At 32.9% G+C, this 53988-nt stretch overlaps 3 protein-coding genes across 4 annotated transcripts; 2 read left to right on the top strand and 1 right to left on the bottom strand.

The window, feature by feature from the left end:
• The first annotated feature begins 16576 nt into the window (after nucleotides 1-16576).
• LOC120073873 (thioredoxin domain-containing protein PLP3B) lies at nucleotides 16577-19015 on the top strand. The gene is made up of 9 exons (XM_039026779.1): nucleotides 16577-16705; nucleotides 16822-16923; nucleotides 17381-17452; nucleotides 17532-17579; nucleotides 17829-17971; nucleotides 18058-18130; nucleotides 18240-18301; nucleotides 18570-18667; nucleotides 18750-19015. Exons 1-9 carry the CDS (start codon nucleotides 16625-16627, stop codon nucleotides 18848-18850), a joined length of 780 nt encoding a protein of 259 aa, XP_038882707.1. The 5' UTR covers nucleotides 16577-16624; the 3' UTR covers nucleotides 18851-19015.
• Nucleotides 19016-21821: 2806 nt separating this feature from the next.
• LOC120072881 (phosphatidylinositol/phosphatidylcholine transfer protein SFH12-like) lies at nucleotides 21822-27955 on the top strand. Of its 2 annotated transcripts, none has more exons than XM_039025408.1 (15): nucleotides 21822-22251; nucleotides 22443-22580; nucleotides 22896-23157; nucleotides 23812-23911; nucleotides 24047-24313; nucleotides 24534-24611; nucleotides 24711-24812; nucleotides 24888-24937; nucleotides 25114-25213; nucleotides 25313-25363; nucleotides 25503-25598; nucleotides 26327-26447; nucleotides 26993-27378; nucleotides 27471-27545; nucleotides 27664-27955. In XM_039025408.1, exons 2-15 carry the CDS (start codon nucleotides 22553-22555, stop codon nucleotides 27679-27681), a joined length of 1734 nt encoding a protein of 577 aa, XP_038881336.1. In that variant the 5' UTR covers nucleotides 21822-22251; nucleotides 22443-22552; the 3' UTR covers nucleotides 27682-27955. The 2 variants fall into 2 exon arrangements, with proteins under 2 accessions (XP_038881336.1, XP_038881335.1); XM_039025407.1 differs by having other exon boundaries at nucleotides 21823-22181.
• A 164-nt stretch (nucleotides 27956-28119) lies between these two features.
• LOC120072882 (transcription factor bHLH133-like) lies at nucleotides 28120-31148 on the bottom strand. The gene is made up of 7 exons (XM_039025409.1): nucleotides 30710-31148; nucleotides 29993-30497; nucleotides 29691-29816; nucleotides 29495-29560; nucleotides 29245-29310; nucleotides 28744-28803; nucleotides 28120-28273 (listed from the first exon to the last, which is right to left on the bottom strand). The coding sequence occupies exons 1-7, from the start codon at nucleotides 30826-30828 to the stop codon at nucleotides 28169-28171; spliced, it is 1047 nt and encodes a 348-aa protein (XP_038881337.1). The 5' UTR covers nucleotides 30829-31148; the 3' UTR covers nucleotides 28120-28168.
• Between the last annotated feature and the right edge of the window lie 22840 nt (nucleotides 31149-53988).

The following is a 53988-nucleotide window of genomic DNA, read 5'->3' as shown; positions in this document are numbered from 1 at the left end:
TTTTATTTTCATGTTTCATGTTTCATGTTTTGACGGTGTGCCTACGGGTCGCTAGACATGCGTGAACCGACAGGTTAACGTTAATGTTATTATTATGTTTGACGGTATGCCTAGGGGCCGCTAGACATGCTTAGGTCGACGGGTTCACGTTCATGTTATTATCATGTTTGACGGTGTGCCTACAGGCCGCTAGACATGCGTTTCAAGGCAAGATAGTACGTCTTTTGGTTTTCCTTTCGTCATCAAAAACCGATATAACTGCATGAGCCACGAACTATTTTTTTCTTTGCTCATGGATGCATAGTCTGATCCTGGTAATGGGATCACTTACTGAAAATTTTATACTCAACCTTTATCCTTATTTTGTTTTCAGGTAAGGGCAAAGACACTCGGGTGACTGACAAGAGGAATCCGTGACAGTGTCAAAAGAACCAGAATTCGCTTCTGTATTTGACTTTTTATATTTTTGCATGTTTTGTTTTTATCCATTCATGGATTTATCATAATTTAATTAATTAATTTATCTATTTATTTATTCATTTTTTTTATAAATTGTTTCTTGTTAAAAAGGATACCCGGGTTGAACAATTTAAGATTTTGAGATATGTTAGAACATTTTTTTATATACTTAATGCAGTTTAAGATTATGATTATTTTCTTTATTTTCTTCAATGAGAATATTTACGCATGCATGCAGTAGCGATTCCTTTTTTAGTAGTCCTAGAAAATGGGGTTGTTACAACTATGACCAAACCCCTCTTGGGCCAAGAGAGGGTGTGATGCCACATTGTTCAAACCCTGGAATCAACCCTCAAGGGAGTAATTTATATACTTATCCAGACATTAGGGAAGAAGTGAATTCCGTCTTGTGTAGTTGTGTTTTCGGTTCCCTAATCGAACGAATCCCTAAAATGGTAAGCTTATTGAGTCGGCGATCTGGCCACTCTCAGCCATACAAATCAAAAGACCGCTTTCATAAGCAGGAGTTCACAACTCACTCAAGATTCAGGTCATGTCACCTATGGTCATCCTAATGAAATGTAAGTATCTATTATGAATGGTGTTATACAATGAGACTAATCATTTCGTGGTCTAGTCTTATACAAACTTCTTTGTATAGAATACCTCTACTCACATGTCTTCACATGAATGATCAGGATCAGATCATTTGTAGCACTTTACAATAATTGTAACATATACAAAATGGATCGTATTCGTAGTGTCACCAAGATAAGGTATCCAACCTTATCCATCTACGGCATATCATTTAGGTTATCACTTAAACACGATCCGCCTATATGTCTCTACAAACATGTTTAAGCTATAGAAGATAACCTTGGATGTTAGTTTATTGGTTTGTGGGTTAATGCTACTAAATTTTGAATAAAACATCTCATATTTTAATTAAATAAATAAAATATTTGTATATTACAATTACAAACTACAGAATCCACGAGATTGAGGACATCAACCTCAACAGATTATGGATTTCAAATTCTGGTCCAAATCAGGGACTGAGAGCACAACAGATAGTATGTTTCTTATAAGATGGACGACAAGTAGATCGACTTTATTGAGATAGATAGTCTCGAGATAGATTTATGAGTTAGTAAGTTTTCTATCTTAGAAACTATCTTCAGGAAAATTGTTATGGATTATGGTGTTTTGTTTTAGACTAACTAATTCTATAGTATCCATGGACTTCGGGAACCTCACTATGAAAGAGATTTCCAGACTCGTTCGTAGCAGGATCTAAATAATGATATGTAATTATTTTAAGATTAAATAGTAATATGATGACTGGCTAAAGTAAGTTTTAAATCCATTGGCAATAGAGAGCAGTATGTCATGTTTCTAATAATATGCGACTGAATTGGACAAAGTTGTTTTTAAGGCATGTAGCTATTAAAAGGGGCATCACAATTGTCACCTAAATTAGAAGCAATTTCCAGTTGACCAAATTTTCTTTGCTATGTATATCGTTATGATGTATATGGGAGTTGCTCTACCGTATGTATGAGAACTTCTCTATGTCAGCATAACCAATCCGAATAGATGTTTTTAGTAAATAAGATCTCTTAGATTCATGACATTTCTTAGAATGACTGTGTTAAAACATGGTTGATTTTCAACTTCTTAAGTATTATAATCGCATATGGAAGGCGTTGTCACACATAATGAAAAGTGTTGCGTACTCAACTAGGGTTCAACATAATTTTTCATTTACAGACTAATGGTCAAACCGAGCACTTGAACCAAATACTAGACGACACGTTACACGCTTGCACATTATATTTTGCAAAAAGTTAGAACTCTAATTTGCGTCTCATGAAGTTCACTATAATAACTGTTACCAGGATACTATAGGCATGGCGCCTTTTAAGGCTTGATATGGAAAAAAGTTACAAGTCTCTTGTTTATTGGGTGAAGTTGGGGAGCAAAAATTATTGGGACTTGAGTTAGTACAGACTAAAAATAAGGTCATTCATAAGATTAGAGCACAAGTGCATATAGCACAGAGTAGATAGAAAAGTTACACTGTTTTGAGGCATAAAGACTTGAAATTTGAGGTGAGTGATAAAGTGTTTTAAAAAATAGCACCTATGAAAGGTGTCTTGAATTTTGGAAGGAAAGAAAAGCTAAGTGCACATTTTATTAAGCCTCTTGAGATCTTAGGAATGATTGGCCCAGTGACTTATCATTTAACTTTTTCATCGTCGCTCTTTTCAATTTTTAATGTCTTCCATGTTTCTATGTGAGGAAGTACATGGCAGATTCATCTCATGTAATAGACTTTGAACCATTAAACTAAATGAGAACCTTAGTTATAAGGAGAAACCTAGGCAAATTCTTGCAAGGGAAGTGAAAACTTTGCGTAATCGGGAGATAGCACTAGTGAAAGTCTATGACAGAGTCATTAATTTGAGGAGACAATATGGGAATGAGAGGACAAGATGAGGACAAAGTACCCAAAGCCAGGATTTGAACTTTCGAGGACAAAAGTTTCTTAAGGAGGAAAGAATGTAACCTCTTGAAATTTCAAATGAATTTAAATTAATTATCTTAAATTAATTGGATTATATTTTCCTTTTCAATTTTGGTTTTTGAAGCTAAACTTAAAGTAATTTGAGAAGATAATTAATTAATTTGATAAAAGATTTAGATTTTGAATTTAAATGTGGAAGATTGAGAAATTAAGGAGGAAAATGAATATTTATAAGTATTGATATGTTGATTATAATTAGTCAAGTTAGGGTTTTGAGTTATGGAGAGGTTATTTATATTAATTTAGCAATTAGGTTAAAAAAAATGTAAAAGGAGGAGAAAAGGATAGTTGCTGCCCCTCTCCACGTATCTACCTGCTTCAGCGTAAGCATGCGACTGCCGCCTCGCTGGCATTCATCTCCGTCTGGCATGACCTGCACAGGGTTGTGTCACATTCTGCTCAGTGCACCACTCATGATTAGCCACCGTTCGTCGACAGTTTGGGTTCTGTCCAAGCGTCATCGTCGATCGTTCACATAGTCCATATGCTCACGCCTCATCGACGCCGTTTCAGATCTATCGTTCGTTGCTGGTTTGTGTTTCATCTAGGTCGTCATTCGCGCATCCATCTGCGCTTCACTGCCTAGCCCACGTGCGTCCAGCCGTAACGCTTCACCGTCAGTCTGGGTGATCCAGTCCCCAGCGTTGTTTGTAGATCACCGCCACCTAATTCGGCCATTAGTCCGCCAATCGTGGTAGCTGTAGATCTGCCCGTAGTGATAAGTTTTAAATCTGGTTCTGGATGTTCTTTTAAAGGGCTTTTGAATATATTCATGGATTGTTTGGCTTCAAATTGCTGTTACCCACTAAGTGTTGAGTGCAAAATTAATTTTCCCATAATGTTTGTCGGTAGATTCAAGTTCCTATAGGGGGTCGTTGGCGTGTTGTTCAGCAAAGTTCAAAGTGTTTCCAGCGACCTTTTGGTAATGTTTAAGGTTTCTAATTCATTTAGATTGATTCAAGGGTGGTTTTTGCATAGTTTGAAAGTATGGTTAGGATTGAAATTTTGAAGCGGATTTGGAACAAGTCACACTTTGGGTAAGTGTTTGGAGTTATTTGGAATAAATTTAGATTGGGAACTAGGACTTAATATTTGGACTCAATTTTGGTTCTTGTTTAGGGTTTGGGTTCAGATTTGTCTAGTCCAAAATGGACTAATTTGCTTGATTACCGAAAGTTTCCAAGTAAGTGGTTTACTACTGGTTCGTCCTCGAACTAGACTCCCTAACTAAGTTGATGCTAAGATCGTGTATACACGTGAAAACATGATCTTATCATGGTGGAATGATTTGCTATGATTTACTAATGGATGGACTGTTGAGGGTGTTTGTTAGTTCTCAAAAAGATCTATTATTCCTAACTTAATTATGACTCGTTATCAGATTTTACATGTTTATTTCTCTATTTTGTAGGTGTTGAGCAATCTTGAGGTGAAATTGGCGATTTGGAGCCAAACAAGGTTAAATTGAAGCAATTAGGAGTTGATTTAAGCATCCGGACTTCAAAGGAGTTGAGATAGCCAAATTACCATATCGGAGTACCATCAAGTCAAATTCCACCAAGAAAACAAGCATTGAGCATCAAGGAAGTGAGCAGCAAGTATCGAGTAAAAGTAGCAAGTATCAAGTATCTAACAGAACACTCAGTGTCACAACGCTCTTCACAAGCCTTGGTCCAACGTTCACTCGACGCTGGAAGGTAGTAGCATTAAGTGCAGGGCATCATTGTAAAGCTGCCCCAAGCGTCGTGACGCTCCAGAATTGAATCATCGCCAGCGTTGCAACACACCTCGATGCTCGATCCTCAAAGCTGTAAGGCATTGCACTTAGCATTGCTACGCCCCCTTCAAGCATTGCGACGCTGCATGCAACCTATAAATGAGGTGTTGGTGTTCAACATTAGAGGCACGTAGAAAAAAAAAAAAGAGTTATACGGCCCTTTTGAACACATTCTTCTTCCAAATAGAGCGAATTCCGAGAGTTTAGTTCAGTTTTAAGAGCCATTGAAGTGAAATCTCTGATCGATCATTGTCAAAGTCAGCCTCGACTTATTCATTTGATCATTGTAATTCCAATATGCCTTTTAGAGGCTAGGTAATTTTCTTGAGATAGTTTGTATATCTTAATTCTTGAAGTTATTATTTAATTTATTCAATTGTTGTGAACCCTTCGGGTGGATTTGATTTATTAATAATAGAAATTTCATGAATTTTTCTGACAAACTAATTTATTGAATTTCTTGCATGCAAAATCATTCTAGCCTATGCATAGTTGAGTGTTTAAGTCCTAAGTATTAGGATAACATGTTTAAGGTCTGGAATTTTTCTGGGCAGATTCATGTATGCCCTAGTATAATCGTTCCCAAATAAATCATGCTATAAGATGTAGCTATCCGCTTGTAGTGTGTCTCGAAAATTGAACCTTTAGTTTTAATTCGTACGTTGCTGAGAAGGAAAAATTTTAAACTGAATTAGGGTTGATTTAGATTGTTATCAAAATTGACTAATTGGGTTATTAGAATTTCTAATAGATTGAAGGGTTCACATAATTGAAGAAATTAACTTCTATCTAATGATAGAAAATAAAAAGCATTCAAACTAATCCAAGATTTTTCATTAAATTGATTCAATCCTCTTTTCTGCGCTAACTCTTATTTATTCTTCTCTATTGGTTTTTAATTTATTTTGTTACTAAAATCAAGAATCATTACAACCCCTCTTTTTACTTGGAATTCATTAATTGGTCTAATTTCATTCAACAATCTCCTTGTAGATTCAACTCCGATCTTACCACTTTGCTACATTTGTAGTATAAGTCTTGAATCAGTAAAAATAAATTATCTTTGCTCGGGCCAGGGGCGGTCACAACATGCTAGTCTTGGAGTTCGAACAGTGTTCCAGAAACCTATGAATTATGCACATGTTTATGGTTTGATATGAAATTTGGATGTTGTATGTGATGGTTTGTGAGATGACGGTATGTGCAAGCGCACACAATCGAAGTAATAAATCAAAATAGGGTATCGTCCTCAGGGATTGACATGAGCAAAATTTTCCTAACTTAGTTATCACAATTCTTCGTCAATTTTATCCAGGAAACTAAAAGATGATTTTTATCTATAACTATGGATAAAAAAAAAATTGGTCACACACAAGAGCAATTTAGAGCAAAACAATTCTAAGGTGTTGTTTCATTTAGGGAATACAATGAATATGACATGCAATTGATTGAAATTGATAGATTGAGGCTAGAATCTCTAAAATCAGGAAATCCTCTCTTGAGCTCAAACCATCCTAATAACTATCCATTGACCCGAGTCTCTTCTATCGTTTGAATAGTTACAACATTAAGACCCTTCAATCGCACCCCTTATTATTCTAAATTCACTCTGGTGCAATTTCGAATAACAATCTAAATTATTGGATCCAACAAATTATCTCTCGAGACATCTAATTAACTTGAGTTCATTCAATTAATGGCCAATTAATCAAAAGCATTAAGCACAAACAATTTAGAAATCTTGGCTAAATCAATCAATTGTAAATTCAAATACTCAAAGTAACATCCCTAAAATCCACAAACATTCTAGAATAAAAGAGTGTAGCCATGTATGATTCCGATAACAGTACTCAATAAATAAACGATCAATATGGCAGAAAATAAATTAATGAAGAAGAACGATCTCTCATCAATAGGTTAGAATCCCAATCACGATCTTTTTGACTCTATCCATGAATACCGGATTTTTCTTCGACAAAACTGCACGATCACGATCAATCCAGAAACGCTTTCAAATCAACTTTCAATCGAAATCTCGAGTCTTCAACAGAAAAACTATCAAAATTACTCTGTTTCGACTCTTGTACGGACTAGAATTTAGTTAAAATCTATCAAAGTCAACTCACTTTTTCTCCTCCTCCTCTCTTTTTCCGACCTGACGGTGCAACACTGTTATTAATCAAATGCTCATAGCATTGCAACGCTGCCGTCATGCCAACCGTGCATCAAAGTCGTAACATTGCAGTAGCGTTGCAACGCCACCCTGTTTCCAATTGATCTAGGGTCTACAGCGTCAGGGAGCAGCGTTACAACGTTCTTCCAACACTGGCTCCCCCAAATTGCCTTCCAAATTTGTCTCTTTTCTTGATCTTAGGTCTTCGTTTCTTCCTATTTTCATAGCCAACTCGTAATTGCTCAAAATTGGAATTTTGCCTCTTTTTTTTTATCATTTTCACACAAATTGCTACTGATGCTTAGTTTTTGAAATTACTCAATAGACCACGTCAAACAAAACAAAACTAGCAATATTAGTTCTAAATTTGAAGGTAATAAAAGCACTTTTTAGATGCTTTTCACCACCCCAAACTTAAAACTTTGCTAGTTCAGAGCAAAGAAAAGAAAGAAACACAAAGTAGGAGAAATAATGAATATTGAAATGAAAAGGTTCAAGGCATGCATTTTCTTATTCTGATTTCATCAGCTTCTCAACATATACAACACTCATCCACAGAAAAGTTCAAACACATCCTAATCGCTGAGAGTTTCTAAAGCCAAAATTTTTTATCCTCTGTGTGTGTGTGATTCTTCCTTTAATTCAAAACTCAAAAACTGACTTAAGATTTAATTAAGCTTCATCAGTATTCCCCCTAATCTAGCTCAAGCACCAATCATCGAGTATCACCATACTCAAGGAAGTAATATGTCCACTAAGGTCCTTATCTCTCTCTCTTTTTTTTTTCTTTTTTTTCTTTTCTTTTTTTTTTTTTTTTACAAAAAAATGGCCCTAAACTTGCATCATTTTACCTAGAGGCACTAGCTTTCACACATCCACTACAGGGAACCATACCTAGTCAATTCCTAGGTGTCCTAATTGATCACAGCAAAGGCAGCTCTTTTTACCCCATCTATGCATATACATTACAAGTTTACAATAATAAAAAGATATTTCTTTTAAGCACATGAGTGACTATATATATAATCTTCAATGGCAATAATAATATTCTTTTCTTTCCTCTTAGTCTAACATTACAACCCCTTATGCAAGACACTCTCTAACTAGTGGGGCCTTTCGAGGTGACAACCAAATTGACTTAAATTAATGCTTTGTTCAGTTAGAGGTTGTAAAGTAAAGTGGTTCGTGCTCAAAATAACAGATGATACAAAGAGGGATTCAGAACAAAGAACACTCGAGACAGGACTATGTTATCCAATTTCTACTTCAAAGCATGGCATACATCACAAGTGACTCATCAACCATCATAGTAAAAGAAAGCAACCAAAGAACACAATTCAATCAGTCTCAACATTCTTCCTAGCTAAAATCAACTATTTTTCAAAATTTTCAAAATCTTTCAATTTTTCCTCAAAATAAATAATAACATACATAAAACAATCAACTCCAAACAACATGCATAAAAGCACAAGATTCAAGCACAAAGTACGCCTCCTACCCCAAACTTAAAAAGATGCATTGTCCCTAATGCATAACATCTAAAACAATCACACAATAGATGAGTGATACAAGGCTGGGTAATGAGCAGGGTTTCACGAATTTGGATGGCGAACTGGTGCTTGAAAATACTTGAGCATCATCTCTAACCTGAGGATCAAAACAAAATAATCGTGAGGTGGCTCTCTATCTTAAAAAAAACAAATAGTCAAATAACAAATGAAATAAAACTAAAATAAAACTGGAACACTTGGGTTGCCTCCCAAGAAGCGCTTAGTTTAACGTCTTTAGCTAGAACAGGTCTCCAATTCAGACACTCTTTCAAAGTGGCTTCATCATTCCACATCTGAAATATATAATTTTCTCCTGCATTCCCATAAAATATTGGTTGCAGAACAGTTATCAGAAAAAGCATAATCTTCTCTTCCTTCGTCCACCAGTTCAATATCCCCCTTGTGAATATAATCCAGAAAATTTACTGTACCTTCCTTTGGAGATTGTTCAGGACAACTTACCTTTTCCTTGCCCTTTCCTTTACCAAGAAATTGTTCAAAATGTTTCCCATCTACTTTGTTGGTCTCTTGACACAAACTTATAGGCTCATTAGGTTTGGAAGAATGAAAGATGTTGAATTTTACCTCTTCATCGTTTACCCTAAGTGTAAGCTTGCCATCATAAACATCAATTAAAGCTCTGCTTGTGGCTAGGAATGGTCATCCAATGATGATGGGAATTTCTACATCTTCTTCCATGTCTAGGACCACAAAATCTATTGGGAAGATGAAATCACCGACTTTAACCAGAATATCCTCTACTACACCACAAGGGTAAGTAAGGAAATGATCTGCCAACTGTAATGAGATCGTCATTAGTTGTACCTCTCATGTATCCAGTTTCTTGTACAAAGATAAAGACATCAGATTAATTGAGGCTTCTAAATCACATAAAGCTTTGTTTACCATTAGATTCCCTATAGTGTAGGGAATTGTAAAACTCCCAGAATCCTTCAATTTTTGCACAGTAGCTTCTTTTGCAATATAGCACTGCATTCCTCATTTAAGCTAACCGTCTCATACTTTTCAAACTTCTTCTTTGAAAACAACATTTCCTTCATGAACTTCACATAGTTTGGCATTTTTTCCAATGCATCTGCAAAAGGAATATTTATGTGAAACTTCTTAAAAATATAAAAAAAAATTTAACAAACTGATCATTCAATTTCTTTTTCTGAAAGCGTTGAGGATAAGGGGTTTTATTCAATACGGCAGGTGAAAGTTTAGAATTACTTCCTGATTTGGATGATACGGGAACATCACCCTTTTTCCCTTGCTTCGCATTACCAGCTGAAGGACTCAATACCACCTGTTCCTCTGTCTGGTCTATCGGAGGATGCACAATATTTTTCCCACTTCTCAAAGTTATTGCTCTGCACTCTTCCATTGGGTTTTTCTTCATATAGCTAGGGAAAGCTCCTTTGTTTATAATATTCAATGTAGCAGCAATCTGACTAACCTGAACCTTAAGATTCTGGATAGCTTTCCCATGACTCGTTACTGTGCTCTCCAAGAAATTGGTTCTGCTCATTGACTTCTTTATAAAATCCCTAAGCAAAGCCTCCACAGATGGTTTCTTTTTAAGAAAAACCTGGAGGTGCTTGCAAAACATTTTTATTGTTAGCATATGAAAAATTCTCATGATTACGCAAACCTGGGTGATAATGAGTGGGTTGGTTCATCTGGTAAGAAGTTTGATGGGCTATTTGAAATTGGTTCGCTTGGCGTACATGATGTAAGTGCATTACAAGCTGTCATTGATGGTTGAGTACTTGTGGAAAAAAGATTAATGGTAGTAGTCAAAGTAGCCATTTACGCCTTTAAAGCATTTTCCTCATCTAGTTCATAAATTCTAGCCACTCTAAATAAAGATCGTTCTGAGGCCAATTATAGCTCGTGGCAGCCATGTCCTCTAATAATGCCTGAGCAGCATCAGCAATCTTTGCAAAAATTGAGCCTCCTGTAGTAGCATCCAAGATGGATTTTGTTGTACTGGTCAACCCATTGTAGAACAACTGGCAGTAAGGGTATCCATGCTGGGGGCACTTCTGCAATAACTCCTTATAGCACTTCCATGTCTTGAATAACTGTCTATCCTCTCTCTGCCTAAATGCACCAATTTCTATTCTCAATCTGCTCATTTTCACAGGGGGGAAAAATTTGTTCAGAAAGGCTTGGGCCAACTCATCCCATGTTGTTATGCTTCCCGTTGCAAGTGACTCCAACCGGTCCTCAACCTTGTCCTGCACAGAAAAAGGAAACAATCTCAGTTTAATGGTATCAAAAGAGACTCCATTTGTTTTTATCGTCCTGCTAATTTCCAGGAAAGAGCGGATATTCTTATGTGGATCTTCATGTGGAGTTCCTCTGAATGCAAGGTCTTGTGCCATCTGAATTATACCCAGTTTTAACTCAAAACTATTGGCATTAATTGGGGCTCAGCAATGTCCGTCTGGGTTGTAGGGACATTTGGTTGGAAATAATCTTTGATAGTTCTAATAGCTCCCCCTGGTTTCCCATAGTGTTGAACTCAACTCTCTTATTCCTTCTTGATCTCCTCAAAATCCATTCAAGTTACGGATCACAAGGAACAAGTTCAACCTATTGACTTCTTCATATACACAAGATTCTACAACAACTACAAAAACAAAAACAAAACAAAAAAACAAAACAAAACAAAAATGCCTAAATCAAGATCAACTCAGTCTTTAGCAAGCTTGGGAAAAATTTTTGTGCCATTCCCTGGCAGCGATGCCAAAAACTTGACGGTATGCGCAAGCGCACGCAATCAAAGTACTAAATCCCAAATAAGGTATTGTCCTCAAGGATCAGCGTAAGCAAAATTTTCCTAACTTAGCTATCACAATTCTTCGTCAATTTTATCCAGGCAACCAAAAGATGATTTTTATCTATAACTACGAATAACAAAAATTCAGTCACACGAACAATTTAGAGAAAAACAATTCCAAGGTGTTGTTTCATTTAGGGAATACAATGAATATGACATGCAATTGATTGAAATTGATAGATTGAGGCTAGAATTTCTAAAATTAGGAAATCCTCTCTTGAGTTCAAACCATCCTAATAACTACTCATTGACCAGAATTTCTTCTGTTGCTTGAATAGTTAAAGCATTAAGACCCTTCAATCGCACGCCTTCTTATTCTAAATTGACTCTCATACAATTTTGCATAACAATCTAAATTATTGGGTCCAGCAAATCAAATTCTCTCTCAAGACATCTAATTAACTTAAGTTCATTCAATTAATGGTCAGTTAATCAAAAACATTAAGCACAAACAATTTAGAAATCTATGCAAAATCAATCAATTGTAAATTCAAATACTTAAAGTAACATCCCTAAAATCCACAAACACCCTAGAATATAAGAGTTTAGCTACACATGATTCTGGTAATAGTATTCAACAAACAAACAATCATTATGGTGGAAACTAAATTAATAAATAAGAACGATCTCCCCTCAATAGGTTCGGATCCCAATCACAATCTTCTTGACTCTCACTACGAATACCGAATTGTTCTTCAACAAAACTACATGATCACGATCAATCCAGAAACACTCTCAGATCAACTCTCAAGCAAAATCTCAAGTCTTCAACTAAAAATGATCAGAATTGCTCTGCTTCAGTTCTTGTATGGACTAAAATTTAGATAAAATCTATCAAAGTTGGCTCACTTTTTCTCCTCCTCCTCTCTTTACTATGCTCGCAGCATTGCAACGCTGCAAACTAGAATTGCAACACTGGAGTCATGCCAGTCGCACGTCAAAGTCGTAGCGTTGCAACGTTACAAGTAGCATTGCAATGATGCCCTGTTTCCAATTGGTCTCGGGTCTGCAGCGTCAGGGAGCAGCATTGCAATGTTCTTCCAACGTTGGCTCCCTCGAATTGCCTTCCAAATTTGACTCTTTTCTTGATCTTGGGTCCTTCGTTTATTCCTATTTCCATAGCCAATCCGTAATTACTTAGACTTGGAGTTTTGCCCCGGGTTTTTTTATCATTTTCGTACAAATTGCTTTTGATGCTTAGTTTTCTGAAATTACTCAATAAACCACGTCAAACTAAACAAAACTAGCAATATTAGTTATAAATTTGAAGATAATAAAAGCACTTTTTAGATGGTTTTCATGACAACCCGTACGGATGCAACATCGTTTCCCAATTTCAAATTTACACAGTGAATTAAAATTCATAAACCTAATTATGCATTCTAAACATAAAATTACAGCATGCTTAGATAAAAAAAAATTCAAAGAAGGAATTTGAGGTTTGGATTACTAACCTTTGAAGACAATGAAATCTTCACGAGTTCCTTCTCCAATTGGTCTCGAACACTTTTTGAATCTCCTTAGATCACGAACTCTCAAAGATAAACAGCAAAACCGAAACAAATTGTTGGGCATCACCACAAGATAATCCTCTATTCTCCTTTGGGTATGAAATTACCGGAGTTTTGTGGGCTCTGTTGATTTTGGGAGAAGGAAAAAGATTTTTTTTCTTTTTTCCTTTTTTTTTTTTTAGAGAGAGCAACTTTCGTGAGAATACTAAGACCTTCTATATTTTGGGAGAAGAAAAAGCACGTTCTTAAAAAATCAATTCCCACTCACGATCTTCATTGAGACAAAAATAGGGAGGAAGTTAGAAATAACTCCCTCCATTTAAATTTCAAATAATTTCAAATTAATTTTAATTTATTTAATATATAATTTTACATTAACCACCCTCATATATAACATATATATTATATTAAGTATTATATCTAATATAACATATAACCTATAGTTTACTATACCAAATATAATATAACCTATAGTTTGAATTCTCTCAATAATATATAAAATTTAATATAAATCAATTTTATATTAAATATATGAATCTAATTCATAATATTCAAATATTTTTATCCTCTCAAATAAACTTTGTATTATAATATATCAAATACATTATATTAATTATATCACATATAATTAATTTAAATTAATTATATCATATATAACTAATCCCTCAATTAATTTGAAAAATTCAAATTAATTCAAAATTAATTCTCAATAATCCGTGTTGAAATACGAAGGAGACCTTATGAACCTAAAATTAAAGCTCCAATGGTACTTGGATAATCAATTAAACTTCTTTAATTAAATTACCCAACTTCCATTAACTATCAGCCGCTTCACTAAAGGCTGAGTCAAAATTACTATTTTACTCCTGTAGTTACATCTAACTTCTTAAGTATCATTGATCACTCTAATGAACGATAGGTCATAATCTAACTATGACCAAACCCCTCTCGGGCCAAGAGATGGTGTGACACCACATTGTTCAAACCCTGGAATTAGTCCTTAAGGGAGCAATTTATCTACTTACCCCGATAATAGAGAATGAGTGAATTCTATCTTGTATAACTATGTTCCTAGCTCCCTAATTAGACAAATTCCTAAAATGGTAGACATATAGGTTAATGCTACTAAATGTCGAAAAAAATACCTCAGATTTTATTAAATAAATAAACTGTTTGTACAATACAATTATAAACTATAGGACCCATGAAATTTAGGGCATCAACCCCAACAATACCAACAGTATGTTACATGTTGGATTGATGGTGACTGTTAGCACTCCTATTAGGTAGTGCACTCGATAGAAAGAATAGAAAATTCACCTAATGGGCCCAGTAGTGGGTCACTGAGTGTAAATACTCACCCTTTCTTATGAAATGTTTTTCAAGTAAGGGCCAGGATAGATTGACAATGACAAGGAGAATCCGTAACCGTGCCATTGAGACTAGACAGAAGCTTCTGCTTATGTTTTCATGTTGAAACGAGTCTTGGTATTTGAAATTCTATAACTTTTTATGCTAAACTTTCAAGTTCTTAATTGCTTTCCATTTTTAAACTTATGTTTTTAGGGAGACCCCAAACATGATTTAAGTTGTTTAGTGAAATTTTATTAATTTTATTTGACATATGAAATCATTTTATTTTTATTCGAATAAAGAGTTGAAATTTTTTATCTAAGGTCTATGCATGCATGTAGTAACGTCTTGTTAGTAAACATTGAAAAGTTGGATCGTTACATTTCGCATACAAACTTTAACAAAATAAACATTTACACAAAAATAAGTTGAAAGATTTAAACAATCAACCTACTTTACCAATGATATTTCATAAATAGCTTAAACTTAAACAATATTTCATAACTAGATTTCTACAAATTTTTTGGACAAATGTAATCTTGTAGTACATTCTCTCTCTTATTTAATTCTTGTAGTATTTTATAATTAAAATACTAAAATAAATCAAAATGAATTTAATCTTTATTATTCAAAGAATTTTTTATTTTTATTAATCATTGATTACAAAATATATCATCACTAATGTGTATTTAACAAATATGTTATATATCCTAAATCTTAGGATGTTATTAATTATATTCCCAAATTTATTCAATTACTATGAAACTTCTTCAATTAAGGTGAAAATTGCAACTACCATACTTTAAGGATGAATTTTGCAATTTGAACTAGCATTATTATTATATAATATGAGGTATATATTTGTAAAATGACTAAATATACATGGATAGATATGACAAAGTAAATGGAATGTATATCTTAATAGAAATGAGACCAAAATTATAATATAGGGTATAGTATATAACAACCTTAAATCTATTGTTGTTCTAAATATACTAGGGAAAAAATAAAATCTCCTAATTTAACGGAAATGTAAATTTCCTTTTAAAAATGTTGGAAAAAAACTATTTAAGGCACAAGATTTATATGTCTTTTTTATTTTCTTAATAAAAAGGCTAGAAATTTGGGGGTATTATGGACTTTTGAGCTTGATTTTTATATAATATGGTAACATATTATGCTATTCGTGAAAAAATGGTGGATTTAAGTCATTTTTATAATTTGGTCTATTTAATTAGATTATTAGTATAGAAAGTTCAAATAAGTTTAACTAATACACAAATTTAAAATTAAACATTGAATAACATTTCAAAAATTTATAATTTTTTATACAAAAAAGCTAACATTCTTTTTCTCTTTAGAAATTACATATTTTACATCGTTCATTTTTTTTTTGTAACATTACCTCAATTGAAAAAAGATTAAATGCATATGAGAAATTATGCTAACTATATTTGAACAGAGAAGTTGTTATAAAGTTAAAATTGTAACACTTCTTAAATTTTAAAGTTAAAATTGCAATACTTATTTAAATTTAGAATTGAAATTCATAGATTTGAAAATTTAGTACTATCACAAGTTTTAGGGTCTAAATTGATTTCCCCCTATAACTAAAGTGCAAAATAAAAATATAAAATTCATACATCCTTCCGTTATCCGTCAACGAGGACTAAAATATCAATGTCGATGTCGATATTGAGAGTTCAATTTTATGAATATATCAACAAATATATTGATAAAATATTGATATCAATAAATATTCATATATGTAAAAGTATTTATAATAATTATTTAAATTAGTAATTAAATTTTTAGTAAAAAACTAAGTCATGAACATTGCAACTAACCTTTTGAATTTTAGTATTTATGTTCAACATTTTCATTCCAAAGTACTACTGCATCCTCTTGTTGTAGAAAAAAAAACCTCGATGACAAACTCCAATTGCAAATTTGCATTGCTCTAGCACCCTCAATCAATTCTTTGGACCCGTTTGAATTGATTAGATATAAAAATAAAAACCATTTTAATTTAAACTCTTTTAATAAAAAAACGTTTATAATGAATTTTGTATTTAAAAACTATTTTACATAATTATCAAACATTTTGACTTTTTCTAAAATATCTTATTTTAAAATTAAACAATTAAAAAATTAATCCAAACACACCTTTCCTAGATGTCTTCATGGATTATCCTTCCTCTCAGGCTAAAATCGTAGCCCAATCGAATTTTTTATTTTAAATCCCAAACCAAAAAACGGAACCAATCGATTCTATTCTTGGTTGAACATCGGCTTGGTTCTGTGTTAAATAATCGAAGTTATTGGTTCGATCTCGAGTTGAACCAAAACGGGAAAAAACCGAACCGATGTGCACCCTATTGTCGGATTGCCCTCGACCGGAATCCACAAACATCCTTTCAGTTACTTCTTCACACACGAAGAGCGTAGTAAGCGTCAGATCTCGTGGAATCAATTTTTTTTTTCTTCTTTTTGTCAATTCTGATCATTATAAAGCTTTTGCGTTCCCTCTAATCGTTTTTTGTTCTTGTTTAATCTTTTCCAGACACAGAGTTGTTTAAAGATGGACCCGAACTCCGTTAAGTCGACCCTTTCCAATTTAGCATTTGGAAATGTAATGGCCGCTGCTGCTCGTGATTATCAAAAGGTATTTGTACCATTGAATCCCCCCTTGCAAGGTTTCTATATTCTGATCTATTTTTCCAGCAATCATATTGAAATATGGATGGAGATCTGGTTATATATTTATGTGTGATTCTTGTTTTGGATATCGTTATATTAACATATAATCTGTAACTTTAGCTTCAGTCTAATAAAATCTCTGCAGGCTAGACATATCATCTGTATTGAAAATCAGTTAATTCTTCTTAGATTTGGGTTTTCCTTTTCCTCCTTTTACATGAATCTGGAAACGTTATTACCCTTGGATCTCAATCCCCCACTTTTTTTTTTTGTCTTAAAATATTTTAGTAAATGATGCTTCTTTCAGAAAAGTGTGCATTCAGGACATTGGTATTTCTAATAAGTAATTGGGAATCGTTGAGAGCCATGGAGTGGGGTTGCAGTTTTTACTGGTTTCATGAATATGTTTATCGACTTTACAGGAATTGCTTGCTCAAGAGAAGGCTCAGACGAGTTCTAACAACGAGGAAGTTGACCTTGACGAGTTGATGGATGTAGGTTTAATGATTGGGGTCCTTCCACACTGCTTACTTATGCTCGTGATTTTCACTAATGTTTGCTTACCTGGGTCAGGATCCAGAGCTGGAAAAATTGCATGCAGATAGAATTGCAGCCCTCAAGGTCTGAGCTTTTGTGTAATTGTTTATATATGTTCCGTTGCTATCACCATCTGCAGTTCGCAGTACTCCATGGGCCGCCAATGTTTTTCTAGTTTAAGCTCTCATTAACATGGAACTTGAGACTTCAATTCAAGTGTTCCAATTACCAAACCCTCTGCCTTTTATGAAAAACATGATTCATTGTTATTTTCAGTTTGGTGTCAACTTTCCCTAATAGGTCATGCATTTACATTATTATTTGTTTGAGCAGAAAGAAGCTGAGAAGAGAGAAGCAATGAAGAGGCAAGGGCATGGGGAATACAGAGAAATAACTGAGGGAGACTTTTTGGGAGAAGTCACCGGGAGTGAAAAAGTGATTTGCCACTTCTATCATCATGAATTCTATCGGTGCAAGTAATCTTTTAATTTGAAATAACTTACTAATCCAAACAATGTGCTTGTATATTGTAAAAGTCTCTTAGTGGATCTTTCTTTCTTAGGATTATGGATAAGCATTTGAAGACTCTTGCACCAAAACATTTAGACACAAAATTCATCAAGCTGGATGCTGAGGTTTGTATAACTCGTTTATTTTAACAGCAATATCTGCTCATTTTGAAACATTTGTTGTGAAAATCTGTCCGGGTGAAGAACTTGTGGGGGCTAATTATCAAACTTGCAGAATGCACCCTTCTTTGTAACCAAACTTGGAGTCAAGACTTTGCCTTGTGTTGTTCTGTTCAGGTACAACAACATCATTTCCTTGCCCCATTGATTATTGTAGTCATACCTTTGTAGTTAGTGAAAGGCATATATACGTAGGGCACTCTATTGGTTGTTAATAAGTCAGGAGAATAGGGAAATAATGTTAAAGACATCCCTGGATACTTGGATAGTGATAACGTGGCTCAATTAGTTTTAGAGAGCTAAAAAACTTTTGTTTATATTAAGTCAAGCCCGTGTTGGTTTGTGTGTGCAAATCTGCTTTGAAGACATTGATTCTTGGTTGCAGGAAAGGCATTGCTACAGATAGGCTTATTGGGTTCCATGATTTAGGTGGAAAAGATGATTTCAGTACAAAGACATTAGAAATTTTATTGACAAAAAAAGGTGATGTTTCTACTAGGTGTGTTATATTAACTCTCAATTATGTCATTGCGCTGCGTTGTCTGACTGAAGACGCAATATACAGGTATCATAAGTGAGAAAAAAGATGAAGAGGAAGACGAGTACGATGAAAGTAGGCGAAAGGCAGTAAGATCTTCTACCAACGTTGATTCTGACTCGGATTAAGGAACAGAGTTTTCTTTCTCCATTGAATTACAAAGATATGTATAGATATTAATGTTCTGTCAACATGTTGAGTGTTTTTGTAATTGAACCCCAAACTAAACATAGTTTACAAGCTACTGACATTAAAGTTAAACAAAACATGATAATCTTAATGTCGTAGATAAATCATTAACATTAGTTCTCGATTAAATCTTCAATTAACTAATTAATTTAAGGTATGCTAAGAAATAGACTACATAAAATTGATGACAAGAAATAGACACTAAAATTGAAGTGTATTGGAATAGGATCAATCAAAGAGTCTTAATGGTGCTTCGATATTAAGAATGCATAACGTTGAATTAAAAGGAGGATAACTTGCTTAATTATCTTGGAATATTATTTTAATTCGAGTTATACTTTTAAATCTTTGTAGTCCTCTTAAATAACAACATTGTTATTAACTGCAAATTTGTAGTTTCTTTTAGGAGCAACAAATGATAATGATTTTTCCTTGCAGAATATTACATTTGACAACAGGAACAAAAAATATAACTGTAATGTGTTTTATTCTATCAAATTATTGTCAACAATATGCAAAAGGAAATTATTACTGTTTGTGGTGTTGCAATAAATAGCATTTCTTATTAGAAGAGAGGTTGGCTTCGCATGTGATACTCGAATATTTACTCTAATTCTATCCAAATTATACGTTAAAAGAATTGTAAAATGAAATACTTGAGAGGACATTTTTTTATATATAAATGTAATTATTATTCAGAAACCATTCGAGGACAGAAATTTTATTGGATCCGTTGAAGAATTGAATTTGAACTTAGTTTTTTCTTTTGATAAGAATAACTAAAACTAACTTCATTTATGACATATTTTGTTTTTAAAGACTCGTGAAGTCATAAATAATACGTCAATAAATAAATATTTAACAAACATTCGATATAATTTGATTTTTCTTTTGAGGAAGGAAAAAAAAAAACCCGAATAGAATTTAATTTCAAAAGCTATCTAAATGAAATTTAAATTTCGAAACACTATATTCTAAAAGAATTTGTATCTTCATCATTCATAAATATTATCCAAGAACTTAAAAAGTACCGTAAAAGTAAAGTTCTCAAGTTATGAGACAAAAAAAGGGATAATAATGTAGAAGGGCTCTATATTTCATTAGTGTCCCAAGTTTTTTATTATTTACAAAAATGTCTTTAGGTAGAATTCTTATTTTCACAAATATTAGGTCCGGTTACGTTCTAGTCCCCAAATCATTTTTTTTACAAAAAAAAAAAAAAAAAAAAAAAAAAAAAAAGAAACTAAAAGGTCCAATTAAATTTCTCCCTCCTCATTCATCTATATTAATAAATGTGTTTCCCAATAAATCATAAAAAGTATCTCCAAAATTTGCGAACTATCTTCTCCATCTCCCTCCTCTACAACCCACGTCGTTTCTTCTCCAAAATTGATCTTTTCCCCTTTTCTTTCTTCTCCACATCTCCACTCCTCTAAAACCCACGTCATTTTCTTCACAAACCGTTGTTTGAATGGTTGTTTCTTCTTAGACAGAACAGAGAGACTTAGATGACGGTGGACGCATGACTCTCGAACGGTGCGCCACTCGGACGACAGTGGACGCGCAACGGCTGACGCGGGGCAGCAAGGGCTTCACAAAGAAGAAGAGAGGAATATGGAAGGGTTCTTGAGCACGCAAACCAACGAGCTTTTTTCTTATTTTATTTTTTTCGATATATACTGTGTTATAGGTAGTTCTTCTCTATTTTTATGTTTTCATTTATTTAATATAAATGAAATTTATGATCTCTACGATAATTTATGTGGAATATTGAGTTAGTATTGATTTATATTGTGATTTATGTTCAACATGGAGTGAAATTATGATTTATATATTGTAGTATATTTTATATATTATTACAATAGAATATTTTCTATATTTGTTTGAATATTTACAAATACTTATATTTAAAAATAATCATAATTTGCTAGTAGAACAAATAAGCTGCTGCTGTGAAAATTAAAATGTGTTAAATGTGAAAATGGAAAAGAAATCATATTAATGGCATACAGGAAGAAAATATTAATTAATTAATAATCTATAATAAATGCATACAACCTTTCCAGTACACTATTTAATATTCTATAATAAATGCATATTATCTTTCTGGTACACTATTTTGTCAATTTTTCTCTTGATCATGAAAAATATGATTTTTTGTCTAATAAACAGTGATAAATATTGCGTTGGTTAACGTGAAAATGGTATTTTCATCCAACTTTTTAATCAAATTCTCAAAATGAAAAGATTCAAAACTATAGACGTTTTCGGGTCTACAACTATAATTATCCCACAAAAAATCATTAATCTATTAAGCTTTTTTTTTAAATTTAAAAGTCTATTCTATTGGACGTAAACTTAATTTTGAAACTGAACTTACCATTTAAATCATTATTAAATAAATAAATAAATAAGCTTGCAATGATAGTAATTTTGTATAATTATCGATTGGTAATATGTCATAAAATTATTAGAAAAAGTTGCCACAATATATGACTAATAATTTTACATTTGGTAATAGGTGAGAAAATTATAAAATACTTTGAATTTGAATCCAATAGTTATTAAGGAGACAACAAAATATTTTAATTTTCATCACCACATTACAGTGGTCTCATCTAATATATATATTTTGTTGAAAATAATAGCTGAAAAAATAACTTCATTTATAAGAAATTTTGTTTTTAGAGACTAAAATGATGACGGGGATCTTTAAATTTAATTAAAACAATTTATGACAACCAAAAGAATATCCGTACGTTAATAAATAAAAACATTTAATATAACTAACCATGAATAGAATTAAATTTCATCACAGAATATATTTTGAGGGCGTGGCGGCATAAGAAAGCGGGTGCAGGGAAGAAAGAATGGAGAAGCAGACAGAGGATTCATTTGCCGGGAAAAGGCAAAGAGACGTTAGGGTAGTTGGGTATAGAGGGTAATGAAGAAAAGGAAGGGGCTGGGGTTTCGCCGGAATCAAAATTCAGTGAAATCGTTAGAATATAGATATAGCTGACCTCGTCAATCTTCTTATTCTGAAACAACAAATTCCCTCTCATTTTTTTTTTCTATTATCAACAAATTAACAAACTCTCTTTTCTCTCTCTTCCAATCTTTCCCTTCTCTTATGCTCTGTTGTAATCGCCTAATTTCTCCACATTTTCCTTACAACCTTCTCTTTCTTCTTCTTCCCTCAATTTAATCTCCCCCTCCCCGCCCACTTCGCTTTCCTGCCCCTCACATTATACCTTCCTGCGTTTCTCATTAGTAATTCCTCCGCTCTCTCTCATTCTTTCCACCACTTTTATTTCTTTTTCTCTAAATCTATCTACCTGAGGTTCTTTTTCTATTACTTTAATCTGTTTTCATATGCATTTGGGTTTAATGTGGATGGTTTTTGGAATTTCTGTTTAGATTTGGGTTGAAGATCGGGAATTTTTTAGTGGGGTTTGCTTTGATTTTTGATTTTTGAAGATCTTGATATTTGTTGGGTGGGTTCTTTTTCTTTTTCTTTTTTTTTTTTTGCAGGCCGGGCATTAGGAGAGGAATTGAAATCTGATATTTTTGCGATATGAGTGCTTGATTCGTCTCTTTGATGCGTTACCTGTTTCAATTAGAAAACCCGAAAACACACCATCATGTCCGGACCGTTCTTTCCCAAACCAGGTATGCTTCTCTAATCCGTTCGGTTGCATTCGTTCTTCCATTATGAATCTTTCCCTGGTTCTGGTTTTCATTCCTTGTTTTGTTTTTCTTTATCGTTTCTTCCGTTATGAATCTTTCGTTTTTCGCCGACTAGAGTTTTTGCAAGAATATTCGTTCATGAAAATGGTTGAATTTTATAACAATAGACTGATAGTGTTAGATGTTTGCACCAAGGGATTGTTGGAGCTGAACAAATTGAAAACATTGATAACTTTAATGGATAATCTCCCATTCTTTTATTTACCTGAGGTTTGACTGCTTGATTTAAATTTATAGCTCTCGAAGGATCTGATCTTGAGAATTCCGAGGATGAAAAGAATACATCCATGGGGTCTTTCAAGCAGAAGGCCGCCAGTGCCTCCTCCAAGTTCAGACATTCTATGACTAGAAGGGGCAGGAGAAGTAGTAAAGTCGCATCTGTAGAAATTGAAGATGTGCGCGACACAGAGGAGATGCAGGCTGTTGATGCCTTTCGCCAAGCGTTAATATTAGACGAGTTGCTACCCACCAAGCATGACGAATATCACATGATGCTCAGGTTCATTGTTTTATAGCCCTACGTTTTATCACCTGTCCAGCAGAATCCAAATCATTCAAGTTCTATATCTCGATTTTTAGACGTTAATTAATCACTCTGTACATTGACATCATGATATCAGCCCAAGTTTCCTAAGGATTTGGTTGATATGTCATACTTCTAAAAGATTTATGACGTGAACATAAAATAGTTGCTTCATGTCTTTGGAGCTTTACTGAGCTAAAATGCTTGAAATAATGAAGATAATATACTTTAGTAGTCCATGGTGGTGATACAAAGTATGATTAGTTGATCAGTCACGACTAGTTTATTTAAGCTTTGAGAAAGTACTAGCTGAGGTAGATTCCAGAGCTCCCTACTTCTCCCCCGTCTCCCTAAGAGTACAAGCAAGATATTATCAATACTTTCTCCCCCAGAATCTATCATCTCTCCACTTCCTGAAATGGAAGGCAGCCCCTAACTAACTAATATGCTTGCAGCCCCACACAAATATAAATCATATTACATGTTACACAGAGCCCCCTTTCTTCACTCTCTTACATCTTTCTGTGTACTCTCGTGATTGGGGTCTATCTTATCGATTAATCGTTTCATAGTGAAGGGCAAGCATCATTATCAAACAGTTGTAGTCTAAAGAATTTCCTTTGGATACAGATTCTTGAAGGCCAGGAAGTTTGATATTGAGAAAACAAAGCAAATGTGGTCTGACATGCTCCAGTGGCGTAAAGAATTTGGCGCGGACACCATAATTGAGGTATTTGATGTAGAAATATTCTCTTCGTTTTTACAAATTTTCTGCAGCTTTCCCCTGTGTATGAATTACCAGATTTTAGAACTGAATTGAAGTCACTTAACATTTTTCCTCTTTTTGTTTCCTTCTCTGCTTAAGGATTTTGTCTTTGAGGAGCTCAATCAAGTCTTAGATTATTATCCTCAAGGGCATCATGGTGTAGATAAGGAGGGACGGCCAGTATATATTGAGAAGTTGGGAAAGGTGGATCACACAAAGTTAATGCATGTCACTGATCTTGATCGCTATCTGAAATACCATGTACGGGAGTTTGAGAGAACATTCGCGGTAAAGTTTCCCGCCTGTTCAATAGCTTCCAAGAGGCACATTGATCAAAGTACAACAATCTTGGATGTCCAAGGAGTGGTATGTATGTCTATATTAATACTTCTAGGGAATAATTAGTTGCAGCCAAAGACTTTATGCAAGTATCATACATATCTATCATCATGGTATATGATATTGATGGGCACTCACTTTGAGCAAGATGACCTTAAAAAAATTGAGGTCCTTGTTTTCATGAATGTCTATCTTTTCCCTTTTCCAATTCCACAGTGCAGTTTACAAACTAAAATTGAATTGGCAGGGACTTAAAAACTTCAATAAGACTGCTCGGGAACTCATCTCCCGCCTTCAGAAAATTGATGGCGAGAACTATCCAGAGGTACTGTGGAATGTTTGGTTTTCAGTTTTATGTAATGTTCATTTTTCTCTTAACCTACGTCCTATACTGAACCAAAAATCTGAGAAAACGTATATGCAGACCTTGAATCGCATGTTCATTATTAATGCTGGTTCCGGATTTAGAATGCTGTGGAACACTGTAAAATCTTTTCTAGATCCTAAAACCACTGCAAAGATCCATGTAAATATTCTTCCCTGATCTCAGTTTCTCAGTATCAAAGGTTGCAAATGTAACTAATTAGTGAAACTTGCCCAGGTTCTTGGAAATAAATACCAAAGCAAGTTGCTGGAAATTATTGATTCCAGGTAGGCCACTGCAGAGAAAGTAAAAATATCTCGAAATATAGTATAAACTTCACATATAGTATAAACTTCACTTTTCCTATTAGCTTAAGATCTACTAGGTACCCCTTGTAGATTTGGAAATTTTCAAGTAACGTTTTGTAAATATCTCCTCCTTTTGTGGTGTCATGTTGCACCAGTGAGTTGCCAGAGTTTCTTGGAGGCACCTGTACCTGCGCCGATCAAGGAGGATGCATGCGTTCTGATAAGGGTCCATGGAAGGACCCAAATATATTAAAGGTCCCAATTGATATCTCCATCTCGTGACATTTTCCATCTTTGATTAAAGTTCATCTAACTTTTACCGTTAGTTTTTTAAAATAATTGATGGACTTGCAGATGGTCAACAATGGAAACCATAAATGTTCATGGAAATCTGAGGAAAACGAGGTTATTTTCTTGGGCTTTGAACCATTTTTTTTTTTTTTACCGGATTGCGCATTTCTTTTGATATGGTCTCTTTAATATCATGGCCTGCTTCTGACTCATTCCTAGTTGATGAATTATTCTGGTGTTTTCTATTATGTAGGGCCATCATTTACCCGATGTTAAGGAGGTCTGCACCATCTCCCCCAAACATCCTTTTAATCACGTCGAGTATCGATCACTCTCTCCTCTCCATGAGGTAAGTGAGAAATTTAATTTGCTTCACACCGTAATGCTCAATATTAATGATTTTCAGTCTGGGAAGTAAGAATCCAATGTCCCCTAGTTGTATAAAGAATCTTTTTAACTTTTGTTCCTTGGTGTCGAGTTTGATCATTGCATGTAACAAAGATTTCAAGCTGGATGAGTAAGCATGGTGGATTAGTAAGGCTCAATCTAATAACTATTTCGTTTTTAGTTCTTGGTTTTTGAAAAATTAAACTTATATAAATTGTACTTCCACTTATCAATTTCTTTGTTTTCTTTTCTACTTCCTATAAATGTTTAAATATCTAAGTCAAATTTTAAAAACTAACAAAAGTAACTTTTGTAAAACTTGTCTTTGTTTTTTGAATTTTGCTAAGAATTCAGATGTTTCCTTTAAGTGGTATGAAGAACTTAGTAAAGAAATGACGAGGAACAAGCACGATTCTCGAAAACAGAAAACTAAAAGTAAAATTATTATTGAAGAAGCTTAAGTTGCTGGTTACAGCTTGTGTGCCTTTGCTGGTAGAATCAGTTCTCTAGATATGACATTTTTTTTGGGATTCTCATCATAGATTTCAGAATTGTTGGTTATGATATATCCAAAACTAACTTCTATGTTTTCTTCTTTGGGAAGTCCTGGATCACATTGCCTGCCCTTAATGAAAATATACCGTTAATTATAATTTTGAACTTAAGCTAATAGAAGAAAAAACATGATAGGTTCCGATTACCAAGAATATTGAAGTGCCTTACAATAAGGATTATGTCCCGGTGGTCGATAAAAGTGTGGATTTTGCATGGAAAACGGTGCCAGAAAAGAAAATGCTGGCCTCTTCCAAGGGTATATTATCATTTTCAAAAACTCATTTTTAATTTATTTGATTTAATTATTCAGTTTAGAAGGTAATTTTATTTTTCATGTTTCTTTTTTTTCACTACTCATGTGCTTGTTTGTGGCATATGCCTTTAACCGAGAAGTTAGAGGTTTAAACCCGTACCCGAACTCAGAAATTGTTTTTTAAAAGACTAAAACACATTTGTCTTTATCCTATGTATTTTGACTCATCTATTTGGTTTCTACAGTTAACTGAAAAAATCAAACCATTCTCCATTAAAAATTGGACTGTAATCCACAAATCTACATTTTTCAAAACAACTCTTCCTTTATTCTTATTCAATAATGTTTGCAACTATTTTTAAACATTTTTAAAAAATTTGTGATTTGGTTAGAACACAAATGTAAATCTTGTATGCTTGAGCGCTTTAGACAATATGGTATGTGATTTTCTTTTCTTTCATTCGGTACAGCTGCATAGGAGTATTTAGATAATTTTCTCTTGCATAACTAAAGTTCTCTCTTATTTTTTAATACACGACTCCTTGCAGCAATAGAGTATGCTTTAGCTAGTTCAGGAGATGCCCCTGGGGGTCTTAAATCTAAGTTTCTCGCTAGTATTGTGGCCTTCCTAATGGGAATTTCTGCTACGGTGAGATTGGCTCGCACCATGCCTAAGAAGCTCACTAATGCCTCCATTTACTCCAAACCAGTTTACTGTGTCGACGACACCATGTTCAAGGGTCAGGATCATCCACCTTTATTACAACCCTTGCCTGATTACATGTCCACTGTGAAACGCATGGCTGAATTGGAAGAGAGAGTCAATAACTTGTGTACTAAACCTGCTGACATGCCTCGCGAGAAAGAGGACCTGCTGAATGCTACAATCAGCCGCGTCGAAACTCTCGAACAAGAGCTTACCGTATCCAAAAAGGTATCAGTTAACATCATTATGATTACTTTGTTTTGATAAGCTAAGCGGTTGGAGATAGGATTAGTACTGATCAGTAGTCTTTAATTACATAGGTTTTGGCGGAAACAATGGCTAGACAAGCAGAGATCTTTGCTTATATTGAGAAAAGGAAGAAAAAGAGGAAACTGGTAATCTACTTACACTAATCACCATATCATTGTCCTCTTATTTATTTATTTATTTATTTATTTTATTAGTGAATTGACTTGCATAAGTTTGGCTGGGGATATTATTCTATATATGCAGATACCATTCCGCTGGTGAAGGGATGAAATATCAGCCTCGAACACCAATGTCTGAACTCTCTCTGTGGTTGAAACCAGAAAATGTAAATGGAAAAAGTTCTGGTGGAGTTGTTTTAATTTTATGTACACATTATTTATTTCTGATGTAAAACTGAGTCTGTCCTATTAGATTAACCAAAAGAAGAAAAACCCCCATCTCTTTAAATGTGAATGGGGGTATGTAAATTCATAAAGTTTCTGCAAGAAATGAAATCAAACACGTGTGTTTTATAAAGCAAATATGATTATGGAAAATGGGAAAAATACAAACCAAATGCTTATTTGTAGATCTCATCCACCAAATAACCATTATTGACAAATATTTCTTCTTTTTAAACTGAACTGGACGAACAGCTATACAACAACGAGCACAGCCAAACAAGACATATGGTCGCTTTTTTTGTGGGGGCTGCTCATTTTTCTTTCTTTCTTTGATGAAATACTTTTGAAATCTTTGGTTCTTTGTCTCAATCAAAACCATGAATGAATGAAGCACAGGAAACTGGCATAAGGCATAGCCCTCTGCTTCTAAGATCTTGCCTTGGTTTTGTTCCATCCTCCTGGATTGGACCCTGCAAATTTTAGTACATAAATGCAGTTTAATTTTAACTTCATATATATCTAGCTATATGCTGCTTTAGGGCTTCTTTTAAATGCACAAACTCTATTTTTTAATGATTAGTTAAGTAAAACAATTTGACAGTTTCTATAAAACAAACAAAGAAAACAAAACCTTATCTTATTTTAGATCTATTAAATAAATACATAGATCCTATTCATCATTCTTCTATGTTTATATATATATATATATGTAAATATCATTCTTCTAATTGAGAGCAATATTATCATGTCAAATACTGGGTGTATCACCCAGAAAACCCCATCAAATTAAAATATAATTTTGAACCAAATTATCTGTCAGCAATAAACAGATTCAAACAAATTCACAATATTATTAAACTCCAAATATAAACAAGGATGCATGAACAGTAAAAGGGTTGCTATTAAAGAGACTAAGAGAAAGAGAAGTTGATCAACTTACAGGCTGCTGTTTTTGGTAGGGTTTGCTCTGAGAGGACCCCAAATATGGCATGCTTAATGTCTGCACAGCTTATAATAAATCTTGTTAGCAACATTATAGAATAATTAAAGAAGAAGAAAAAAAACATAAAGTCCCACGTTTGATAATCATTTAAATTTTGATTTTGATTTTTTAAATTTATGCTTATTTCCCTACCATTCCATTACCATGCTTTGAACTCGTCTTTTTCTTTTCTTTTTAAACAAGAAACTAACGAAGACGACGGATCAATAAGTATACTTCAATATCTCAACTAAATTAAACATATTCATATTACTCTCATCATATTCCAAATTCATACGAAAAATATCATGCTTTGAACAAATAGGGGGCAACTCTTTAGTTCTTGAAATTGGATTTTCAAAATAATTAATTTTGAAGCTTAATTTTAAAAATTAAAACTTAAAAAATCAAATAGTTATCATACAGGACTATTGTTAAAGAGTTAAAGAATTAAATCACCTCGACTTGATCATGAAGAAACTGAATGTAGCCAATTGCTTCAGTTAGAACTGAGGAAGTATCAGTCTGAAAAAAAGATTATATTTTTTTTTCAAGATAAAATCAAATGGTAAGAAATTAAACTGAAACCAAGTTATGGGCAAATGGGGTTATTTTAAGCATCAAAGAGAGGTTAGTGGGTTCTGAATCTGATAAAAAGGAAAGCAATATGTTGAAGAAAAAGGAGTTTAATTTTATATATAATATATACCTTACCAAAAGGTGCAACCAGCCTTTGAAGTGCTGAAATCCTGTCTCCCAATTTCTCTTTTCTCACCTGCACAGAGATTATACAAAATTTAATTCAATAACCCAAAAGAATCTCCATAAACCAAACTTTATAATTGCAGACACTTAAACAAATTCCAATTTTGGGTGACTTCTTAAATTGGATTCAAAACCTATACCTTTAATGGTGGGCAAGTGGATCTTGAGGTGGAGCAAGATTTCTTTGATTCTGGATTATTGGACTTTTTAGGCTCAGACAAGCTGGTAACCGGCCTCTTTGCTCTTCCAACACTTGTTGATGAAGTCTGAAAAAAAAAATACACTCAGTGTCACAAATCAATTTGCATGTAAAGATTATATGCAATAAATGAGAGGAAATGAAAAGAAAAAAGGGATTTTTTTCCAAGGGGGGAATGATTCAATAAATGAGAGGAAACTTATAAAAGCAAAAAAGTGTATAAGATCATGAAAAGATACAAACTTTATTGGAGCTGTTTGATGGGCTGTTGTTATTATTAATTGAATCTTGGACATGATGATGATTTTGATGAGCATAGCCAAATAGGGCTCTATTTTTGTTAAATCCACTTGAATAATTTGGGGTTGAGCTGAGAAAATCCAGATGATGATGATGATGATGATGAGCAGCCTGTAAATTGTAGCCCATGGAACTTGAAAATGATGATGAAGACAACAAATCCAACGTTGAAGTATTGCTATTATTATTATTATTATTACTATTATTCGAATAAACATCATTGGTGTAATAATTGGTGTTGGATCCAGCTGGAATCCCTTGGAAACCTCCATAACTTGCTGGAGATTGAACAGAAGAATAAAGAGTTGAAAGTTGCTGTTCATTGGGTGGTTGTTGTCGTTGGTAAGTTGATGAGAAATTGAACCATACATTCTCATTCTCATTCTCCCTTGAAGAACATTGTAAGCTTTGATCCACTAAACAAGGGTTATTGTAGGAATTTCCTTCCCTGCATGACCAAAAAATAGAGAAAAATGAATCAATGATCTCTCAAAACAAGAAGAGTAATATAAAGATCACATCTTTTTGTTACTAAGCTAACAAAGAATAGTAAAGATTAAATCTTGATGTATTTTGCATGCATATGATATTGATCAAGATGAGTATCTTTGCAAAAACAAACAAATTAAATTAGGGGGAAGATATTGAGTTTGGGCTTACAAAATGATATTGGGGTTGCATTCATGAGTAGTGATGGGAGCTGTTCTTGGAGCTGATACCAAAGAAGAATATCCAACAAATAGTTCTTGAAGTTGATGTTGGAGATTAGCAGATTCCATGGGTATGGCCTAAAAAGAGATTTTGAAAAAAGAATAGAAATGAAATGATTAAAGGTAGGAGATGATGGGGAGAGAGTTGTTGCTTTTCCTTTTTGCCAACTTTACTGTTGTGTGTTGCCTTCTTGCCCTTCCAATTCCAAAGTTTATAGTATCATTTGGAAAGAAGAAAGTTGCTCAAAACATATATGCTCATCAAATTAAAATTATAAAACTAAAAATAAAGTATATGAGATGAGAGAATAATTTAGCAGACTATGGGGAAAGAACAAAAACCTAAAGGGATTTAATGGGGATGACTTTGTGCTGGTGGTTTGTTTATTATTAAGTTGCCTTTACTCTCTCTTCCCATTTCCAACTCCAACCTTATATATATTAGAATGATCAGAAAAACTTTGGTTTATGCAGAAAAGAAAAAAACTTTATTCAGCTTCAGTTGCTTTTTGCAAAAACCCTATCTACCCTTTATTTTTGGCTGATTTCAATATCATGTCAGAAACCAATATATATTGCCCTTCAACCCTTAATCGATATATTCTTGGTTGGTACTTACATTAGCTAGCTAGAAATGAGAAAATCCAATTATATAATGTTAGGTTTGGCAAAATATTAAAAGAGTAGTTGTCCTACGTCTGAAAGAGTCGAAGAAGTGATGGACTCCAAATACCATAAAAATGAGTTTATGTCTTTGGTTTCAAATCGTCCCAATCAAAAACATTTTATGTACAAATGTACTAACTCTAGTCAAATTCTCCTAGTCTAAGAGTGGAGAAAATGGTGTGAGTGGTACAAAAGTTTTAAGGGAGTGTTTTTGTAATTAGTACCAAGAAGAGAATTATTCAATGTGATTGCATTTGTGGATTTCTTTTGGTGGATCATGTTTTTTTCCAATTTTCGAATTTTTCACGTAAGTTCTTGTGTTTTTTATTTTGTTGACTTTCTTTTAATTTCTTAGTTATTTTTTATTACTCATGCGATAGTGGAAGCTAGGTTGAATGAGAGTCCAACATCTTTATTAGTACGAGACGTTTTTTTAGAGAAATTAGAAGTAAAGTTACAAAGGCTTATATATCGCAAAACTTTATTTTAACTCTACTTTATTTTATTTTGTTTCTTTTTTAATGATACCTTTTTTTCCACAATGGAAACTATCAAAGTTATTGGATCACAATAGAGGCAAACCTTGATATCTCCTTTTCTGATGAACATAATCACTGGATGAGATGTTGCCGTTATCAGATGAGAATATAATTTTTAAAGGGTTATTTATTTTTCTTTTTTTTTGAAGATTTCATTTTGTTTTCAAATATATGGTAGGAAAAAAAGAAGTGACTGGTTAACCAATGATTTTGATCTTCCCTTAATCACGTAATAGGCAACTTTTGCTTTTTCTCTTTTTGTGTGCTTTTTGTTCAGATTAATATATATAAGCGTGACTAATTAAACTTTTAACTACCTAATATATATTTATTTCATCCAATTATGTTTGGAAAGCAAGAGGAGGTATATGATTAAGTATTCCTTCAATGATTAAGCATCTTAAATTTTCACCATTCATAAATAACTCAATAAGCTAAGCCTTCATTCCCACACCTTCCCATTTTTTTAACTCAAAAAAATGTTATCATAATTTGTTATGTATACTCGGAGATATAAAACTTAGACAAATAAGAGACGGTACAATTATAATTAGCAGTATTTTTCTCCTTGAGATTAGAGGTAGAAATCTTCATAATACTTTAAAAAATAAATAAATAAAAAAAAAGAATATCGAGGTTAAAGTATATAAAAACCCTAAATTTTTGTCCAAAACAATCTCGTTATAGACACTTCTCCGTCTTATTCATTTCCCACCTTTTCTTTTTTTAAGTACAATATAGGAAACTGTAGACCTCTTGGTCATTAGCATATTCTATGTCAATCGAGCTATATACACTCATTATGGAACCAACTTGGTATTATGTTCTACAATAATGATTTTTTTTTTTTTGTGTGTTTTGGAAATATTTTAAAAATATTTAGCAATATTATAATTTTTTTTATTTGATAAATAGTGATTAATAACAAATTATTTTGCTTTTTTTTTTAATTTTATGTTCTGAAAAATGTTTTTGAACTACGATCAAATACCTAAGCCAAAAATAATAAGAAAGTTAAAAATACTACAGTAACTTTTTTAAGAAAAAGATACCGTAATGTGGGTTAATAAGTGTACCAACATATCTCCATTAGGTTGACACATGCTTAGCACCCTCCCACGTTCCTTTCAACAATAATCGAAGTCCCGAAGATTACATAAAAATAGCAAGATTGAAGACAATGGAGGAAGGGTCGTAATCTTTGATCTAAAAGACTAGCATCCGGTCAGATTACAAAGATCCTCCCAATTTTTAGTGATACTGTTGAAGTTTTCGTTGAATGTACGTTTGTTTCTCTCGTTCCAAATCGACCATGGAACAGCAACCACTGAGTTGAAAATGATGTTAGTTTTTATGAAATCAAGTTTTAGGCAACAAATATTATTGCAAAGTTCTTGAATGTTGGCGTTAACCGTAGTAGGGTACCCCAATAGATTTTGGAGCTTTATCCAAAGATGGTTGGTCACACTGCAATGAATGAACAAGTGATCCATATTTTCCCTGCTCTATTTGCATAAAGGACACCAATTTAGGTTTAGAGATAAATTGAGAAGCCTTTCTTGTAAAATTTTCATGGTGTTGATGATTTTATGAAGGATGGGCCATGTAAAAAACTTGCAATTTTTTTTGGTATAGATTTGGTAGAGAGCTCAAAATTTATAAATATTTTTACAAATTTTCAACAAAAGCTCATTTTAAGCTCAAAGCATGGGAGAAAATGTTAATTAATAAATTAAAGCCCCTTCCAGGTTAACAACTTCGAATTATATTTTTAATTTAAAAAGTAATTTAAATCAAATGAAATCTCGTATCATGTATATGGTAACTTCCTATACATTTCAACGTTCGAAAATTTCAATTTTTAATAAAAACAGAAATTTCATTATCCCAAATTCAAAAGATTCCTTTACTTCCCTTTTAATTTAGCCATTGTTTAATCGAGAAAACAGTCTTTCCTTTTTCTTATATATGATGTATCAGGTTGAAATATTAGGTCAAATCAATGGTCTAACAAGAAAAATTCACCCCTAAAGAGAGCGCTTCAAAAATAAAGTTTTCTTTTCAAAATAATTTAAAGCTCCTCTATTAAAATTCTAAGGAAAAATTTTCAAATGGTAAAACTATTGAAAATATTTACAAGATATAACAAAATTTTAGAACTATTAATGATAGACGGTGATAGACACTGGTAGACGTCTATCATTGATAATTTTAAAATTTTACTAAATTTTGTAAATATTTTGGTTTATCTTTCTATATTTGAAAACTGTCCAAACTCTAAAGTGGTTATTTATAGCATTGCAAGAAAATAAATAAATCCAAAATATATTTTTTAAAATAATATAATGGAAGAAAACAACATTACGAAGAAACAACGAGATGATCTTTGTTCTAATTAACAAGATCAAGAAGCCAACTAGGAAATTAGCTCATCCATAAAAAAGAGCAAGTCTCCTCCATTGACCAACGCGAGCTAAGCCACCAACTATCGTGTTTTGAGAACAATGAATGTGACAAAAAGATTGAATCACTATCAAAGAAGCCAACTGCAATGTTAACTCAATTATACTCTTATCCATTAATTTTCCTTGTCAATTTGACAATTTGAATAATGATGAAAATAGAGAGAGAAAAAAAAAAGAAAGAAAACAAAAGCACTGAGTACTAAACTAATGAGGGTCCAATAATATTTGAAATGAATATAGCTCAATTTGCATAGTATTTATATTATCAAGCCAAATATTTGATTTTACATACATATTTGATGCAATAATGGAAAGAAAAAAAATACTTATTATTAAGATGAATCAAATTTGATAATCCATTGATTTAAAAATCGCTTTTTTTTTTAATGACCACATAAATTACTGTAAATGATATGTCTAATTTGAAGAAATTAATAATGAAAAACAGTTCAATAAATATATACAAATGAGAGAATTAAATAATGGTGAGATATCCCAGGTCTCAAAATTTCAAAAGAATCTTTTATTCTTATTATTATATTTGGTAATGTGTAGAGTGGAAGAATCAAATCTAACATCAAGATCGATAATACAACTTTTGTACCACTTCAACTATAATCATTTTTAGCAAAATTTCGGAAACATACTCTAAGCAATATATCTTGGGATCTTGAAACTATTTGGTTGTCAATCTAGATTTTTTGTTTTATGTTTTATGATTCAGCAAATATGTATTTAGCTGACAATTCAAATTCTATTTAAACTCAATTTTTCTGTATAAAAATATAAAATAATAATTATATATTTTTTTAAAAAGAAAATAAATTAATAATAGTTTATAATCAATTCATGTTTAATAGATAATTACACCTAATTTTATGATTTATAGATATAATATCAAATATATTTAAATTAGAATCTAATTTCTAAATATGCTACCAAATAAATATCTAAAAACATGAAGAAAAAAAAAAAAATTCTGTTTTCATTAAATCACTTCTTTTCAAATTCCAACCTACTAAGTATACTCTTAACTCTTACATACATTGTCTAAATGCTAAATTTAATCCATGCATGATTTTATTTTAATAATTAGTGTTAGTATAGTTGAAAATAAAACCTTTAAAAAGGAATTAATTTGAATTAGTGTTAAGAGTTATATTATTCACATTCGTCTATTTAGACCTATAATTTCATATCTTAACATTCTGCCCGATCTGATGTTGAGCAAAAACAGGAATAAATGGTGTGAGTGGAATAGAAATGATCAGAGATCTGACCCCCAAACACAACACTCATAAAAAAAAAAAAAAAAAAAAGTGTAAAAATGAGAGAGATGAAAGATGAAGAAGAAGAATGATGGGTTAGTTTTGTCGTGGGGCTGCCTTCATTTTTTTTGCAGAAACCTCTTACTTGTGTCTCCCTTTATTCACTTCGCTTGCTTAATTTACCCCTAATATCTCTAACTTTTTTGTCCTTTAAATTTATTTTCCTTATTCTCTCTTTTTCGAATTATTAGAAAGTCAACTCAAATATTTAATTTATTAAATTGGGGGAAGGAACAGACCCAAAATGGGCTCACATCCCACTACTCTTCACTTTTAAACCCAAAATTATTTGAAGAGAAAAAAAAAAAAACCAAAGAAACAAAGGAGGTGAATTGATGATATATGGGTATAATGCGCTCTTCAAAAAAGTGTACAATTATTGCAAACGCAACATCATTGGGATTCCAAGATGCTTTTTGTAAATTTTATGTCCTTTCTTCTCTCATTCAATTCTTTTCTTTTCTTAGAAAGACAAAAGGAGTACTCTACGCCTCAAAAACCCAATTGGACTCCACGTTCCCCCACTCTTTCTATTATTTATAATTCTTCATTTCTTTCTTTCTTTTCTTCAGATTTAGGAATGAGATCTCTGTTTTCTGTATATAGTTCTAAAGTGGGATAAATCTGTGCCTGAGACTTGAGAGTTGAGAGTTGGGTAATTAAAGACAAAGAAAACTAAAAATGTTGAACAAAAAAGGGGGAAGAATTTTAGAGATGAGAATGATTTGATTTTATTCCCTTTGATGTTGAGTTGTATTAGATTATAGACCCAAAAGTGGTGAATTTTTGTGGTTTGTTGCAAACCCCAAGGCCCTGAAAAGAAGGACCCAATTCTTAAAAGAAGCCTTTGGGTTTATACTTTTGTTTTGGAAGTCGGACAAAACAAAAGTCCAGAAAGGAGCCGCATTTTCATGCCCTTTTGTCCCTCTGTCTTCTTCTTACTAACGTTTCTTTCTTTATTTCAGTTTTTTACATGCTTATTCTCAATAATAAAATGATTATAGTTTAGTGGTAAGAATTTTATTTTGTGGTTGTAGAGACTTGGGCTCGAATCTCAGCAGCTACGATTTACTTAAAAAATTTTATATTAAAGGGCACCTATGAAAATATGTTTTGTTAAACATTCCAAACATCTTGGCACAATCTTATTCAATTAAGAGCTTCTAGTTTAGTAGTAAGGATTTTACATTATGGTTTTGAGATGATGGATAAACTAAGAGCGAGAATAAATAAAACATACTGATTGATATATTTATAAAAATTCAAGATTTAAATTGATATAATTATTAACTTAGTATTTAAATTGATACAACCTCAAAGTTCAAAAGGATAAATTGATATTTATCATAATATTTATTAAGAAAGATAAATATTGTTTTTTAAATCAATACGACGATGACTCAATTGACATGAACTTGCTTCAATTTCTCATAAAAAGAAAAATTAAAAATAAAAATACCCTAAAGTAAGGATAATTTTGATAAGACACCAACGAAAATATGTAGAATCGGACATATAGCTATAATTACGTTATCATTTGAAAAAAGAACAAACAACAAAATTCTTTTGAATTATGACAAGACGCTATTACATGTGATGTGTTTTTTTATAATTCTAAAATGCCGTCAACAATATCTTCTATAAATTTTGGTCTTCCTATATTATAACATACAAAATCTCCCCTATTGTTTGAATCTTGATATAATATCAAGTATTTATTTTCAAATCTCATTTTATCTCAATTTTTCGTTTCTCTCTCTTTTATGTATTTTTTTCAAATCTCATTTTATCTCAATTTTTCGTTTCTCTCTCATATTATCCTTATTGTTCCAATTCTTCCTTTCTTTTTTCTTTGTTCTTTTTTTTTTTTAAATCTTATATCATCCTTTTTATTTTATTTTATACATTTATTTTGCTTCTTCTTCTTTGATATCTTAAATTACTGAAAATCAATGCGAGAACCTCTCAATTTGCTTTCTTTTCTAGAGTTATCGCCTAAATACTTTCTGAAAACTTCCTTCGTAGTGGAGTTGATTTTCTTAGAGTGCAGTCATGATGCATTTTCATGCTCTGGATAATTCTTTGTCAATTCTTTTCTAAACATCAAAGAAAATCTTAATAGTGAGAAGTATTTGCTCTTCTTAATCAATTTTTGCAAATTAAGATTGGAGTTGTAGTTGTTATGATTCTTTGACATATAGATGGTGAGAGGAAAATGTAATCTCTTGATATGCGTTGATTTCTATGCATTGATGGTCATGCGTTAAACTGAAGAATATTCAATATGCGTAAATCGTGTATGCGATGACCATGCGTTCCTGTCACAAGGTTTCTTGCTCTCTCGAAAAGTGTAACGAGAACACAAGTTTCTCGGGATGATCCGTGGTCGAACACAGGGACTTGTAACTAAATGATATTTGTAAAGTAATGCATTTGCGGCGGGGAATAAGAATAAAAAGAAAGAAGTTAATTGCTATGTACTACTCCTACTTCTAGCTAAATAGACTGAGCAATAGAAGTTTGACTATGAGAATTGGTGGAGATGCGACAAATGTTAACACATAATAAGATGCATGAAGAAGTAGAATTGTAGAGGGGATAAATTCATCGCATCATTAAGCTTGGTCGCAAAGGTAATCCCAGCTCGCCACACTAACACATCGCACACCTCTCGGTGGTCAGCCACATGCTTATGTCTCTATAACGCATGGTTACGTTGAGCATAAGATTATTCCTATCTCTAGGAACACTACTCACTTTGTTTAGTGAGTTCCACTACTTACCCTCTCGGGCAGTTGGTTATAGCTACTTAGCTCATAGATAAGCATTGCTATAGTCTCGTACTAAGTAAAGAGAATTGACTCACTTTACTTGTGCAACGCACACCTCTCGGTGGTTTGTTACATGTGTCATATCTCTCTACCACATGATTAAGTATGCGATAACTCTTGCAATCTATACTTAACTCATGCAACGGAAGTAAAAGATGATAAAGAAGAAGATGATGATAAAAATGGCGTTAAGGGAACTAAAGAAATGCATTTATTACAAAATATATTAATATCTTAAGCCAAGATGTAATACAAAACAGAGATGAGAAAAGAGGTGGAAGGCTCGATGTAGGCAATCTCTTGCTTCCATCAGATGTACATCAAGACTGCTGGTGGTGCCATGGATGGGTGGTGAAGTAGTCTCTCTCAAGCTCTATCTCCGGCAAAGCTCTGATTGTCACTCGGAAAGGGTTGTGGAAGTGAAAAACTCTCAAAGAATGTCTTGCTCACGCTCTCATCTACGATCACAAGAATCTGCCCAAGGCAGAGATTTGGATGGCTTGAATTTGGGCTCCAAGGCTCTATTTATAGAGCTCAAACGCCGACAACATTGGTAGTCCCGCTCTGAATCACTGACACTTCTGACGCAGTAGGTGAAATGTCAACATCATTTTATCTCTTTTATACTCCCAAGGTATGTGTTCCTAATTGTTTCTTCTTGAAGTATTAACACATTCCACCCATTTTGTGATCGACCTTCTATCACAATTATCACTCTGTAGTTGTAGCATTCCATGCAACGAATTGGTCTTCATGAAGATCAACACATGCGATTAACTTTGCAATGGTCTGGGATCAACGCATGCCATCGATTCCTGCAATAACTACAAAAATAGACATTTTGACGCAGAATAATACATGATATAGGGTTAGTGGGGACTTTCAGTGCTGATCGACACAAGCTCATTTTTCCACATGAATTTTTATCAACATCAACACATATTTTGCTCATCAACCTTCATAATTCTAAGTAAAAAGCTACAATAGCTTGTATTTCTACAAGCTATCACACCCCCAAATTTAGAATCATGCTTGTCCTCAAGTATGTCTTAGACTAAGGAAATTCAAAACTTGCCCTCTGACTCTTCCTTTGTGTTGACCAGTTTCTCAGAATATAATTCATTTGCACCTCTAACCTTGGCAGCAACACTCTCCTCAAACTGAGCTACTTCTTCTAAGAGATATTTTCTAAATTTAGTTCTAGTAAGTCTCCGCTTAAAACTTTTTTTACTCATCACAGACAATTTTACTTTTAGCTTTTTGTAATGCGATTGTTCAATACGATTCAAGGATTTGCGAATCAGTATTAGATTGAAGCGTTGAACCTAGTGACGTTCTTTGTTTTGGCTTGCTCCCACGGGTGTCATGTGGGCATCCAACTTTGGTTGTGTGCCATGTTCAACTCAACTCTTGTTTTAGCTAATTTTAATTTGCACCAGGCAGAGGAGTTGTTATTGTGCGTTGATTATAGTCACCTACTTCCGTTTTGGCTTACCTGCATGGGTGTCATGCATCACATGCAACTTCAGGTAGACACCTTTTATAACTTTAACTCTTATCAACTTCGGTCTACCCTTTGCACTGACAATGGAGTTTTTATGATTTTTTTTTTTAATAATCATCGCAATGTTTAAAATGGATGTATTTGCCCGTACCACTCCCACCCTCAAATTTAAAGAGTGATAGGGTCCTTGCCAAAAAGCTAAAGACAAACACTTCAGAAATGCGATTTAATAGGTTGAGCTGAGATTTGCACATAATAAAACTTAAAACTGTCATGAAGGAACCATGTGAGCAAAAGCGGATCGTTCCAAATCCCATTGAGAAAGAACACAAACAATTACAGTCGAACGAAACAGATTTTGCATAAACAATAAATTACAACATGCTTCTTTAAATGAACAGATAAGAGATAGAGTATGCAAACCTTTGAAAAACCTTTCTAAAAGTATCCCTTAATCGTTTAGCAACTCGTTCAATAGCACGAACTCGAATGCAACGATCAGAACTCGATCTCAACGAACGACTGGATGAACCTCGATCACAATCGAATTCAACTCATATCTCAAACCTCAAACGGAACTAGAACACCACCACAAGAGTTACTTTGGTATTCTCGGTGTGAGAATCTAGGAGTTGTGGACTTTGTGTGACTTTGGATAGAGGAATGAAGGAGGTAGACAATCGAGTAAATGATCGAGTAAGTGAGAGATGGAAGAAGTCTATCATATATACTAGATACTCAATCGTGTAGTAAAAAGAAGCCTATCATATAGACTTACTACTCGATCATGTAGCAATGAGTAAATGAGTAACTATCGTATAGTAAACTCAGTACTTGATCGTGCAGTCTCTCTATTCTATCGTTTAGTAAAATAGTTTTACTTGATAGCCTTTCTGTGAAATCAATCCGAATGAATACATCCACCTTGATTTTGGAAAACCATTTTCCTTTTATCTCATAATTACCATAATCGTGCAAAACCTCCCACTTCGGTTATTAAAGAAAAAGAATAATTAATTATCATATAATTAATATATCATAAATATAATAACCAACTTATCATATTATATTCATAACCTATAGTTTTAATGTTTCATCATATGAAACATATAAACTATAGTTTTTTTTTTTCTATTTTATGGTATTTAATATAAATCATATTTATATTAATTCCTCCAATTAATGATGTATCAAATACATCATATCAATTATATCACGTATAATTGAATCAATTTAATTATATCACATATAATCAAATTTTCTCTTGTTAATTTGAACACTTCAAACTAACCCAAAATATGATTCTCAATTTGAACCCATTGAATTACCAAGGGGATCTTATGGACCTGTAGCTTGAAGCTCCAACGGTACATGAATAACTGACTAAACTCTTTAATCATGATATTCACCATCCGTTCACTATTTGCACTACAGATATATTTCTGTGTCCATATGACCAATCAACAGTGTGATGATCCTTCACAAATCGCTCATAATTACAGTTAGACCAATTTATCGTTTGCCCTTGTAGTTACATTTAACTTCTTAAGTACCACTGATTCCTCTAATGAATAATAAGTCATAATCCTACTATGGCTAAGTCCTCTCAGGCCAGGAAAGGGTGTGGCCACTATGTTCAAGACCCGAAATCAGCCCTTAAGGGAGCAATTTATCTACTTACTCTTGCTTTAGGGAATGAGTGAATTCCGTCTTGTGTAGCTGAATTCCCAGCTCCCCAATCAGGCGAATCCCTAGAATGGTAGGCTTATTGAGTTGACAATCTGACCACTCTCACCTATTACAGTTGGACCAATTTATCGTTTGCCCCTATAGTTACATCTAACTCTTTAAGTACCACTGATTCTTCAAATGAATAATAAGTCATAGTCCTACTATGGCTAAGTCCTCTCAGGCCAGGAGAGGGTATGGTCACTATGTTCAAGACCCAAAATCAGCCCTTAAGGGAATAATTTATCTACTTGCCCTTGCTTCAGGGAAGGAGTGAATTCCGTCTTGTGTAGCTAAGTTCCCATCTCCCCAATCAGACGAATCCCCAAAATGGTAGGCTTGTTGAGTTGACAATCTGGCCACTTTCACCCATACAAATCAAAGGACCACCTTCATAGGCAGGAGTTCTCAACTCACTCAGGATTAAGGTCATGTCACCTATGGTCATTCTAGTAAAATGTAAGTCTCAATTATCAACAACATTATATAAAGAGACTAATCATCTCGTGGTTCGGTCTTATACAAACTCTTTGTATAGGATACCCCGCTCGCATGTCTCCACATGAATGGTCAGCATCAGATTATTTGTAGTACTTTACAACACGTGTAACATCTACAAAGCAAGTTGTATCCATAGTGTCATCAAGATAAGGTGTCCCTCCTTTATCCATCTACTACGGACCATTTAGGTTATTACTTAAGACATGATCCAGTTGTATGTCTCCACATACATGCTTAAGTTACATGAAATAACCACGGATTTTAGTTTATTGGATTGAGTAAATGCTTATAAAATAATATTTATTTTATTAATAATAATATGACAAAGTGTTTACAAACTACGAGACTACTAGGAGAATTAGGACACCAATTCTAACATGTCAAACTTTGAAGAAGCTACTAAAGCAAGGTGAGCCATGTGACATTTAGTTAGTGGATATAGTGAATTTACATATCATCATGGATGCTAATCTATCAACGCGAAAGAATAAAGCAGACAAAAGAGAATTTCAAAAGGATAACACATGAATGATAACAAGAAAAGAAGGATGCAGGTAGAATGGTGATTATGTCAATACTTAGAATTCATGCAGAGGAAATAGCTATGCTTTGAATGATGGAGAGGATTCTTCTTTCAAAACAACACACTAAGAGGAAATTATTATCGCACCCAAAAGGAGCGAACGCACACCACATCTAAGAAAAGCAGCCGCAAATCCAAAACGGCAATAATCAAATAAATAAACTAAAGAAGTTAACTAGGAAAGCAAAGTAAAATAGAGTAGAAGACGTCCCTAAAGGAATTGGAGTGAAGTCACTGCAAGGACTCTTCCATGTAGGAGATTAAACTCGACTGCTTAGGTGAAGGAACTCGTTGTCCCGACCACCAAAGCTTCCAGCATTCATTGGCTGCATGACAGTTACCACACTTCTAAGACTGCTTTCAGCTCATGTGAAAAATAGCCTTTCAATCTCAGGGTCAATATTGAATTCCGACACATCACTTTCCCTCAAATATCGTTTGCAACTTGGTCGCACAAGCCACAATATGCCTAAGACCAAATGGGGGCATGCGAAAACACCAAACTTAACAAACTATTAGCTACCAAGTCTCCGACAACGACACTATAAACTTGATGAAAGGAAAATGTAATCTCTTGATATGTGTTGATTTCTATGTGTTGATGGTCATGCGTTAAACTGAAGAATATTAAATATGTAATCGTGTATGGGATGACCATGCGTTCCTGTCACAAGTTTGCATACTCTCTCGCCAAGTATAACGAGAACGCAAGTTTCTTGAGATGATTTGAGGTCAAACACAGAGACTTGTAACTAAATGATGTTTGTAAAGTACTGCGTTTGCGGCGGGGAATAAGAATAAAAAGAAAGAAGTTAATTGCTATGCACTACTCCTACTTCTAGCTAAATAGACTAAACAAAAGAAGTTTGATTATGAGAATTGGTGGAGATGCGAAAACTGTTAATGCATAATAAGATGCATGGAGAAGTAGAATTGTGGAGGGGATAAATTCATCGTGTCCTTAAGCTTAGTCGCAAGGGTAATCCCAGCTCGCCATCGCACACCTCTCGGTGGTCAGGCACATGCTAATATCTCTATAACGCATGGTTACGTTGAGCATAAGATTATTCCTATCTCTAGGAGCACTGCTCACTTTATTTAGTGAGTTCCACTACTTACCCTCTCGGGTAGTTGGTTATAGCTACTCAGCTCATAGACAAACATTTCTATGGCCTCGCACTAAGCAAAGAGGATTGACTCACTTTACTTGTGCAACGCACATCTCTCGGTGGTTTGCTACATGCGTCATATCTCTCTACCGCATGATTGAGTATGCGATAACTCTTGCAATCTATACTTAACTCATGCAACGGAAGTAAAAGATGATAAAGAAGAAGATGATCATAAAAATGGCATTGAGGGAACTAAAGAGATGCATTGATTCAAAATGTATTAATGTCTTAAGCTAAGATATAATTCAAAACAGAGATAAGAAGAGAAGTGGAGGGCTAGATGTAGGCAATCTCTTGCTTCCATCAAATGTACGTCAAGGCTGCCAGTGGTGCCATGAATGAGTGGTGGAGTAGTCTTTCTCGAGCTCTCTGTCCGGCGAAGCTCCAATCGTCACTCGAAAGGGGTTATGGAAGTGAAGAACTCTCAAAGAATGTCTTGCACACGCTCTCATCTGTGATCACAAGAATTTGTCCAAGGCAGAGACCCGGATGGTTTGAATGTGGGCTTTAAAGCTCTATTTATATAACTAAAACGCTGACAACATTAATAGTCCCACTCTGAATCACTGCCACTTCTGATGCGGTAGGTGAAATGTTAGTATCATCTTATCTCTTTGATACTCCCATGTGTTCCTGATTGTTTCTTCTCGAAGTATCAACGCATTCCACCCACTTTGCGATTGATCTTCAATCACGGTTATCACTCTGTAGTTGCAACATTCCATGCGAAGAATTGGTCTTCATGAAGATCAACACATGCGATCAACTTTGCGATGGTCTGGGAACAACGCATGTGATTGATTCCTATAATAACTACAAAAATAGACATTTTGACGTAGAATAACACATGATATAGGGTTAGCAGGGACTTTCAGTGTTGATCGAAGAAAGCTCACTTTTCCACATGAATTCTTATCAACATCAATGCATATTTTGCTCATCAACCCTTATAATTCTAAGTAAAAGACTATAATAACTTGTATTTCTACAAGCTATAAATATTATATCACACTTTGAACTCATCATCCTGATTATGAGAGATTTAAATGAAGGAATAAATAAACTTTTCTAAACGAGCTTATCGACAGGACAAAGTGCGATGGAGACTTGACGAAAATAGAGATGGTGAATTCGAAATCAAAGGATGAAGAGGAAGGGAAATAATTAATAGATAATTTTTTTTTTTATTCTGAACAATTTCAGTTCTTTATTTCACAAAACTATCCACTCTCTAATAAATAGTAGTTATTTACTTCTTTATTTTATTGTTCACTAGTTTTTCTTTAATACGATATTAAAATTACAATGTAATTAACTAATGAATAATGGTTTTAAAAATTTAATTAATTACTTCTTTCAAACCATTCTTATAAGGTGCTGTACCGCTTCTTTCTTTTCTTTTCTTTCCCCCTTTTTTAACGATTTCACTCCAATTTTTCATTTATCCTTTCCTCTTCCTCTTTTTCTCTCTTTTTTAAATATTGTCTTTTTTTTTTTTTCAAATATCACTTTATTTAAAAATTATGTTTTTCCTATTTAATTTATTTTTTTAAAAAAAAATTTCTACATTATCATAGAACTTGTCGAAGATTTGTTATATTTGGTTGAGAATTTTTGTTATTTACAATTTTGAACTAAGTATCATCCATCTACCATTTTTTTTGCAAGTATTTATGTAGAGCAGTTCTAAATTATAAATACACAGTTTATGTTCACATTATGTTGTTGTCATACAGTATTGTTTAATGGTCATAATACCTATTCGTGGTATGTTCTAATTAGTCTACTACAGGAAAACAATCGGGAAAGGTTTGATCCATTTTCTATATTAAAATTTTATTTATCTTTTAATGGATTTATCTTTTCCAATTTTTGGTTTGTTGTGTGTTATCTATTTTTTACTATTTAATTAAGATTTGGTTAGCTAATTTAGATGAATGAATCTTTTTTTGTTAGCATTAAAGAGAATGTAATCTATAGAAAATAAGGATATTTATGATATTCGCAAATTATTAATTATTTATTTATTTAATCAATTTATTATTTTTTAAAATTTAAAATCAATTTGTCATATCTTTAAATGAAATTTTAAAAATTGTAGAGTTCAGGCTATTGAGATTCAGGGAAAAGCAACCAGCCAAGTTTATGATGGGCCATAACTTGATTATGAGTCCATTAACTTCCTGACCCATTTTACAAAATAAGCCTCTTGGAATGTAACTTCTTTCGTGTAGTAGCTTATGTCTAGTAACTTATTTTTTAGAATGTCACATTTCAAAGAAAAATATCAGTTTTCGAGTTTTCTTAGTGGATGATACACTATTTATTATGTCAAATATTTCAACTTTTATATATATAAAAGCTCTCCATCTAGATGCCAACAATCAATTTGCAAAGTATCCGTTTGTATACTTCTTTCACGTTCTTCTTTTCAACCATATTTTAAAGTGATTTTTGACAATTGATCGACATCTTAAATTACTATATCCTCGAAACTGATCCTTTGAGCAAAACTTTATGTTACGTCTAACAAAAAATATGAGTTTTGAACCTATGGACAATACAATGCATACTAGAAAGTCAACAAACCATGGTCTTTTGAAGTATCATGTAAAAATAATTGTAAGGTTTAAATTCCATTTTGAATTATAAACATTCGAATGATCTCATTGTCACTAAAATTTCAAATATTTGTTTCGGTTTGTTTCGATTTTTGAAATAATAATAACAATTAATCTCCTTTCGTTATTCATCAACTATTTAATGTATGCATGTTAAAGCATAAAGTTTGATATTTACTGGAGTTATGTAAGTTAATTAAAAGAAGTAAGGTAAAAAAATAAAAAAAATAAAAAATAAAAAAAAGAAAGAAAGAAAGAAAAGTCATGTAAATGAATGTGAGATAGCAAAGTAACTACAATAGTAACTATCAGGTTTTATAGGTTGGATTGGTTGAAGTACCGTTTTAGATCCAATCCAATTATTCAGATTGTAAGACTACATTTGGGACCGTTTTAGATCCAATCTAATTATTCAGGCTGTAAGACTACATTTGGGATTGCGTTAGCTGTGTTAAACCATTTAAACTACATATATAAAATTTTGATTTAATTATTTTCATATATTGAATTATGATTAACAACTCAATTTTAATTTATATAATAAAAATTTTCTTTCTTAAGTGCTAAAAACTATTTTTATGAACTCTTGTAGAATAAATTATCCAAAAAATGAAACTAAATAAAACTAAAATAAATATATGTATATATAATTATATCATGAGTAAAAAAATGCATTTTAAAATTAATAATAAGTTCGAGTTGGTTTGAGTTTAACCCATGAACCAACTCAACCTATGGAATTTTCATTTATTTGAAGCAAACTCAACCCAAAATAAATTAATAACCCAATTCAAACCACATAGGTTGAATTGGGTTGATATGTGTTTTTTCGGAGTTTTGAACACTCTAGTGATTGAAATATCTTTAAAATAAAAATGTGATTACAAATAGACATTTTGATAAATTCATTAATGGAAATATAACTTTAAAATGAAATAAATTTGAAAGTCCAATTAAAAAAAAAATGGTCGAATGACGCAAATTAAAATTTAAGTCAACTTTTTATATATATCATCACTTTTATATTTTGACTGGATAAATTTATCATATGTTTTCTTTCTTAATACAACTTGGATTGGTTTCTATTGTTAAGAGTGCAAGAAAAGTCCTACCATAGTTAGGAAAGAGAATGATTAGGGTGTATAAATGTGGACAATTATCTCTATTGGTATAAGGTTATTTAAGTGGTTTCAAAAGTAAATTAAGGTTTATGACCTAATTAATATTTTCAATAACGGACATTTTTTTAGTACAAGCAAATAACACATTTTCCTTTATTAGATTTTTCTTTCTTGCATTCTTTAGTTATTATATGCACTTTGTAAGGTATTGTGATTAAGTTAATTATTCAATCAAATATAGTTAATATGGTATCAGAGTCCACTTAGGGTTTATATTTTTCAGTCGCATCTTTTGTCCAATCTCTGCCTCAGTTGATAAGCCATCGATGGAGGTGTAGATCCACGCATAGATCTACTACCTAGATCCATCTTCGATTTGTTTTTGCTCCACCGTATGAACAAATCTGAAGCCCTCCATTTCAGCTCCGATTTGCAACTTGATTTGCATAGGCCATCCTTCATCTCAATCCCCATTTTGCTCCTTTCTATATAATGTTCTGCTTCATTTGGTTATGCCTCTTAGCCGTGCCAGTCGCCGCTCTCCCCTGCCACTGACCAATCTATTCACGTTCATCATTTTTTTAGGATTGGTATGACAACCCTAGAACGAGTGAATAGGGTTTGTTTAATTTAATGAAAACTTTTTACTAATATGGACCCAATTAAATAAACTAACCGACTTTTTGCTAACAAGTAATTTAAACAATAATTTCATGCAAAATAATTCAACCCAAAATAATCAAGAAGTTAATAATACTACTTTAAATTATCCAAAATGGTTCTCATAACAAGATTGATAATGGATGTAGAAATTCAAGAACAACCAATCAAAATAATCTAATATGAATCATTAATTTCAAGAACAAAAATTGTAATTAATTTCAAGCAATAAAAAATAACGAATTAATTGCAAAATTAAAGAGGAGAGTGATAGAGAAATTGACACCAAGAATTTTATAGTGCTTCCGCACAACCGGCCTACTGACCACTCTTTTTAGGGATCAAAAGCAACTCTTACAATAAATTTAGAAATAAAAAACAATATGAGAAAAACTCTCTTGAAGAGTAGATTTAGAAGTTTTTGCTCACAATAAATGAGTCCTCACAATACATAAGATATGTCTCTCAAGAATTAGATGAAAAGAAGAAAATTGAAACTTGGAGAGAAAATAACAATGGTGGCTTTTGAGTTATGAATAATTTAAAAATAATGTAAAATTGTTGTATTAATTTGGAGAAGAAGATAGTTTAAATATAGAAGGAGAATGACGAAATCCAAATTTAATTTGGATTATTGGATCTTGGAAAACAAATCAATGGTGAATATTTTAAATTAAACTAGCTGAGACATGATTAAAATATAATATCAAATTATTTTTCTTTTTAAATTATTTTTTTAAAAAAAATCCAACAAAAAGCAAAAATCAACTATGTGTCCAAAATTAGCCGTTAGACATAAACATAAAATAATATTCAATTCATTTCTCTTTTAAATTCATTTTTTTAAAAAACCAATCCAAAAATCAAAAGTTCACCATGTGTCACTCCCCCATTGTTACAAGTGACACTCTCTAATTGGTCCAATTTGATGATTAATTTGTCATGTCACCGTTTCGGGTAATTTTTCATTACACTTCTTTTGGCCATATCTTTTTCATCCGAACTCTGATTTGGGTGATTTAAAATGCGTTGGAACCATTATTTCGAACTCTACATAATAGACACTTCAAAATACTCAAATTGTTAATGTATAAAAAGTAAGTTTGTTATCATCAAAATATTAATTAATTAATTAGTTAAAATTAATTAATTTGAGGTTATGGGCCAAAAAGCCAACAATCTTCCCTTTTTGATGATGATAAACAAGTCAAGAAAAATGAAATCCAAAGACGTGTATGATTGAAATATGTTCTTGATGCATAATTAACACACATATAATTTCAATTCACTTGAACACAAAAAATATATTTAATAACAATATGTTTTCATTTTTCTTATTACCTCTCCCCCTTTTGGAATCAATTAAAAAATGATAATTAAGAAAAATAAACAATAACATGAAAGTTCTCGGTAAAACATGAACGCATAATTTGCATTTCTTCTCCTATCTACATGTCTTCTAAAAGAAATAACAAGCAACAACATTGTAAATTCTAGATGCATCATAAAGAATCAACCAAGTTTAGGATAATTCTATTTAAAATTAATTTCACAAATTTCTCCCCATTTTGAAATCTATTGAGCACTCCCCTTAATAAGGGACAAAAAGACATTAACACATAATTCAATTTAAGGATAGAAATATCAAATAAATTTTCAAAACATAATATTACTAGAAACACAATGACTCCCCCTAAAAGGATAAACAATAGGAATAAGAGAGGCACAGATCAATAAACTAATATGGGAATCATTTTCATTTCAACATGAAATTCATATATAAAAGTGTATATCTCCTCCTAAAATTAAGCAATCTCCTTCTAATAGAAATATGTCAATAAAAACAAAGGAGATGAAATCAATCATGTAAAATTCAAATAATTGAGATACCAAAATATCAAATATTATAACATAAACACCAATTGTTGTAAAACAATTGATACCAAATAATAGCAAAGACATATTAGCAAATCAATATAAGCATGGAAGACATCTCTCTCAAGAATTAGATGAAAAGAAGAAAATTGAAATTTAGAGAGAGAATAATAATGGTGACTTTGAGTTATGGAAGATTAAAAAAATAATGTAAAATTGTTGTATTAATTTAGAGAAGAAGATAAATAAAGAAGGAGGATGATGAAATCCAAATTTAATTTGGATCATTGCATCTTGGAAAAGAAAATCAATGGTAGAGATTTCGAACTAAACTAGCCGTTAGACACAATTAAAATATAATATTAAATTTCTTTTCTTTTTAAATTTATTTTCTTTTTTTTTTAAAAAAAAAAACCCAACAAAAAGCAAAAATCAACCATGTGTCCAAAACGGGAAAATTAAAAGGATATTGTCCTTTTAGAAACTATTTAGGAAAATATTGTTGTTTTCAAACTATTTGTAAAAATATTGTTATTTTTTTTAAAAAATAAGTCGAAGGTTGAAAATTCGAATTTTGAACCCTTGACCTTCCTTTCATTTGTACGTCGAACTTTGAACCCTCGACCTTGCCCTTCCAGATATTATTATTGAGTCTGTTTAATTATCATTCCGGAGACCTTTCTCTATTAAAAGATCGTATTTCTAAATTTTCATAAGGTCCCCCTGGAAATTCCCTTCCGAAAGCTTGTTTGAATGATTTTTTACGGATTCTGTACTATCTAGGCCAGTCTGACTAAATAACGAGCTAATGAATCTCCTTCTTTTTACCACTTTGAACTTCCCAATCAAATTCGAGAGCGAGATTATGAGTAGAGAGACGAGATTTTTGAGCGAAGCATGAGCGGAGAGCGAAATAGCGAGATTTTTGATAGAAAGCGAAGTAAACTACGTGCAAATTTCCCTTTTTTTTTTATTTTATTATAAAATTCCACTTCTTCTTTTCTTCTTCTTCCTTTTTTTTTAAATTTTTCATTATTATAAACATTTCTAAATATTTTATTATTTTAGTTTAAACTCTAAAAGAAAAATTTAAAAAATAATAACTCATAAAAATAAAAAAAATGTTAAAGTAAATATCTCATTTTTATATAAAAATAATTACAAAAATCAATGTGTTTCCCACAAGGCGGACGTCGTCTGATGTGTCTGAAGCTGGTTGTCGTCCTCGGACGTTCCACACCACTTCAACTGGAGGTTGGCTCTCGATTCTTTCTTTGATTTCTGTCCTGCTTTGTACTTTCTGCAGGTGCCTTCATACATATATGAAACGAAAGTGGACCAGCCTCTAGTCATAATGTCCTGGCCAAATGCTGGCGTTCCATCATCATCCGGACTAAAATAATACGTTTGACTCTGCGTAATGCATTCATAGTGGGACTAACTCTTCACATTATGTGCAACCTCATCAAACTCATCCTCATTCCGCGAACAGGTCCTTTACGCTCTAGAAGGTGTGGACGGAACAAATAGGTATATCGTACATATAATGAATTTCCTCCATATAGCTTTAGTGTGTCACTACATTATAGCAAGACACCTGGTATCGGGATCATTTCGCAACCTCATCATGGGCATCCTGACTTTGTTCGATCTCTATGAATTATAAAAACAAATTAGACAATATTTAAAATAATTTCTAAAAATTTAAAAATTAAAAAAAAAAATATTAAAAAATTTAAGCTAAATTTAAAAATTCATTCATTTATCAAATGACCCACAGTTGCTCCCGGACGAGTGACGTAGCGCCTTGTGATATTATTATACCAATGAATATATTCTGGAGTGACATATGTGTCAAACTGTTCAAGAGAAACCCCCACTGCAATAAACCTACAATCTCGCTTTCTCAATCTCGCTCTCTCCTACAATCTCGCTCTCTCAATCTTGCTCTCTCCTACAATCTCGCTTTCAATCTCGCTCTCTCCTACAATCTCGCTCTCTCTTACAATCTGCTTCACCCACTTATCTTCCTTGTCGAGGGTTGAAGTTTCGACTTATGTATACTAGAATTTCAACCTTCGACAACCTAATATACAAAATTAGCGAGATTCCCTTCGAGATTCCCTTTTAGAGCTAGATCCTCATCACAAAATTAGCGAGATTTCCTTTTCCTTGTCGAAGGTTGAAGTTTCGACTCGACAACCCTAATTTACGTATTGTTTCCAAGTTTTTCTTTGTTTGTCGAGTTCTCAACGAGTCGAATCCTCAACCCTCGACTTCTAGCCTCGAAATCCCAAAACAACAATATTTCTCTAATAAGTTTCAAAACAACAATATATCTCTAATAAGTTTTGAAAACAACAATATTAATATTAAAGGTCCTGTCCAAAACTACGACACAAACATAAAATAATATTAGATTCATTTTTTTTTTAAACCAATCCAAAAATCAAAAGTCTACCATGTGTCACACCACTAATTGGTCTAATTTGATGATTAATTCGTCATGTCACCGTCTAGGGTACTTTTCCATTACACTTCTTTTGGCCATATCTTTTTCATCCGAACTCCGATTTGGGTGATTCAAAATGCCTTGGAACCATTATTTCGAGCTCTACACAATAAATATTTCAAAATACTCAAATTATTAATGTATAAAAGCAGATTTTTTATCATCAAAATATTAATTAATTAATTAAAATGAATTAATTTGAGGTTGGCCAAAAACCCAACAACTTTGTGGTGTTGTCTGCCCGCGCCATCGTTCTACACAGCATGCCCCAATCTTTCACCCCAAATATGCAAATCGTGGGTTTTGAATCAATTTATCAAAAAAAAAAAAAGTTTTGTCGTGTTTTCTTTTCAATTGGGTCGGTTCAACCGACTTAATTCGATTCTGTTAAAAAATCAGTTTTGCTCATTTCATAGGAATGACCTATGTAACAGTGCATTTTCGATCGGTTTTCATTTGGCTGTTTTATTCTGGGGACGACGTGACAATTTTCAGACCTGCTTGCACACTTAGGCAGAGCCGCGAAACGTCTTAAAGAGAGCGAGCTCCGCGACTCAGCCTATAACAAGTTTCTATTTTGCAGGTTTTGCTCTTCGCTTGACCGTCGTGCCTTGACGGTTTACAGTTCATTGTTCTGAGGCCATGTCGTTTCCAACAATTTTAAGACGTTTCCACATCATCAATGGCCGTCAGTAGCAACAATGACATTATCATATCTGACCTCAACCGTCCATTCCGGTTCGAAGGAGCAAACTTCAAGTGGTGGAAGCAAAAGATGCTATTCTTCCTCACCGTCAAGAAAGTTGCCGAAACTTGTTCCAACGCTAAGCCGATCGTCCCTTTAGAAGAACCAACTGAATAACATATAAAAGAAGTTGCTGACTAGGAGGAGAAAGACTTTCTATGTAAGAATTTCATTTTAAATGGTTTGATTAATGATCTGTATGACTATTACAGTACAATGAAGATAGTGAAGGAGGTCTGGGATGCCCTACAAAAGAAGTATGACACCGAGGAGGCCGGGTCAAAGAAATATGCGGTTAGCCGTTATCTCAAGTTCTAGATAACAGATGAAAAATCCGTGGAGGCCAAATCCCATGAACTCCAGAAGATAGCCCACGAG

Source organism: Benincasa hispida, chromosome 3 (genome assembly GCF_009727055.1).
Source record: "Benincasa hispida cultivar B227 chromosome 3, ASM972705v1, whole genome shotgun sequence".
In the NCBI taxonomy this organism is placed as follows: domain Eukaryota; kingdom Viridiplantae; phylum Streptophyta; class Magnoliopsida; order Cucurbitales; family Cucurbitaceae; genus Benincasa; species Benincasa hispida.
This window is presented reverse-complemented; position numbering and strand designations above follow the sequence as displayed.

What these genes read in the sequence shown, in the direction of transcription:
- LOC120073873 (XM_039026779.1), top strand. Translation starts at nt 16,625, where the DNA reads ATGTGCACCCTATTGTCGGATTGCCCTCGACCGGAATCCACAAACATC. An exon ending in ATAGAATTGCAGCCCTCAAG is followed by an intron (nt 17,580 to 17,828) that starts GTCTGAGCTTTT and finishes TTGTTTGAGCAG; the next exon opens with AAAGAAGCTGAGAAGAGAGA. An exon ending in CCTTGTGTTGTTCTGTTCAG is followed by an intron (nt 18,302 to 18,569) that starts GTACAACAACAT and finishes TCTTGGTTGCAG; the next exon opens with GAAAGGCATTGCTACAGATA.
- LOC120072882 (XM_039025409.1), bottom strand. Translation starts at nt 30,828, where the DNA reads ATGGAATCTGCTAATCTCCAACATCAACTTCAAGAACTATTTGTTGGA. An exon ending in CCACTTGCCCACCATTAAAG is followed by an intron (nt 29,561 to 29,690) that starts GTATAGGTTTTG and finishes ATCTCTGTGCAG; the next exon opens with GTGAGAAAAGAGAAATTGGG. An exon ending in TTCTTCATGATCAAGTCGAG is followed by an intron (nt 28,804 to 29,244) that starts GTGATTTAATTC and finishes TAAGCTGTGCAG; the next exon opens with ACATTAAGCATGCCATATTT.
- LOC120072881 (XM_039025408.1), top strand. Translation starts at nt 22,553, where the DNA reads ATGTCCGGACCGTTCTTTCCCAAACCAG. An exon ending in AGGACCCAAATATATTAAAG is followed by an intron (nt 25,214 to 25,312) that starts GTCCCAATTGAT and finishes ATGGACTTGCAG; the next exon opens with ATGGTCAACAATGGAAACCA. An exon ending in AATGCTGGCCTCTTCCAAGG is followed by an intron (nt 26,448 to 26,992) that starts GTATATTATCAT and finishes GACTCCTTGCAG; the next exon opens with CAATAGAGTATGCTTTAGCT.